Source organism: Cervus elaphus, chromosome 5 (assembly GCF_910594005.1).
Source record: "Cervus elaphus chromosome 5, mCerEla1.1, whole genome shotgun sequence".
NCBI classification, from domain to species: domain Eukaryota; kingdom Metazoa; phylum Chordata; class Mammalia; order Artiodactyla; family Cervidae; genus Cervus; species Cervus elaphus.
Window position 1 is genome coordinate 51934386 of NC_057819.1, and position 53566 is coordinate 51987951.

The 53566-nt window shown below is 39.6% G+C and overlaps 2 protein-coding genes, 1 non-coding gene and 1 pseudogene across 3 annotated transcripts; 1 reads left to right on the forward strand and 3 right to left on the reverse strand.

Annotated features, from left to right (window-relative positions):
* Nucleotides 1-1122: 1122 nt before the first annotated feature.
* Nucleotides 1123-1656, reverse strand: LOC122694129 (60S ribosomal protein L26-like). Its single transcript, XM_043902447.1, has one exon. It carries the CDS (start codon nucleotides 1613-1615, stop codon nucleotides 1178-1180), a length of 438 nt encoding a protein of 145 aa, XP_043758382.1. The 5' UTR covers nucleotides 1616-1656; the 3' UTR covers nucleotides 1123-1177.
* A 5901-nt stretch (nucleotides 1657-7557) lies between these two features.
* LOC122695727 lies at nucleotides 7558-7664 on the reverse strand. Its single transcript, XR_006341484.1, has one exon. It is a non-coding gene; the product is annotated as a U6 spliceosomal RNA (small nuclear RNA).
* Nucleotides 7665-18358: 10694 nt separating this feature from the next.
* Nucleotides 18359-30002, forward strand: LOC122693158 (annotated as a pseudogene).
* Nucleotides 30003-40762: 10760 nt separating this feature from the next.
* On the reverse strand, nucleotides 40763-52959 carry LOC122694130 (mitochondria localized glutamic acid rich protein). The gene is made up of 4 exons (XM_043902449.1): nucleotides 51951-52959; nucleotides 47936-48039; nucleotides 43060-43153; nucleotides 40763-41615 (listed from the first exon to the last, which is right to left on the reverse strand). The coding sequence occupies exons 1-4, from the start codon at nucleotides 52381-52383 to the stop codon at nucleotides 41182-41184; spliced, it is 1065 nt and encodes a 354-aa protein (XP_043758384.1). The 5' UTR covers nucleotides 52384-52959; the 3' UTR covers nucleotides 40763-41181.
* Nucleotides 52960-53566: the final 607 nt, after the last annotated feature.

Consider the following 53566-nt stretch of genomic DNA (forward strand, 5'->3'; position numbering starts at 1 on the left):
CAAAATATAAACGTTAAATTATACTAAATATAAAAGTTTTTCCAATCAGAAGTAATACCACGTTATTCATATACAATTCACCCAATTCTGAATGTAAAATTGTAGATGAAATGAAAAATAGAATTTAAAAAATGTGTATTTCCTGGGTTATTTGAGTTATTTTATTTTGCATATCCTCATTCCATTTGTATTTCATTACTTAAGAATAGAGGAAACCATCTCAATGAAAGAAAATTTGCAGCATCCTGTCGATCTTTATGGAGAAATGTAAGATCCATAATAGCATCATCAATATAACTAAAATATTATTATAGTATTTACAAAACTAATATAAATGGCTTATAAATTTTCCCCTTGACTTCTGTGTTTAGGCTACAAAGCAGCGAGTGTTCCTCAGATGCCAGCCTCTTAGACTTCGCCCTTAGTGTTTTTGAGTTTCGTGTCTATGAGATTCTTAGGGGAAATGGTTCACCAGGTTTGTGTTTCAAAAAATAGTTTCAGGGACTTCCCTGGTGGTCCAGTGGCTAAGACTCCATGCTCCCAATGCAGGAGACCTGGGTTACATTCCTGGTCAGGGAACTAGATCCCACATGCTACAACTAAAGATCCTGCATGCCAAGACTGAGACTCAGCACAGCCAAACAAATAAAAATAAACAGGCCTTCCCTGGTGGTACAGTGGATAAGACTTTGTCTGCCAATGCAGAGGACACAGGTTCCATCCCTGGTCTGGGAATATCCCACGTGCTGTGGAGCAGCTAAGCCTGTGTGTCACTACTGAGCCCATGCGCTGGAGTCCAGGAGCTGCAACTACTGAGGACAGTATGCCCGAGAGCTTTTGCTCCATAACAAGACACCCCACTATAGTGAGAAACCTGTGCACCGCAAGGAAGAGCAGCCTCTGCTTGCAGCAACTGGAGAAAGCCTGCAGCAACAACGAAAACCCAGCTCGGCCAAAAACTAAATAACTTTTAAAATAACAAATATATTTTTAAAATAGTTTAATAATTTTGTTGAAAGTGAAAAAAAAGCTGACTTTCAATTGAAACTTTCCTTTCTTGTTCTTATACCCACAGGAGGGAAAACATTATGCAACCATTCTGAGTGAAAAGGATATTTGGTATTTTTTTTTTTTTTCATTTTAACAGTTTTTAATGAAAGCTGTAGACAAGATGACTTTATTCCTGCATCTTCTCAATTGTTTCTTCCTTATATTTGCCCTTTTCCTTTCCTACTTGGCGAGATTTGGCTTTACGTTCGAGGATCTTTTTGCGGTCTTTGTCCAGTTTTAGTCTGGTGATAACCACCTTGCTGGGGTGAATGCCCACATGAACAGTTGTGCCATTAGCCTTCTCCCACTGCACTCGTTCAATGTAGATGACGTATTTCTTCCTGTAAACCTGGACTACTTTGCCAATTTGCTGCCCTTTGTAGTGCCCTCGTACAACCTGAACTTCATCATCCTTTCGGATGGGCATGGATCGAACGTTGTACTTCTGTCTTAGCTCTTTAGAAAGAGGAGAAGACATAATTTTCCTGCGAATGTGGGAAGGCGCATTGAAATGCCTCTTTCGATTCTTGCTTCGGTCAGAAGTCACAAAGGGATTGAACTTCATTTTGGCGCCAGCGCTTCAGCGATGGCCACAGAAGGGAAGAGGATATTTGGTATTTTAAAACTGTTCAACAAATTATTTTAATAGTTGAGTGGTACATTTGAAAAATGTTAAATTTTAAATTATGTTTGAAATTATAGATGGCAGTGCATCTTTTAGATACATTATTAAATTTGCCACTTCACTGATTCATTGCTTTTTTTTTTCATGACCAAAAATAATATGTTCCAGATCTGCACTATTTGGTCTAGTAGCCACTAGCCACGTGAGGCCTTTGAGCACTTTTGTGTGGCTTGTCAAAATCGACACTTGCTATAAATGTAAAACACCTGGATTTCAAAGACATACCAAAAAAGTAAAATAGCTCAATAACAGTTTTTTTTAATTGACAACATATTGACTTGATAATATTTTGGATATATTGAGTTAAATATACTAAGACAGTTTCACCTGTTTCTTTTTACTTTTTTCCCTGTGGCTTCTGAAACACTGAAAATTGCACTCATAACTGGCACTATGTTTTTGATGGACAGTGCTGTTCTGAACAGATTTTCTTAGAGCAGGAAGAGCTTAGTTAACCCTTGTCTACACATCCCAGAGAGAGGGAGGTGAGGGACAATGTGGGCAGTTCTCCTAGGAAGGGGAAACTTCCAACCTAAAAAATAAGAAATTATTCTTATGATGGGATTCTGGAATATTTGTGTTGAACTGTATTACTCCCAAATCTGTTCCAACGCCATCATTTTATGAAGTTTTTCTTTTTAGGTTCAACCAGAAAAGTGAAATCCTCTGACACTTCTGTCAATAATTTACCCAAAATATTTGAAAAGGAATGTTCCAATGTGGACAAAAAACAGTATAGTACTTTTCCTTCTAGGGTAGAACGTAATAAAATTTACAGAAATACTTCCATGTTAAAATTTTTTTTTTAATAGAGCTAAGTGGCAGTAAGACCAAAACTATGTCTTTCATCATCGCCTGGCCTTTGTCCATGTAAACACAGGGAATACACAGACAGAATCTTTCCAATGACTTATTTCCTTTGTTCACACAAAGCATTTAGGTGCAGCACACTAACTCTTTTCAGTCCTCTACTCTTCTCTTCAGAGTACCACACAAAATCTCAAGCTGCATGCCTTGCCGCAAATCCCAGTTGCTTTCCAGCATTAGAGAGAAATCGCGTGAATATTTACTTCCTTCCTGACTTGCAGTTGCAGTTGGGTTTGATTCTGCATCCTCATCAATTGATCGTGCCTCTCTTCTTTTGCTTCGGTTTTCTGCTCCTCCGTCCTCCACGTGCTTGCCCCCGGCCGCGCTGCCCTCTGCTCCCCCTCGCTCTCTCTCTCTCTCTCTCTCCCCCAATCTCTCTCTCTCTCTGGCATTTCTGGTGAGCGTGGTGCTGGAAGCTCTCCGACTGAGTGCCCTCTTCTGTTTAAAACTTTCAGTGCGCATCCAGACAGTCTACCTTGTTCTCAAACAAAACCAGTCCCGAAAGAGCCAAGCTGGCAGGTTTGTGGGCGGGTTGAAAATTTGTGGGCAGGTTGTACATGGAAGCTTCTGAGAAATGTGGGGTCAACAAACAAGTTCAAAAGGACTTTGTTTTCATTACCTCAACAACAGTAAGTCTGAAAATTAGTTTTGTCTCACTTTCTTTATCCAAAACTATACCTAATACGTTTTAAATTCCCATGTTTCTGATTCAGAGAACATCAACACTTTTAGAAGTCGCACAAAACCAAGTTTGCTTGCTTTCTCGTTAGACAGGGTATATCTATCTCGCTACATTAATGTTGACATTTTTCATATTGTTTTAACAGAAGGGAAGGTATGTTTAAAGCATCACCATAATGAGGACAGTTCCATTGCCATCTTCTTTACCTGCTGAAGGGGCAGAAAGGACAGAGGATAACATTCTCTATTCTAATCAGATTACAACTGGGTCAGAGTGGGGGAAATGCTAGTTCAGAAGCATTTGGGTGAATTTAGAGATCATTATACAAAGAGAAGTAACTCAGTTTGAGAAGGACAAATATCATCTGACATCACTCCTATGTGGAATCTAATTGGAAAAAATGACACAAATGAACTTGTTTACAAAACAGAAACAGACTTATAGTTATCAAAAACAAATTTATGGTTACCAAAGGGAAAGGGGGGGGGGGTGGGAGGGAGGGATAAATCAGGGGCTTGGGATTAATATACACACACAACTATATATAAGATACATAATCTACAAGGACCTACTACAGAGCATAGGGAATGCTACTCAGTCTTCTGTGATAACTTACATGAGAAAAGAATCCGAAAATGAATATATGTATAACGGAATCACTTTACCGTACTCCTAAAACTAACACAACACTGTAAATCAACTATACTCTAATAAATTTTTTTAAAAAAAGCATCTGAGATAGAGACACTCACAGAACAGAGAATGAGGGTAGCGTCAAGGTCACACTGTGGATGGCCACTCAGGTTTCTTTCCCCATTAGGACCTTCAACTTCACTCCGGTCCACTGTGACCCAGACTCAAAAGGACAAAGCCCAGACCCAGACTCCCAGATCTGACCTTCTATACTGTGAGAAGTGAGGATAAATTAGCCATCATTTTGCTAAAGTTTGTTTGTGAAGTGTCCTTGACCTTGACCAGATTAAATTATACTGCTACCAGCGGAACCCGATGTTTTGGTTATTTCTCATGGTCCCCAAACTGATAATTCCAAGAGACGTGATTCTCACGGTTAAGAGATAAATTTGCTTCCTCGTGAAATTGTGATTTTTACCAAAATATAAACTTTGAAGTTGCTAAAATGAATGTGAAATGGTGCCTACTATATTCATTACTTTCACAGCGTAGAGCTCTCTTCTGGGAGTTTGGGGACCTAGGTTACCATTCTCATATTTGCTAACTGGATTCATGACAAGTCACGTATACTCTCTAAGCCTCAATTTTCTCATCTGTGAAATGAAAATAACAAATCTACCTTATCTTCCCCAAAGTTTGTTGTTATGAGGATCAAATGAGATAACATGTAAAAATGATCTTAAACTATAAACCCAAAGGTGTCACTAACAAAATATAAAATTAAACAATCTCTTTTGGGTTTGAAAGTGAAACCAGTTTGGAACCCAACTTGATGTGTAGAAGACTTCTGTTTTTTACAAAAGTTTAGCAGCAGTGTAACTGATATAACAGGCTTCCCAGGTGGCCATAGTGGTAAAGAACCTGTCTGCCAAATGCAGGAGACATAAGGGTTAAAAGCCCTGGGTCGGGAAGATCTCCTGGAGAAGGGGATGGCTACCCACTCCAGTAGTCTTGCCTGGAGAATTCCATGGACAGAGGAGCCTGGTGGGCTACAGTCCATGGGGTTGCAAAGAATCGGACATGACTGAAGCGACTTAGCACACACACACACACACACACACACACACACACAATTGCTAGAACTGTCCCCAAGGGCTTAGAGACGGACACCTTAAAAACCATCATGATCAAGATGTATAAGGAAAAAAGTTTCAGCTGCAGTGGAATCCAGTGGTCCCCCAATCTGAATGATCTATGAAGATTTTTCAAAAATGTTTAAAGTTTTAAATTGTGGTAATAAACATATAACATACAATTTACCATCTTAACTGTTTTTAAGTGCACAGTCCAGTAGTGTTAAGTTTATTCACATTGTTATACACAGATCTCCAGAACTTTTTCAACAAGCAAAACTGAAATTCTAAAAAAAAAAACAAAAACAAACAAAAAAAAAAAAACTGAAATTCTCTTCAACACCTTCCCATCTCCCCTCACCTAGTCCCTAACCTCTACCATTCTCCTTTCTGTTGCTGTGTGTTCAGCTATTTTATCCACCTCGTGAAATCACACAGTATCTGTCTTTTTTGTGACTCGCTCATCTCCCTTGGTGTAATGTCTTCATGGTTCATCTGTGTTGTAGCATGTGACAAAGTTTCCTTCATTTTTAATGATATTCCACTCTACGTGTATACAAATTTAGTTTATCCTAAATGTTTATCCAGCTGGTGAGCCACCTGATGGACAGTTGGTTGCTTCCACCTGGTCTAGGTAAAATCATTGTTATAATAGCAGTGTCGCACTCAGGGTTAGTCTGCGTAGTCGTGTCTGACTCTTTGCAACCAAATGGACTGTAGCCCACCAGGTTCCCCTGTGCATGGGACTTCCCAGGCAAGAATACTGAAGTGGGTGGCCATTTCCTTCCCCAGGAGATTTTCCCAACCCAGGGATCGAACAAGCCTTTTCTGCATTGGCAGACGGGCTCTTTACTGCTGAGTTACCAGGGAAGCCATTATTTATATATGAGAATACTGAAATGGAGAGCAGAAAGGAGTCTGGAGGGTTTTTTCAGTCTCACACTTCTGCATTGTTTAAGCTGTTCACAGTGAGCATATACATTGCTTTTAAATCATTTTTGTAAAAATATTTCTATGGGGTGGAGGGAGGGGCAGGAAAGGGAACAAATACATGAGAAACAAGTGTGACAGTCACAAGTGGGAAAGAGGCTGAAGTCACAGCTCTCAGGCTGCCTGACTGGCCTTGTTGAGCACTGAGATATGTTTCCTGATTATGAGCACAGAGTTCAGAGGTATGCTCCGAAAATAACCTGGAACCCTGGGCGTAGAGTGGACCTGACTAGTTACCTGGTCTAATTTCCACCTGGATACACAACTTTCTACATCTTTTTTATCTCACCCTTACTCAACAGCTTCCCAGCCATCCTGTTGCAATAGGCTGGTCGTTAGAAAGTTCTTTTTTATAGTTAATATGAAAACTGCCTCCCTATAAGCAGTCATTATTCACTCTAGTTCTTCTCTCAAGGGCACAATGGAAAACAAAATCAGTTCTCTCTTTCATATGCTAGCCCTCTGTTGCCAGCTTCCACGTCTATCCTTCTTCTTATCTTTTATGAGCCCAGTAAGCATCCTCATTCAACCTTCATGTGAGCCTACATTGTTTCACTTATTTTCCTATGAACTCAGTTTATCTGTTTTTATTTTATTTTTTTTTCCAGGCTCAAACATATCTTTATTGATCAAAATAGGAACCATTACAATCAACACATTTTTGCCAATGAGAAATAAAGTTTATTTCTGTAGTGTAAAAACTCGTGCTTTGGGATTCAACAAACTCTTGGAGAGCATTTTCTGCCTCCTACTGAATGCGGAAGCATCTTCCCTACGAAAAGTTGTTGAGATGCTTGAAGAAGTGGTAGTCAGTTGGCGAGAGGTCAGGAGAACATGGCAGATGAGGCAAAACTTCATAACCCAATTCATTCAACTTTTGAAGTGGTGGTTGTGTGATTTGCAGTTGGGCATTGTCATGGATAAGAACTGGGCCCTTTCTATTGACCAATGCCGGCTGCAGGAGTTACAATTTTTGGTGCATCTCATTGATGTGCTGAGCATACTTCTCAGATGTAATGGTTTCACAGGGATTCAGAAAGCTGTAGTGGATTAGACCACCAAACAGTGACCATGACCGGATTTTGGTGCAAGTTCAGCTTTGAGAGGTGCTTTGGAGCTTCTTCTTAGTCCAGCCACTGAGCTGGTTGTCGCCTGCTGTTGGATAAAATCCATTTTTCGTTGCATGCCACAATCCAATCAAGAAATGGCCTGTTGTTGCGTGGAGTAAGAGAAGACAACACTTCAAAACGGCTTTTTTGATTTGCAGTCAGCTCAGGAGGCACCCACTTATCAAGCTTTTTCACCTTTCCAATTTGCTTCAAATTCTGAACAACCATAGAATGGTCGATGTTGAGTTCTTTGGCAACTTCTCATATAGTTGTAAGAGAATCAGCTTCAATGATGGATCTCAATTGATCATTATCAACTTTCAATGGCCAGCCACTAAGCTCATCTTCAAGGCTCTCATCTCCTTTGCAAAACTTCTTGAACCACCACCGCACTGTATGTTTGTTAGCAAAAATATGGAACGCTTCACGAATTTGCGTGTCATCCTTGCGCAGGGGCCATGCTAATCTTCTCTGTATCGTTCCAATTTTAGTATATGTGCTGCCGAAGCGAGCACAGTTTATCTGTTTTTAAATGTGGTATTCTTTTTTTTTTTTTAGTTCTACCACTTTATTCCTACCAACCCATCTCCCTCCACCCTTGTGCACACATGCCCAGTCATATAATCCCATGGACTAAAGCCCGCCAGGCTCCTCTGTCCATGGATTTTTCCAGGCAAGAATACTGGAGTGGGTTGCCATTTCCTTCTCCACAGTCTTTTTATTTAAATGTGGTAGTATTACGTATTGCATTCAGTTCAGTTCAGTCACTCAGTGCTGTCCGACTCTTTGCGACCCCATGAACCGCAGCACACCAGGCCTCCCTGTCCATCACCAACTCCCAGAGTCCACACAAACCCATGTCCATCGAGTCAGTGATGCCATCCAGCCATCTCATCCTCTGTCGTCCCCCTCTCCTGCCCCCAATCTGTCCCAGCATCAGGGTCTTTTCCAATGAGTCAGCACTTTGAATCAGGTGGCCAAAGTATTGGAGTTTCAGCTTCAGCATCAGTCCTTCCAATGAACACCCAGGACTGATCTCCTTTAGGATGGACTGGTTCAATCTCCTTGCAGTCCAAGGGACTCTTAAGAGTCTTCTCCAACACCACAGTTCAAAAGCATCAATTCTTCAGTGCTTAGCTTTCTTCACAGTCCAACTCTCACATCCATATATGACCACTGGAAAAACCATAGCCTTGACTAGATGGACCTTTGTTGACAAAGTTATGTCTCTGCTTTTTAATATGCTGTCTAGATTGGTCATAGCTTTCCTTCCAAGGAGTAAGCGTCTTTTAATTTTGTGGCTGCAATCACCATCTGCAGTGATTTTGGAGCCCAGAAAAATAAAGTCTCTCACTGTTTCCACTGTTTCCCCGTCTATTTCCCATGAAGTGATGGGACCAGATGCCATGATCTTAGTTTTCCGAATGTTGAGCTTTAAGCCAACTTTTTCACTCTCCTCTTTCACTTTCATCAAGAGACTCTTTAGTCCTTCTTCACTTTCTGCCATAAGGGTGGTGTTATCTGCATATCTGAGGTTACTGATACTTCTCCCGGCAATCTTGATTCTAGCTTGTGCTTCATCCAGCCCAGTGTTTCTCATGATGTACTCTGCATATGAGTGACAATGTACCACTTTGACATACTCCTTTTCCTATTTGGAACCAGTCTGTTGTTCCATGTCCAGTTCTAACTGTTGCTTCCAGACCTGTATACAGGTTTCTCAAGAGGCAGGTCAGGTGGTCTGGTATTCCCATCTCTTCCAGAATTTTCCACAGTTTATTGTGATCCACACAGTCAAAGGTTTTGGCATAGTCAATAAAGCAGAAATAGATGTTTTTCTGGAACTCTCTTGCTTTTTTGATGATCCATCAGATGTTGGCAATTTGATCTCTGGTTCTTCTGCCTTTTCTAAAACCAGCTTGAACATCTGGAATGTTTTGCATGCATGTGTGCTAATTCACTTCAGGGTGTCCAACTCTGTGTGACCCTATGGACTGTAGCCTGCCAGGCTCCTTTGTCCACAGGATTCTGCAGGCAAGAATACTGGAGTGGGTTGCTGTGTCCTCCTTCAGGGGATCTTCCAGATCCAGGTATTGAACCTGCATCTCCTGCATCTCCTGCATTGCAGTTGGAGTCTTTATTGCTAAACCATCAGTGAAGCCCTAGTGGGGACTAAACAAAGTATCATAAGCTGTACTTCTGTTGTGCAAACTAAGATTATATTAACTTTTTAGCAGTCATATTGTACTGTTGGTTCTATGTGAATTTATCATCACCTGAAACTCAGGGATTGATATCCAAGTATCAATTCATTCCTGTCTGTTTTGTTTTCTTACTGAAAAATTACAGTTTGACTCTGAACGCAAGCCTATTTTTCCAGCTTGATGTTTTGGTCTGTCAAGCTCAAAACTATAAGAAGGTAACAAACTTTGTAGGGTTTTTTTCTTATTTCAAAAATTATTAACACATATTCACTGTGATTAAAAAAAACAACAACTCATATATAAACAAAAAAAGAAACTAAAAATTGCTAGTTAATGCATCATCCTGACCTTATTATTCTTAATGTTTTGGTATAAAAATAAATATAAAAAAAATAAAAATAAGTGTTTATATAAGTAAGTCCATCCCCACTTCTTTCTTTTTAAATAAATTATTCATAAACTGGCATTTACATACAAATCTTTTTAAAAATATTTATTTATGTGTTTATTATTTATTTGGCTGTGCTGGGTCTTAGTTGGAGCATGCAGGATCTTTAATTGCAGCTGGTGGTATCTAGTTCCCTGACCAGGGATTGAACCCAGGCCACTTGCTTTAGGAGTTGAGTCTTAGTCACTGGACTACCAGGAAATGCCCCCACTTCTTTCTGTGCATAACAATATTTTTTCCTAATAATTGGACTGTATTCAGTGTTTCATAACCTTGTTTTTTCACCTAATAATATGTTTATGACTCCTTTCCCATGTTAATATCCTTCCACAACATATTAAAAGACAGAATTTTATCATTTATTTACTTGTTTAATCTACCTTTATTCAGGGCTTCCCAGGTGGCGTAGTGGTAAAGAACCCTCCTCCCAGTGCAGGAACTGCAGGAGACCTGGGCTCCATCCCTGGGTCGGGAAGATCCCCTGGAGGCGGGCATGGCAACCCCCTCCAGTATTCTGCCCTGGAGAATCCCAGGGACAGAGGAGCCTGGTGGGCTACAGTCCATGGGGTGGCAAAGAGTCAGCCACGACTGAAGCGACTGAGCGTACACGTACCTTTATTCAATCGTATGGACCTAGATATTTGTTTCTAATTTTTTTCATATTATTAATAAGACTGCAAAGACTGCCCTTGAACTTACATTTTTGTGTAAATTCATGATGATTTCTTTAGCGATTATTCCTAGAGTAGAACTCTGTAAAAGGTTAAGCATTGTTTAAAGTTTTGGTACTTGTATTAGTTTTCTCAGGCTACGAAATACCGCTGACTGGATGGTTTAAGCAACAGAACATTCTGGAGGTTAGAGGCCCAGAAAATAACTTTCTGATGAGAGCTCTTTCTGGCTTGTAGATGCTGCCTTCTCCCTGTGTCTTCACAGGGCCTTTTGCTGTGCACGAGCAGAGACAGGAAGAGAGTTCTGGTGTCTCATCCTCTTCAAATAGAGACACCAGTTATATTGGATTAGGGCACCACCCTTAAGACATCCTTTTTACTGGAGGCAGTGATCAAAACCATCCCCAAGGAAAAGAAAGGCAAAATGGTTGTCTGAGGAGGCCTTACAAATAGCTGAGAAGAGAAGAAAAGGGAAAAGCAAAGGAGAAAAGGAAAGATACACCCATCTGAAAGATACACTCATCTGGCATCACCGAGTCATGGACATGAGTTTGAGCAAGCTCTGGGAGTTGGTGATGGACAGGGAAGCCTGGCGTGCTGCAGTCCATGGGGTCACAAAGAGTCAGACACGACTGAGTGACTGAACTGAACTTATGACCTCATTTAACCTGAGTTACTTCCCTACAGGGCCTATCTCCAAATACGGGCACATTGTGGGGGCAGGGTTAGGGCTTCAACGTACAAATTTGGAGGGGCATAGTTTAGTCCATAACAATGTTTTTCTCTTTCAAAAAGATTGTACAAATTTATACTCCCACTGGCAGTGCTCAAGAGTGCCTCCCCTGCACTCCTACCTATAGTATTTTGAAAATGGACTTTGCAGGCTCAGATGATAAAAGAATCTACCTGCAACGCGGTAGACTGGAGTTCAATCCCTGGGTTGGGAAGATCGCCTGGAGAAGGGAATGGCAACCCACTCCAGTATTCTTGCCTGGAGAATCCCATGGATGGAGGAATCTGATGAGCTACAGTCCATAGGGTCACAAAAAGTCAGACACATCTGAGTGACTAACACTTTAAAGCTGGACAGGTGTTCGTAACTGTACAGACAGGAGGCTCAACGAAAGCACTGAGGTCAGGAGACATGTTCTGATATTAAATGCTTTTTAAATTCTCGATGCATTTCTTTTTCTGTGATACTAATATTTACAAACCTGGGTGCACCTTTGGGCCCCAAGAGGCACCCAGATCTCGTAACTCAGAAAAAAGTTTACCAGTGGACCTGCATACTGTGTTAAATCCCTGACGGAAGCAGTGCGTTAGTGCAAGGTTTAGAAAAGACAGGAATGAATTGCTGAGAAGGAACTGGAAAGTATTCTGGTAGATGAATTAGGAGGACGATTGAAGGAATGTGAAGGGAGGGGTCATCTTGAATGCTGGAATGGAAAAGGATTCTTTGGTATTGAGTTCCTCAGCCTCAGGGCACTTACTTGATCACAGCTGCTTTTCTAATCCCTAGTGGCAGCTGAGCCTTGAGCAGCCCTTTTTTCACTGGCCTGGGGAAACGATGACCCGTTTCTCTGGGTGGATCTCCTAGCCAGACAGGAATGGGCCATGTATTCCTGACTTTCAGATAAGAATACAATACTCACTGTTATGAATGTCGAAGCCCTATTGCAAAGTGCAGACTCAACTGCTTACAAAAGAGGAGCTGTGCCCTAGTCTCTGCTTTCTCTTCATTTCTAGGTACGATGGTTTCAGACATCTTTGCTAACAGAGCCCAGGTGGAAAGGAAGGAGCAGAAAGTACTTGGAATTGAATCAGCCATAGGTATACATATGTCCCCTCCCTCTTGAATTTCCCTCCCATCCCATGCCTCTAGGTTGTTACAGAGCCCTAGTTTGAGTTCCCTGAGTCACAGCAAATTCCCGTTGGCTATCTATTTTACATATGATAATGTACATGTTTCCATGTTGAGCAGAATGTACTTGTAATTTATTTTATCATTTGCCTTTAAGAACATCTTTACTGTTTTTGTTTTTTTATGCCCATTTAAACAAATTCAAATGCAGACGTGTAAGGCACAAAGTGAAACCAATCTAGTCACTTGTCATGAGACAACCATTGTCATAATCATAGACGTATAAAGGCAATTTTAGTTAATGTGTTTCTGCATGTATTCTGTGACCTATTTTGCTCAGTCATAAGCCTGAAATCTTTTCAAGTCAGTACCTATGGGGGATCATCATTATTATTTATGACTGCACAGTATTACCCTAAACTAGGCTGTTTACAATTTGTGAAGCTACTATAAGCAATGTGGTGATAAATGTCCTTGTGCATATTTTCCACTACTTTTAGAAGTATTTAAATGAGCCTGTGTAATGTCTTTGGGGTTAATACACACTAAAAATTAATACACATTAATACACAAAAAATATATACTTATCAGAAATTGAAAAATATGTACAGCTTCTTTTTTCTCTAGCTACAAGAGTTATCTCTACTTTCTTGTAGAACACAGGGACCTTGAAATGCTGTAATTTTGATCACCCCACCCCCCAACCTCTCTCCTGCTTCACTTGATATTGTGTTAATTTGGGGCCTATCTTGTTATATTTGTTATTGTGTAACTTTATTTTAATTTGAAAAACTTCAAGCACATAGAAAAGTAAAAATAAATAATAATAATAATTCAAAGAATACCCATACACACCTCACCTGATTTTGTCAGTTATTAGTATCTTCTCTCTCTTTCTGTCTCTCCCTCTCTCTCTTTCCCTTAGAGATATCTCTCAGCTATGCACTGAAAGGAATATTTATTATGTTTTTATCTACAATTTCTAGATATTATATGGCAAGGGGTTTTCCCAGTTATCTGGTTGCCTGAACTGCTAGAAATGGAAGTCTTATATTTATCAATTTGTTTTTCACCTTTTTCAATGGACACTACATAATTTTTTCATGATTCCATATAAATAATTGCCTGCAAATTTATTCTTTATAGTGATCTGAAAAATAATTTAAAATAATGAATAAATTATTTCTTAAAAACAATGTTGTATTCAAATTTTTTCTACAAGTGACTTGGGTGGTAATATTGTCCTTTAATACCTTACATGTCTATTTACACTTTTATTTTTATAAAAAATGCTGCCCTCCGATCTACATTTTGTTTAATTTTAAAAAAGAAATTTGGAATATGTTCAAAAAGGAAAAAACAAACCCAGCTGCTTCATTCTGTGTTTCTCAGACATGGAAAGAATGCAAGAAACATCCCAGACAGAGAAACTTGCATATGGAAAAGCCCAGTGAAAGAAAGAAGTAAGGCACATTTCTCAGAAATAGAAAGATGGCTACTGTATTGGAGCATAGCCAATGAAGAGTATGAGATTAGGCTGAAGAGGTAGTTGGCAGCAACCCTCGGGACTTTGAAAAAGATGATAGGAATTTAACCGTGTGTTTTAAGAGAAATGCTAAGCTACCAGGGGTTTTAATTAGACTTGTATTTGAAAAGATGGCTCTGAATGCAGTGGGCAGAACAGAATGGAAGGCACAACATGGGAAGACCATGGGAAGACCATGGGCATAGGAAGACCAGCAGAGATAACTATAGTAGTTCTTGCAAGAAATAATGGCTCGGAATGGAGTGCTGGCATTAGTGATGGAAAGCAGTAAACAAGAAAGAGAATAGCTAGGACGTATAACTTGCTAAAGTGATGAGCAAGACACTTTTTAAGGGTTCCCTTGGTCTTCTCACTGATGGAAAGTCAGCTGACAGATAGAAATTTCCCTGCTGTGAAAGCCAAGGAGTGTCCATGTTTGGATCTCTTTTCAGGGAAGAACTTGCTGGTCAGCTGCAAGGAATTATCCATCTTGGCTTTCAGGCTGCTCCTCCCAGGCAGCCCCAGCCAATGACTGTGCACAGTGAGGTTACTAGGTCTGGTTATTTCTACCCAAACAGAAATCTGCTCTCACGGGCAATCTGCTCCAGACCATTGGCTGGGCCTTTATCAGATCTATGTTTGCCCGAGGTTCTCTCTGCCCCACCCTACTTGCTCCTCCATGTCAGATCTACATCAAGATCTGAAGGCTATCTTTGGCCCTTCCTGTATCTTTTTCCTTTATCTTTCATAGCCTTAATTCCAATGACTCTCCTAACTCATTATCTGCTTTCCTTAGGCCGTACTGACACATCTGAAAAATAATGAGGTTGGAGATAGCTGATGAAGGATATCTGATCAACTGTGACATTATCTTCACAAAGCCTGTAACTGCTAGGCAGTAATTCACTAAGTGTCTGCTAAAGTTTGTTTTTTTTTTTTTTCTCTGCTAAAGTTTTATAGAGTGTTAGGCAACCAGACTTGCCCATGCTTCCAAGGAGTCCTGCGTTGTTTTGGAGTAGCTGTTTGGAGGGGCAGAATTCAGAGGAGAAACATAAAGGAGAAATGTACAGGCGTAGTCTTCTCTTCAGGCAGAAGGAAAGGCTCTGGGCTTGATATTTTTGTTGTCGATCAGTCGTGTCCAACTCTTTGTAACCCCATGGGCTGCAGCACACCAGACTTCCTTATCCTTTGCTCTCTGCCAGAGTTTGCTCAAATTCATGTCCATTGAGTCTGGATGTTTTCTAACCATCTCATCCTCTGCCACCCTCCGTTCCTTTTGCCTGCAATCTTTCCCAACATCAGGGTTTTTTTTCCAGTGAGCTGGCTCTTAGCATCAGGTGGCCAAAGGATTGGAGCTTCAGCATCAGTCCTTCTAGTGAATATTCAGGGTTGTTTTCGTTTAGGATTGACTGGTTTAATCTCCTTGCAGTCCAAAGGACTCTTAAAAGTCTTCTCCAGCACCACAGTTCAAAAGCATCAATTCTTCAGTGCTCAGCCTTCTTTATGGTCCAACTCTCACATCATACATGACTACTGGAAAAACCAAAGCTTTGAGTATATGGACCTTTGTAAGCAAAGTGATATCTCTGTTTTTGAATACACTGTCTAGGTTTATCACAGCTTTCCTTTCAAAGAGCAAATGTCTTTTAAATTTTTATGGCTGCAGTCACTGTACACAGTGATTTTGGAGCCTGGGAAAATAAAATCTGTCACTGGTTTCACTTTTTCTCCATTCGATTTGCCATGATGTGATGGGGCCAGATGCCATGATCTTAGGGCCTGATATAGTTCACTGTGAATTGTGTAATAACCGATTGGTTTATGCCTACCCATAATACTATTTAACACTATATAACTAACACTTTGGAAAATATACTTTTAAACTGCACTGTAAGAACCGTGGGGCCAGAATTCACACATATATGTGGAGGTGAACTTTTCTCTGATGAACTATGTTCCCATTATTGCTCAACTTGGGGAAAAAGTTGGTTCAGGCACAGAAGAAGCTGAGGACTTAAGAGAAGTGGACTGTGACTCGGGACAGAAGTCTTCCTATTCTCTGAGACTCTGCAGGGACTGGGGGGTTGTGGTGTCTGGCTTCTGAGACAGAAGGGCAAGATTAGAGCAATGAAGCAGATCTTTGGGTGAAAGAGCAAGCTCTCTGAGAGCAATTACAATAGTGCTCGAGCCAAGCAGGGCACCAACTTGGACCAGGACTCCAGGGTAGATTTGGGACTGAGCTATAGTTGTAAGTTATTTTCTGTGTTGAAATCCTGCCCGATAAAACAATGGCTTAAACTGTGTTATGGAGAATTAGTTAAAAGTTGGGCCACACTGGTGAGTTCCCTGGTGGTCTAATGGTAAGGATTCCAGGCTTTCACTGCCGTGGCTCAGGTTCAATCTCTGGTCAGGGAACTGCGATTCTGAAAAAAAAAAAAGTACCCACATTTGGGCAAATCAATGAAAGAAGCACAATGTCCAGGCTATGTGCCCATGTGAACCTTATCCACCACGTGTGTTAGAGTTGATAGGACCCAATGGATGATAGCTCTGTTTCCTGCCGAAACATGGAACCTACTGAGAGAAATGAAACAGTAAGCAGCAAGAGAGCAAAAATGCCACCTTTGTTACCATTAAAAGTATTGAAGGATGTAGATTAGGTAGCCAGTTTACTGTGTCATCTCTAAACTGAACTTACCTACCTCCTCATAGGCAGTGCTGGACAATCATCTGGAAAAGCAGAGCAGACTGTGCACCCTATGGGCAGACAAAACTCAAAGAAAAAAGGAGGATGAACTTGATAATTTCAGTTTTGTCTTTCAAACTTTCCATTCCACTCCTCCCCTAGGGACCAGACAGTGAAAGGAGCAGAGAAAGGCCAGGAATGTTAGACATGAAGCCAGAGCAAAGAAGGTTTGCTATTCCCCAAAATAGTACTGAAACAGCCAGTGTCAAGGCCAATCATCGTAACAATCTTGATTATAACATCATAATTAATGATCTGCTAAAATGATGACCAGAAAGAGAAATACATAACAAATTTATGAATTATGATCACCTTTATTTTATACTCACCAATAGAACGCCCAGACATGCAGTAATAATTAAAATCATTCATCTTGAATATTTTGCCAATTTTTGGTCATATTGAAAGACATTAGCTTTACACATATTTCAATTTTATTACTCTGAAGGTATATTTCTCAAGGTTGGAGGATGGAATAGATTTTCTTGAACAAGTTGTCCACTTGATTGATGATCTATACATATGTAGACATTTAATATGAGGGCTTCCATTTGAATTCTTGTCCTACTTCCTAGACTTAGCCTCCATAACTTGTAGTTCTGTTGCAGCAAGAAATGAAAGGGAGCCTGTCCTGGTGAGTTTACCATGTGGGAGTGCTTTGGAAATGACAGGGCTAACAGAGGAGCAGACCTATTCGCTACTCTTGTGGCAAAATAAACATAAGCTGCTACATGGAACTTGGCCAATCGCATAAGTTAGAACTGAGGGAAAATAAGCATCCCCACGGGCTTATCCCCTGGTGGCTCAGACGTTTAAGAATCTGCCTGCACTGCGGGAAACCCAGGTTCAATCCTGGGGTCTGGAAGATCTCTTGGAGGAGGGCATGGAAACCCACTCCAGTATTCTTGCCTGGAGAATCCCATGGACAGAGGAGCCTGATGGGCTATCGTCCATGGGGGCTACGGTCCATGGGGTTGTAAGGAATCAGAGGCAAGGCGACTGAGTAACTAACATTTTCACTTTCACTTTTCAAGCATCCCCACACCCCATGAGATCCAAGGAGTTGTCATCTAGCAGGCAGGACATGTCAACAGGCTCTCCTAGGGAGGGATGTTATTCAGAGTGAGGTGAACAGCAGTGTTGGGTGGTACACCGAGCCTCCAGCAAGACCTCAGATAAGCTATGGGGGCTGGAGGCCCAGTCTAATCCCTTGGGGGAAAAAATGACAAAGCCTAAGCATTTTTACAAATCCAGTGTTGTAGTCAGCAAAGATTCTACTTCCTGCAGATGGTCCTGGGGTCTAAAGCAGACATACCCTGAGCAAACATAGGGTTATAGCAGACATACCTCAAGCAAACAATTGGGGAGGGTGTGCAGCTTACAGGGTAGTAGTGTTAGGGTACCCTGGCTCACCCCGCAAGTTTGTAGGGCTAATAACAGTACGATTAATCTCAGACACCATCTATGGGTGAAAATGGGCTCTCTCTATATATTGCCTGCCTTGGTCAGGACTGTCTCCAAACCTGAGAAGTCGATGGTTAGAATGCTGGACCCAGAAAACAGAAAAGCAAGGACTTTCGGGCATCAGGAGTTGGCCCTGGAGGAGCTATTTTTGACAAGAAAGCCTTTCAGCATCCATCACACACAACATGTCAATTACTCAGTCCCACAAAACATTCATTCTGAGCAGAAACAAGTAAATTTTGGTTGATATTTTTTATTTTTTATTTATTTATTTTGGGGGGGGGGGGGGGATGCGGCGCAGACTGGGGATCACCGAGATTCCGGAGTCGCCGCCCGGCCCCCGGCTGCGCCTGCGCGCTCGCGCCCCACCCGCCAGCTCCCTCTCCTGGTTGATATTTTTTAAATACTCAGATTGCTGAGTGGCAGCACACTGTAGGGGTAGAAGCAGGGGACTGATCACAAGACTGCAGGGACCGTCTTTGGCATGAATTGGTGATGGAAGGAAGCAGGATGATCAGGTGAAGTGGAGGAAATCACAGAGCGGAGAAAGATAAGAAAACTACCAAAGCGAAATCATTGGGAAGAAGGGAAGGGACGACAGGGGAGCACAGGGGAGGGCTGGCCTGAGCATTTACTGTGGCAGGAAGGAAGGCAGAAGAAACGGAACCCAGGTGCTATGCTGTGCTGCGCTCAGTCGCTCAGTCACATCCAACTCTTTGCAACCCCACGGACTGTAGCCCGCCAGGCTCCTCTGTCCATGGGGATTCTCCAGGCAAGAATACTGGCGTGGGTAGCCTATCCCTTCTCCAGGAGATCTTCCCAATCCAAGAATCAAACAGAGGTCTCCTGCATCACACACAGATTATTTACCAGCTGAGCTACCAGGGAAGCCTGGAATGAAGGATATGTATGATTTATTCAACTCCCACTATGTGTCAGGACACTCTAAGGAGCTCCATACATCTCAATCCATTGAGTCCACACAACACCATGAGGCAGGTATTACTATATCCTCATTTTACAGAAGAAACTCAGCCACTACCTTACAGGTAACTCGCCCCAGATCCCATAACTAGGAAGTGGCAGAGCTGAAATTTGAACCTGGGCAATTGGACACCACATTTTGAGTTCTTAATACTAATACTAAATCACTCCACATGGGGAGGCTAGTAGATTTGATGGTGGGAAGAACTGCAGAGAATGGTAAGTGATGCCTCTCAGGAAACTTGCTTTATAAAAGGCCTCTAATAAACAAAAAGGAAATCTCTCTCACATGAAATTCCCAAACGTAATGTCTATCATTCAGGAGCATTTGAAGAATCTAGAATGTGTTTGGACTAGCAATAAACACAATATGCTTTTTTCATCTTGGCCACTAGAGGGAAGAGTGGAATGTCAAAAAATTTGGATATCTTGCATGGGTTCTCAATGGCTGAAAATTACTGTTAGTTCTTGCCTTAACATTGACAGTAATAAAAACTTCTTTGTATTTACCTGTGAGAGATAATTTTCAAATAAAAGTTATGAAGTATTCATAAACATTTTTCTCCACTTTCTGAAAATGTATTATGCTAAGTGAAAGAATGTAGGCACAAGAGACTACATATTGTATGATTCCATTTATATAAAATGCCCAGAAAATGCAAAGCTCTAAACAGAAAGTAAATTAGTATATGCCTGAGTTGAGATTCAGGGGAACAGAGTTTGACTGTTAATGTGTGTGAAGGATCTTGAGTGATGGAAGTATTTTAAAACATGGTGATATATGGGGATAATTGCACATGTAAAACAGTACAATAATTGTATTAAAAATCAGAGAGAATTCCCTCATGGTCCAGTGGTTAAGACTCCATGTTCTCATCATGGAAGGCCCAGGATCAATCCCTGGTTGGGGAATTAAGACCTTACAAGCCACATGGTGTGGCCAAAAAAAAAAAAAAAAAATTATTCAATTCTACACTTGAGTGAAATATGTGATATGTAAAATATGCCTCAACATAATTACTGAAAAAAAAAGAAAGGTAACATTTTGTAAACCAACCTCCCCGCAAAACCTTATGTTTTCAAAAAAACTGAAAATATAAGTTTAAGTACACATAGGAATTTCTAGAAGGACACCCACTATTTAGTGATTAAACAATGCTATTGGGGGGAAAACTGGGAACTTTTTAATACACTATGTTTTTCTGTATGGGGGGCAATAATTTATTTTAAAATTATTTTAAAATATTTTTGTGAGATAGGAATATATAAAATGTAATGGAATTATAAGTATCATTTCCTTTGGTTAGTAAAACATTGCTTATATTCTTGTCTCTCTACATTTATTTTTTAATTAAAAATGATTATATATTACTTTTACAATAAAAATTGGAAAGAGCTTACTTTTAGTATATGTGCTGCTGAAGCAAGCACATGGAAATAACTTAATTTAAAATAAAAAACCGGGAAATATTCAAATAGCTTTTTAAAAAGTCACCTTTAGTAGAAAGGTTTATTATATATATATGTGTGTGTGTGTGTATATATATATATGTATATATATATGTGTGTGTATATATATATAATACTTCAATCCTAAAGGAAATCAACCCTGAATATTCATTGGAAGGACTGATTCCAAAGCTGAAGCTCCAATCCTTTAGTCACCTGATGCAAAGAGTAGACTCATTGGAAAAGATCCTGATGCTGGGAAAGGTTGAGAACAGGAGGAGAAGGGGGCGACAGAGGATGAGATAGCGGGATGGTATCATTGATTCAATGGACATGAGTTTGAGCAAACTCTAGGAAAGAGTGAAGGACAGGGAAGCCTGGCGTGCTGCAATCCATGGGGTCACAAAGAGCTGGACACACTGACCAAATGAACAACAGAAATATTTCATATATAATGGGAGATTATTTTAGCTTAACAAAGGAGCTTAGACACTTAGATAAAGGGAGGCAACAACCATTGGACTTTGAGCTTGGATGCTGTCTAGTGAAGCTGGAAAGTATTCTGTTCTCGTTTTTATTTACATCTACAAAATTATATAGAGGTGGGAGAAAAAAAAAACACCTTTGTGAGATTAGAGCTTTGGATATAGACCCTCCCTTTTAAGATCACATTTGTAACACATGTCTGATGGCAAAGAAGGCTGTGGGAAGCCTGGTAAGACTCATACAGTTAAAATGACAGTGGGAGACACTGGCCTTATACAGAGGAAAACGTGATTCAAAAAGACACGTGCGCCTCGGGGCTCATTGCAGCACTATTTACAATAGCTGGGGCATGGAAGCAGCCTAAGTGTTCATCAACAGAGGAAAGGATGAAGAAGATGTGGTACATATATTCAATGGAATATTCCTCAGCCACAAGAAGAAACAAAACTGGGTCATTTATAGAGATGTGGATGGACCTAGAGACTATCATACAGAGTAAAATATATCAGAAAGAGAAAAACACTTATTGTATATTAACACATATATGTGAAATCTAGAAAAAATGAGACAGAAAAGCTTATTTGCAAAACAGAAATAGAGACACAGACATAGAGAACAAACATATGAATACCAAAGGGGAAAAGAGCGGGTGGGAGGAATTGGGAAACTGGGGTTGACATATGTACACTTTGGATACTATATATAAAATAGATAATTAATGAGAATGTACTGTATAGCACAGGGAACTCTACTCAATGCTCTATGGTGACCTAAATGGGAAAGAAATCCAAAAAAGAGAAGATAAGCATATGCTATATCTATATGAATCATTTTGCTGTACAGTGACTAATACAACATTGTAAAGCAATTATCCTCCAATTTAAAAAATTACCCCTACTTCACAATATTGTTGCTATTTTAGTCATTAAGTCATGTCTGACCCCTTAGTGACACCATGGACTTTAGCCCACCAGGCTTCTCTGTCCATGGGATTTCCCAGGCAAGAATACTGGAGTGGTAGCCATTTCCTTATCCAGGGGATCTTCCTGACCCAGGGACTGAAATAGTGTCTCCTGTCTGGCAGACAGATTCTTTACCACTGAGCCATCTGTGAAGCCCAAAGCAGCTATACTCCAATAAAAATTAATTTTTAAAAAGTGGCAGTGGGAGAGGAAAATGCTTTGGGAAAAATTTACTGTTGGGAAGGGACAATGTACCTGATGATCCAGACCTTTCGAAAGTACTCGAATCATTGGAGGTACATTGAGTCACTGTACATTGGAGTACATTGAATCATTGCCTGGGGCACAAGGTAAGCTGAGGCATGAATTTCTCCCTCCTTAAATACTATGAAATGCCTTGTAGTTGGGGGAAAGTGTCTGCAAGTAATCAATCAGAAGCACCACATTGAGAAAGTCACTTCTAAGAGTTCAGTTCAGTCACTCAGTCGTGCCTAAGTCTTTGTGACCCCATGGACTGCAGCACACCAGGCTTCCCTGTCCATCACCAACACGCTGAGCTTGCTCAAACTTGTGTCCATTGAGTCGATGATGCCATCCAACCATCTCATCCTCTGTTGCCCCCTTCTCCTCCTACCTTCAATCTTTCCCAGCATCAGAGTCTTTTTCAGTGAGTCAGCTCTTCATATCAGGTGGCAAAAGTATTGGAGCTTAGCTTCAGCATAAGTTCTTTCAATGAATATTCAGGACTGATTTCCTTTAGGATGGAATGGTTGGATCTCCTTACAGTCCAAGGAACTCTCAAGAGTCTTCTCCAACACTGCGGTTCAAAAGCATCAATTCTTCGGTGCTCAGCTTTTTTTATGGTCCAATTCTCATATCCATACATGACTACTGGAAAAATGATAGCTTTGATTAGACGGACCTTTGTCAGAAAAGTAATGTCTCTGCTTTTTTAATATGCTGTCTAGGTTTGTCATAGCTTTTCTTTCAAGGAGCAAGCATTTTTAAATTTCATGGTTGCAGTCACCATCTGCTGTGATTTTGAAACCCAAGAAAACAAAGTCTGTCACTGTTTCCATTGTTTCCCCATCTATTTGTCATGAAGTGATGGGACCGGATGCCATGTTCTTAGTTTTATGATTTATGAATGTTTTGTTTTTAGCCAACTTTTTCTCTCTCCTCATCAAGAGGCTCTTTAGTTCCTCTTCGCTTTCTGCCATAAGGGTGGTGTCATCTGCATATCTGAGGTTATCGATATTTCTCCTAGCAATCTTGATTCCAACTTGTGATTCATCCAGTTTGGCATTTTGCATAATGTAATACTATGCATATAAATTAAATAAGCAGGGTGAAAATATACAGCCTTAACATACTCCTTTCCCAATTTGGAACCCGTCCATTGTTCCACATCCGGTTCTAACTGTTGCTTCTTGACTTGCATACAGATTTCTCAGAAGGCAGGTAAGGTGGTCTGGTATCCCCATCTCTTTAAGAATTTTCCAGTTTGTTGTGATCCACACAGCCACACAGTCAAAGGTTTTGGTGTAGTCAATAAAGCAGATGTTTTTCTGGAACTCTTTTGCTTTTTCTATGATCCAGTGGTTGTTGGCAATTTGATCTCTGGTTCCTCTGCCTTTTCTAAATCCAGCTTGAACATCTGGAAGTTCACGGTTCATGTACTTTGAAGCCTGGCCTGGAGAATTTTGAGCATGACTTTGCTAGCGTGTAGTAAAGTACCTGGAAGAAACACTGAACCCCAGCCATACTTGCAGACACCTATATCAGTAACCATGGAAACAGAAAGCAGGACACCAGAGCTACTAGAAATGTACCTTTGAATAGAAGTCTGTTGAAGACAAGGATTTTTGTCTGTTTTAGTGTCTGTTTAGAACAGTGCCTGCCATGTAGCAGGTACTCAACAGTGACTTACGTAAAGATGAATGGATGAAAGAAAGAATGTATGAGTGAGCACCCAGCTAGGCCCTTGACTTGTGATTCTATCTGAGTTTCAGCACAACAGCTATCCTGGCAGGTAGGCAAGGACCCTGGAGGCCACAGTGAAGGGTAGGCAAGGTCTGGAATCAGTGATTTCATCTAAAGCATGTTTTCATCTAAAGGAAAACTTTTTACCAGCTCATTCTAGCAAGTCAAGAGTGAGGTTGCCCTGTCATCCCACTGGTGCTCAGGAGTGGTTTAACTCCCTCTCTGCTCCTGTGTGCCCTCCAAAAACTTTGACTGTTTCCCAAGAGAGGGACTTTTGACTTGGTTCTAGACAGAAGTAACCAGATTTCAGAAACAGAAATCATCCTTTGCATGGTCCAGTTGCAATCTTGCTTAAGATTTTGGGGTTTTTAAATAGGGGAAGAATATCAGAAAATACCTTTCAAATAATGATTTTTTTAAAAAAATTATCTCTTAATTAGAATTTAATGGTTAGGCTGCAGATGTATGTATTATTCCCCCCGAAAAATGAAAATTTAAATTCAAATCATCTAATAAAATGCCTTATTTTGTATTTCTCACTTCTGAACCAACGAAATGCCCAAGAATATCATAATTGTCTTATGTTCTATTGCCTTAAAATAAAGTGAAACTTTCTGTGGTTGAAAAATAGTACATGGAGAAGGCAATGGCACCCCACTCCAGTACTCTTGCCTGGAAAGTCCCATGGATGGAGGAGCATGGTAGGCTACAGTTCACGGGGTCTCAAAGAGTCGGACACGACCGAGCGACCTCGTTTCACTTCATATTGTATACCTGAAACTAATATTGTATGTCAACTATAGTTCAATAAAAAGTAAAATAACTCTAGAACAAAAATGTTGAAAAAAAAAAAGAAAAGAAAAATAGTACAAAACAGTCCAGATGGGTTAACTGAGACAAATAAAATATTTGACTAATGGCAAAAAGCATTGCCTCTAGGTACTAGTGTTCTGATTATGTAACACCTACGTTAGTTTTTTTTTTTTTTTTTTGGTTCATGTGAAAACATGGGAATGATTTAGGCCTGAAGACAGCATTAACTGTGGAAAAGGACCAGAAAAGCAATGATTGTGTCCAAGTCCCTGCTCTGTGATGACTAAGGTATATAACCTTATATCCACCAGTTTAGTGCTCTAGGTAGCACTGAAACTCATCCAGCCTACTGGGGCATACACCCTAATTAGACAGTAGCAGTGCCCCCTACAGGAATCACCTGCAAATCCCAAATATTTTATTTAATTAATTTATATATATATATATATATATATATATGTATATAAGACTTCCCAGGTGGTGGAATAGTAAAGAATCTGCCTGCCAAATGCAGGAGATGCAGGAGACTCAATCCCTGGATTGAGATTGAATCCCTGGGATTCAATCCCTGGGTCAGGAAGATCCCCTGCAGAAGGAAATCCACGGACAGAGGAGACTGGTGGTCTATATATTGTCCATGGGGTCGCAAAGAGTCGGACATGACTTAGGGACTAAACAACTGCTCTGGACAATCTGGGTCATTTCTTTCTTTTCCAAGCTCTGGATGGCCCATTCCCAATTTCCTGTTGACCACAAAAAATGAGAATCTAGCCTCTCATCTGCAACACCTATGGCTAAGGGGAAAAACTGTTCTTAAATTTCCAGTTGAGAGGTTATGCAGAGGGGCACGATCACAGGTCTTTGATCACTCAGCAAATCACAGAACCTGTAACGGAGTCCAGAAAGGAATCATAGCAAAGTGCTCAGTCCTATAACTTGGGCAGCCTCAAAATGAAACTGAAATCATTTTCCATATTTATTGTAGGGCAATCAAGTAACAGACTTTTTTTTTTTTTTAACTTTTTCAACCAATTATGAAAGATGGTAAGCATGTAGATTTCTTGGGATACTTTGGATAAGGCCTGAAATAAGCATGATTGGTTCTAAAGTCAGGTAGATCCCCATTCCATGTTTTACATTTTTTTAAAAATAAAGCAGGCAATTGCTTCAATAAAATGCCTGGAAGAAAATCAAATATTTTCAAACCCTTCGGAGGAAAGGAATTTTTGTAAAATTAAAACTTGCCAAAGGGAGAAAAAAGCAAGTAATAGGTAATCCTTAAAATCTCAAAGAGGAAAAAAAAAAAAAAAAACCCAGCTATAATGCCTTTATCCATACCATCATACACCATGATTCAACTCACCTTCCACTGAGTCATTTATCATTCGTACCTGGGCCCATACCAGGATTCTCTCTCACCTCCTACATGACAGGAGTCCAAAGGAGGAGAGAAGACAGCTTCTTATCTGCCTCTTTTGGCTGGGGAGAGCATTTTGGCTGTCACTTGCAGCTCTGCTTCCAAGCCAAAAGTGACTGGGGAAGTGCCTAGCTGGTTTTATCTTTTTAAAAAAATTTTACTGTTATTTTTTGGCTATGCAGGGTGGCATGTGAGATCTTAGTTTCCTAACCAAGGATCAAACTTGTTGCCACCTCCCTACCCCTGGCATTGGAAGCATGGAGTCCTAGACACTGAAGTCCCTGGTTTTATTTTTTCTGAGAGTGGAGAATGTGATAGAGAAATGCAATTTATTCATGTTTTCTGTGTCTCCTACAGAGTTCCCTGGGACTCGTGTAGGGAGGCAGAAAAGGATTCCCTCTATGACTTCTCCTAAGTTCTAAGATGTTTTAAGTAGGAGTCAATTACATTATAATTGAATGACTACTCATTACTATACTTCTTTTCCCTGTTAAAGAAATATAATATTCATTCTTTAAAATGACAGCTGACTGAAGTCATTGTAGTGAATGATTAACTTTGAGTGGATGGTTTAAAGTACTAAAAGAGTTTATATTCAATAAACTTGCTCATAAATCTGTAAGTATTGCCTTTTCTTTCTACCTGCTTCTACATTTCTCTGTATTAATTCTCACATTTTCCCTGGTGGCACAGTGGTAAAGGTTCCACCTGTCAATGCAGGAGACATGGGTTAGATCCCTGGGTTGGGAAGATTCCCTGGAGAAGGAAATGACAACCCACTACAGTATTTTTGCCTGGGAAATCCCATGGGCAGAGGGGCCTTGCGGGCTACAGTCCATGGGGTTGCAAAGAGTCACACAACTTAGCAACTTAAACAATTATACATTACAGACAACTCGCATTTTCCATTCAACATTATATTTTTGAGATTTATCCATGTTGATATATATCATTTTATTTCTTTCATTTTCATTGCTATGTACTATCCACATTCTTCCCACCCACCTCAGTGCTTTTCTGCTTATATAAATGTATAATCCTCCATTTTTTAAATTCATTATTGACTAGAAGTTGAAATAATAAATCATTAATTTCAATGGCACTTAGTAGAAAATATTAAGAAGCCAGTGAAAGGAGATTTTGAGAACTTCAAGAACCACGTTAACAATGTATTCTTTCTTTGGAAAGAAATGTAAGGATTAATACTGTATTTGCATACCAGTTACCAAAAATTTAAGTGAAATCTATACATGTTTTTTTTTTTTTATACATTTTTTTTCTATCCTATCAACAGAAAATAGCTTTTCTAAGTTTGTTAACTAAAAATGGCCAAAAACATTGTTAAAGGTTTATTTGAGTAAGTAATTATGTTTGCTGAAATATTTGCTGCAAAAAATTGTTTGTTTACTTTACAAATTACGTTTGCATAGGAGGTTGCTGCTGCTCAATACCTTTGTCATATTTAATCACTGTCACCTGACTGCTAATGTAAAACCCTGAACTTTTTTACCCCTGCTAAGCCACATGGCCAGTGGGATCTCAGTTCCCCAACCAGGGATTGAACCCTGGCCACCGCAGTGAAATCCTAACCACAGGGCAACCAGGGAACTCCCTAAACTTTTTCTTATTAATGTGGGATATATAATTGATTATAAGGTGTATTTAATAGATAAGGGTATTCCTCTTTGTAACCAAGTAGAAAAATGAATAAGGAACTCAAACAGATTGAATATCCACCGAGAATCTCAATTTTCCAGGAAACAATTATACCAATGAACAAAATCATTTTTCCATTTTCTATTGAAATTCATTTAGGTTATTTTCATTTTATTCACTATTACAGTGTTTCTCTGACCATTCTGGCACATATCACCAAGAGCACATGTGAGAGTTTACATTTCTAGAAACATTCCTAAAAATGGAATTGTTGGGTCACAGGGTATCTTCATCTTTACTGCTACTGCTGCTACTGCTAAGTCACTTCAGTCGTGTCGGACTCTGCGCGATTTTGCCAAATTCCTTTTCAAATTGGATCTGCCAATAAACATTGAATATTTAAACACATCCCTTGGTACCCAGATAATCATGATGGTGTGATCACTCATCTAGAGCCAGACATCCTGGAATGTGAAGTCAAGTGCGCCTTAGGAAGGGTCACTATGAACAAAGCTAGTGGAGGTGATGGAATTCCAGTTGAGCTATTTCAAATCCTAAAAGATGATGCTGTGAAAGTGCTGCACTCAATATGCCAGCAAATTTGGAAAACTCAGCAGTGGCCACAGGACTGGAAAAGGTCAGTTTTCTTTTCTTTTTTTTAGAAAGGTCAGTTTTCATTCCAATCCCAAAGAAAAGCAATGCCAAAGAATGCTCAAACTATCACACAGTTGTACTCATCTCACACGCTAGCAAAGTAATGCTCAAAATTCTCCAAGCCAGGCTTCAACAGAATGTGAACTATGAACTTCCAGATGTTCAAACTGGACTTAGAAAAGGCAGAGGTACCATAGATCTAATTGCCAACATCCACTGGATCATCAAAAAAGCAAAAGAGTTCCAGAAAAACATATATTTCTGCTTTAATGACTATGCCAAAGCCTTTGACTGTGCGGATCACAACAAACTGTAGAAATTTCTGAAAGAGATGTGAATACCGGACCACCCGACCTGCCTCCTGAGAAATCTGTATGCAGGTCAAGAAGCAACAGCTAGAACTGGATATGAAACAAAAGACTGGTTCCAAATCGGCAAAGGAGTACGTCAAGGCTGTATATTGTTACCCTGCTTATTTAACTTATATGCAGAGTACATCATGAGAAATGCTGAGCTGGATGAATCACAAGCTGGAATCAAAATTGCCCAGAGAAATGTCAATAACCTCAGATATGCAGATGACACCACTCTTATGGCAGAAAGTGAAGAAGAACTAAAGAGCCTTTTGACGAAAGTGAAAGAGGAGAGTGAAAAGGTTGGCTTAAAACTCAACATTCAGAAAACTAAGATCATGGCATCTGGTCCCATCATTTCATGGCAAATAAGTGGGGAAACAATGGAAACAGTGGCAGACTATTTTGGGGGGCTCCAAAACCACTGCAGATGGTGACTACAGCCGTGAAATTAAAAGATGCTTGTTGCCTTTCCGTCAGGCGGCAGCCATCAGGGTGAGCCGAGGTGGGCGCCTACAAGTACATCCAGGAGCTGTGGAAGAAGAAGCAGTCGGACGGGATGCGCTTCCTGCTGCGAGCGCGCTGCTGGCAGGACCGCCAGCTCTCGGCGCTGCACCGCGCCCCGCGCCCCGCCAGGCCCGACAAGGCGCGCAGGCTGGGCTACAAGGCCAAGCAAGGCTATGTCATAGACCGGATCCATGGGCGCCGCGGGGGCCGCAAACGCCCCGTTCCTGAGGGTGCCACCTACGGCAAGCCTGTCCACCATGTGTCAACCAGCTCAAGTTTGCTCGAAGCCTGCAGTCGGTTGCGGAGGGGCGCGCTGGCAGCCACTGTGGGGCCCTGAGGGTCCTGAATTCCTATTGGGATGGTGAAGATGCTACATACAAATTCTTTGAGGTATCCTCATTGATCCATTCCATAAAGCTATCAGAAGAAACCCTAACACCCAGTGGATCACCAAACCAGTCCACAAGCACAGGGGGATGCGGGGGCTGACTTCTGCAGGCAGAAAGAGCCGCGGCCTGGGCAAGGGCCACAAGTTCCGCCACACTATCGGCTCTCGTTGTCTGGCTTGGAGAAGGCTCAATACTCTCCAGCTCCACCGCTACCGCTAATATACGTAATGTTTGTAAAGTTCTTATCTAATAAACAATTTAGGACGTTAAAAAAAAAAAAAGATGCTTGCTCTTTGGAAGAAAAGTTATGACCAACCTAGACAGTTTATTTAAAAGCAGAGACATTACTTTGCCATTAAAGGTCTTTCTAGTCAAAGCTATAGTTTTTCCAGTGGTCATGTGTGGATGTGAGAGTTGGACTTTAAAGAAAGCTGAGCGCTGAAGAATTGATGCTTTTGAACTGTGGTGTTGGAGAAGACTCTTGAGAGTCCCTTGGACATCAAGGAGATCCAACCAGTCCATCCTAAAGGAAATCAGTCCTGAATATTCATTGAAAGGACTGATGCTAAAGCTGAAACTCCAATACTTTGGCCACCTGATGCAAAGAACTGACTCATTTGAAAAGACCCTGATGCTGGGAAAGATTGAAGGCGGGAGGATAAGGGGACGACAGAGGATGAGATGGTTGGATGGCATCACTGACTCAATGGACATGAGTTTGTGTAAACTCCGGGAGTTGGTGATGGACAGGGAGGCCTAATGTGCTGCAGTCCATGGGGTCACAAAGAGTCAGACATGACTGAGCGACTGAACTGAACTGAACTGGTACTATTAGATTTTTGAAGTTTTTACAAATTTGATAGTATGCATTTTTTGCATATTATTGCTTTTGTTTGCTTTTTTATTGGTTACCCATAAAGTTGAGAATCTATTTGTATATATATTAGCCATTCAGCTTCTTTCATCTATGAATTCTTATTCTTTGTGAATTACTGCTGAGGATGTTTCTCTTTTTCTTTTTATTGGTAGAAATTCTTGAAATAGCCTAGATTCTTATATCTCTGAAGGTTTTATATCTTGTGGCTTATCTTTTCGCTTTCATTGTGGTTATTTTTATTGTATAGAGGTTTTATATTAATATAATCAAATGTATCAGTCTTTTTCTTCTGCTTTGTAATTTTGTGTCTTTGAGGGATCCTTCTCTTTTCTGAAGTCAAAGAAATATTTCCTTACAAAAATTATAGAATTTAAGAAAAAAAAATTATAGAATTTTTCTTCTCACTTTTAAATTGTTAATCAATCTGGACTTTTTTGAGTGTGTGTTGTGAGATAAGCTAGTTTTATTTTATTTTTCCATATGGATATTCAGTAGTCCCTGTACCACTTACTAAAGAGTTCATCATTTCCTCAGTGATTTCAAACCAAGCATAATACTCCTATTCAGATATGTGTGGGCTTATTTCTCAATTGCCTATTCTTTTTCACTGCTGTTTGTTCATCTCTTTAGCTATTGCTGTTAGTCGCTCAGTCATTCTAGAGAGGATCATCATTTCCTTCTACACTATTCAGCTATACCAACTATTAATACTTTCATTGCTATAGCTTTATAAGTTTTTATATCTAGTAAACAATCACACAACTACCTTCATTTTTCACCATACATTTTTAGCCATATATTTATATTACATTGAAAGCTATGGAAACTTGACTAGACAGAACTCATCCATACAAATATAATCCACACAGTCCAGATGATGGCCAGTTGCGTGCACTAAGAGCATGAGAAGTTCTGCTTCCAATTAATGCTGAGTTATGAGGAAATTGACTTTCAGAGAGAAGCAAAAAATACTACAGTAACCAAAATAGCCAAGAGGTATAAAAGGGTCAGATGAACTCTGCTTCACTACTACTGTTTTCATGGATGAATCTTTTGAAGTGAGTTTTTGTTGGACGAGAAATGTTTTTACAAAAACTTTTATAAGTTCCCAGATCAACTTTATCATACTGACTTGATTTTTGAATGAATTTTAAGGAATAGTATGAAGATATTGGGCTTTTCTGTTCAACTTTTCCCCTTCAGGACAGAGACAGTCATTGTTGTGGAGTCACGTTGAAATACTTGGGAAACAATCTCTTCAGGAACAGTGGAGCTAAAGTAATGTGAGGTGGCACGTGTAATTGCACTGGAATCTGCCTGCAGCTACAGTTCTCATGTAAATTGATTAACACGGTAATGCTTGTTCCAAAGCTGAAAAGTCTTCCCAGAGCACCACTGAACCGAAAGCCTGTGCTTGCTCTCTCTAGACTGTCAAGAAAGGCAGGAAGGAAAAGGTCTGGATGGAAACCTTAGCAAGATATCTATGAAGTAATGTTTTCTTTAAAAAAAAAAAAAAAAAAAAGGTGCAAATGGGATGAAAATTCCATTCAAAATGAAAAGTGGGCTTGGTACTAAAAGAAGAAAAATATAGGCTGATTTCTTTACCAAAAATAAAAAAGTAAAAAAAATATATATATATACATATATGTATTTACAACTGGGGATTTCTTCAGTTGATTTTCCAAATAATCTGAGAAAATTCTGGGTTTACAATCAAAATTATAAATATTTTAATAACATTGGTAATCTGAACTTTTCTCAAGATTTACCTCTTGGAATATATTTAGGTTGAATTTTTTTTGTTTTTTTAGGTTGAATTTTATAAAAAAAATGCCTTTTGGTAGGTCAAGAATGGCCAAAGATCAGCAGTTTCATAGAGGCAACTCTACAAAACAGGCCAAACTCTGTGAGCCTCATGACTTCATTCACCAAACACTTATTGAGGGCCTTAATATGGTCTTTCATCACAGGCAACTTCCAGTCTCTTCAGAGGTTCCAAAATATAAACAAATGACTGAAAAACAAAATGATAAGTGCAATAATAGAGTGAGGTATGTACATGCATGCTATGTAGCTTCATTTGTGTCTGACTCTTTGCCACCCTATGGATCATAGTTCACCAGGCTCCTCTGTCCATGGTATTCTCCAGGCAAGAATATTGGAGTGAGTTGCCATGCCCTCCTCAGGGGATCTTCCCTGTGTTGGCAGGCGGGTTTTTTTTTTTTTTTAACCACCAGTGCCACCTGGGAAGCCACAGAGTGAGGTATAGGCTGACACAGAAGAAGGTGTGGTGGTTTCAGCTCAGTCAGAGGAAAAGTGTTGCAGAGCAGATAATGTTTGAACTGAGTAATCAGAAAGAAGTTGAGCCAGCTGAGGAATTGGGAGAGTCTTTCCATTTGGAGTGAACTACGTGTACCAGTTCTTTGAGGCAAAATACAAGATAGTAAGTTCAAGCAACGATACTGCTAAATCATTGAGGCTGTTTGGGTCATGGGAGAGGGGAGGTGGCTGGAAGCTGTAGGAAAATAGGAGTAAAGACAAAAAAATAAGATTGAAGAGAGATTGAATAGTTGTGGTTTGTGGAGGGCCCTAAATATCATACTATAAAATAAGAATTTTGACTGCAAAGTAATCACAAATTCAAATGTCCTCAATCAGATATTGGTTGGGCTAGCGAAGAGTTTAAATTGGGAGATAACATGATCAACTAACCATTTTAGAAAAATAAGAGTGAACTGACCAATATGGAGATTTGCTAAGAGGCTGCAGGTATAAGGAATTGAACTAAGGTGACAATTTCAAGAGAGTTTGGAGATGAAATGGACTGGGAGGAGTTAGAAATGTGATGGTGATAAATTTGTAAAAAAGCTTAATTTCAGAATATTTTGCTACTCTTCGAGTTCTTATAAAATATATTATTTTCCTCATTGAAAGTTCCATATAAAAATCACTGCAGTATTAATTCAATCAATTATCATCTAAATATGAGTTTTAATAATCAGTTTAATTGGTCATTCTATTTGTTTTTGTTGTCGTTGTTCACATTGCCTGTCTTGTGGTATCTTAATTCGGCAACCAGGGACTGAACACTCACCCTCAGCAGTGAAAGCTCAGAGTCCTAACCACTGGACCACTAGGGAATTCCTCCTAAATGCTAATTTTCTCTTTATTCTCCTCCTACAACACAGAAATCACTCCATATGACTTAATCTCAGAAAATAAAAGTTAAGTTTTTAAGGTTAAGTTTAATCACTAATAGGGGCAATGAATATTTAAAATTATATATCCATGTGAAAAAGTCAAATAATAATGCTTAACTTTCTAAATTCCTCCAGCTTATTCACTAAAAACTTACCCCCAAATTTAAAATAAATACATTTTTTTCCTAGAAATTTCTTTAGAGGAATTTTTAACTGAGGGAAAACATTGTATGATGTGCTTTATTATAAAGGACAGTGTTGCCTCTGGTCAACAGATACTCTCTGACAGGACTAATACTTGGCACAGAAACTACTAACACATCCAGAAACTAATCTTCTTTGAATTCAGCTTCAACTCTCAAAAGCTGGCTGTGGAATACACTGTACTTTGTAATAGAAAATACACATTCTGAAAAACTGGACAGAGTAGTTACCTCAGATCCACTGTTCAAGACTGCTCCATACATTTCTTTCAACAGTTAAACTAATATTTAAATTTCATGAGCATGTCATTGATGAGAATGTGTATTACATTTTCCTAAACTTATTCTTCCTTTATATCTCTCTCTTCATCAAAGAGAAGTAGCTTGGTTGTCTGATTTTGATGCCAATTTTTATCTTTTGCAGTGGGTTTTCCATTTTAGGCCCCATACTCTATATTTCTCCCATTTTGACTTTTTCTTTAAATGCATCTTTTTGTTCTATTAAAATCAGTCAATGGTCTGATCGTTAAAATGTTGCTTATAGAATACCATTGTTAAACTTTCATTACACAGGTTGTTAAAGTCAAAAAAAGTTAATAAAATATAGGTTGCTGTTAGTCTTGAAAAGATTATTTTCAATAAATATTGAGTTTTAAGAGAAAAAAAAAAATCCTCTATGTACAGTCACACTTGGCATTTGGTAGTTCTAAAAAAAAAATTCAGAAAAGGCAACAGCTGGCCAGGAGGCTAAGCCAGATCAATTCTGTATCTGCTGGGCACAGCTAGTTCTTTCTTCATCCTGGTTAAGGAATGTGAAATGCAACATATGAAAGCTGGGCTGCACCAAATTCAAAATTTTATTTCCTAATATCTTAACTACACCTCTGCTTACACTGCTCCAGATTCATGGCTTAACACACAGCCATTTTTTTTTGCTCACAATTTTGAGGACCAGCAGTTTGGTCTGTGTTCAGCTGGGTGGTTCTTATCTGGTTTTGCCTGCCTCACTCACAATTGCAGCAGTTAGGCATGCTGATCTAGGGGAACCTCACTCACAGATCTGGGGCTGGCACCAGTGATAGATGGGGCCTCTCTCTCCACATGGTCTCTCATCCTCATGGACTAGTCCAGGCTTTTCCACTCAGTGGTCCCAGAGATCCAACAGAGGGAGAATTCTCGTGAGGTCACTTCCTCAGCATTCTACCAAGCAAAGTACAAGGCAAACCTAAATTCAAGGAGGTAAAAAAATAGTCCCCATCTCTTGACAGGAAGAGATGTAAAGTCACACTTCACAGGAGTGTGCATACAAGGGAAGAATGTGTAGCTACTTTTTTTCCCCAATCTGCTACACTAATCATAGCTCAAAATTCAGAAACAATACAGAAAAAGATTAATCAATTTGATTAAATAAAAACTAAAAATCTCTTATATTACAAAAACATCGTAAGCAAATGAAAAAGATTAATGACAAGCTTGAAAAAATGTTTATATTTTTGTCTACATCATAGACAAAAGTTTACTATCTCTGTTCCATGCATGCTAAGTCGCTTCAGTCATGTTCGACTCTGTGCAACCCCATAGACGGCAGCCCACCAGGCTCCTCTGTCCATGGGATTCTCTAGGCAAGAGTACTGGAGTGGGTTGCCATATATAAAGGGCTTCTAAAAATAAAAAAAGGATTGACAACACTATAGAAAATATACTAGAGATATGAACAAATAGTTTGCACAAAAGAAATGTACATGGTTCTTAAACAAATGAAAAAATGTTCAACCTTACAGTTAATAAAGGAAATGCAAATTAAACCCACTTGGATATTTTTTATCCATCATGTGAGCAAAAATCTGGACATTTGACAATATACTCTCACGGGAAACAAGTATTCACATAGAGTGCTGTTTGGGGGAATGTGAAATGACATGACTATGTCTACTTAAAGGCCTAGATACAGATACAGTGACCAACCCAGTAGCAATGGACATTGCTTGGTCACCTAGATTGTAGTTTCAATACTTAAATCCTTAAATACTACAATCACATTAAAAAAGAAGCAAGTCTTCTTAAAAAAAAAAAAAAAAAAAGCAAGGCTTCTTAAAGAAATAGCTGATTCCAGGTTTGGGATAGGATTTTTATAGCCTATATACAGAAAGCAAAGAAGCTATCCAAGACTACTAGTTTTGAGTCAAAAAAAATCAGGAAGCCCATTTAAGACTCTCCCATTTGTCAAGGATGGGAAATCTGAGTATTAATAAGGATAATAACTCCAACTGATTAAAGCATATAATTTGTTTAAATTGCTGAGTTCATAATGATCATAAAAAATAACATATTGGTCACTTATGGAGCATGCTGGGGAGCCATCATGTTTTGAAACTTGGAAATAAAAAGAAAAATCCAGGACTTCCCTGGTGGTACAGTGGTTAAAACTTTGCTTTCCAATGAAGGTGATGCTGGTTCAAGATCCATAGTTAGGTAGCTGCTGCTGCTGCTGCTGCTAAGTCGCTTTAGTCGTGTCCAACTCTGTGCGACCCCATAGACGGCAGCCCACCAAGCTCCTCCGTCTCTGGGATTCTCTAGGCAAGAATACTGGAGTGGGTTGCCATTTCCTTCTCCAGGTTAGGTAGCTAAGAGCCCACAATTCCTGGGGCCAAAAAAACCCCCAAAACATGACAGAAGCAATACTGTAACAAATTCAATAAAGACTTAAAAAATAGTCCACACCAAAAAAATCAGAAAAAAAAAAGACCCAAGTATTTAATCTATCTTTCCTATATGAAATCTACCTCAGTATGATCAAAGAGTTGGTGAAGTTCTCCATTATAGAAGTAATTCTGCTAATATGTAATGATAAAATTACAATGTCACCATTTTACAACTGTTAGTGAAATAATGGGTGATTCCAAAAATGGATGGATGACTTCATCAAAAAGAAAAAACAATTATATATTGTAAGCCCTGATGGAAGTGTGAATACCTATGAGGTATTCCTGTCCAAACAATAAGCCTAAATCTGATCAAACCTCTATATTTCTAAACACCACCTTACAGGCAGTACAAGGGAGAAGAACATGTGAAAATAAAACCAAAAAAATACATGTAGTGGCAATAAGCAAAACCCAGACTGTGAATCATCTGGTCATTCTACAGATTAAAGGACTCAGTTTATTAAAAAAAAAATGACAAAGAGAAACAAAAGGGAGATGAAGGGGGAAACTATAGAAAAAAGACTTAAAGATATATTAACCAATTGCAATTTGAGGACTTCAGATTCTGAGCCAAAAAACAAACAGAAGGTGGGGAGAAAATCCTTAATGAGGCATTTGAGGAAATTTGCTTTCTGATAGATAATTAGTTATTATTATTGTTATAATAATAATAATTGTTATTATTATTTTACATACAGGCAGTGGTGGTGGTAGAAGATTAAGTGGGTGAGAATACGAATACAAGATTTGCCAAGACTTGATCGCTGGTAAATCTGAGTGAGAGCACATGAATATTTCTTATACTGCTCTCTCTAAGTTTTTTGGTCTGAAGATTTCCACAACATAACATTAAAAAGAAATATATTTTTTAAGATGAGGAAATTCTTGTTTTTGAAAGACTCTGAGTGGACATTATTGTGGCTGAATAAAATACCTAGAATTCCGGTGATTCATCCTGTGATTATGAGGAAGCTGACCAAGGATAAAGCCAAAACATTCTTGATAGTAGAGCAGAATAATAGAAATAACCTGGTTCTTGAGAGCTGAGCCACAGAATAAACCAACCTGGCAGCTGCCTGACCTCTGGAGAGCTGGTTAGATAGTAACTATCTCTGTTGTTTACTCAGTTTGAATTGGTTTCTGTTATTTGCAGCAGAAACCGTCCTAACCAAAAGATTGGAGAAGAATGCATTTTTGTGTGTATTTTGAGGTTGTAAGAGTGGTACTGGGTAGTATTTCTGCTCCATTTTACAGAATGTTGAGTGAAACAGCATCCCTTCTTTGCACATAGGCCTTAGACTTACAAGTCTAATGCAGAATTGGTGTTGAGGCAAATTCAAAACAAATCCCAGATACATTTTGTACTTCAGAATGAAATGTTGCTCTGCAATGATCAAGTCCTAGTTATTATTTCTTGGTACCTCTCAAATTCCAAAGGGATTAAATCAGCCAGTATACCACCTTCCACCTACAGTCTACCCTACTTTACCTTGAGTGAACATCTTAGCAACCACACTGTTACAGAAGGCCAGGAACTAACAGTCTTCCACCCACCGCCAGTGATGGGGTCCTTATTGCTATCGAGCTGGTGAGTAATAAAATTCCAGAGCCCTATTCTTAGGGTCTGCTTCCTAGGACACTTGGTACAATTACCTTAGGTGGATTTCTTGGCAGCAGCTTTAAACAGGAATTTGGAGCAGGTGATTTATTAAAGGAGTGCTCTCAGGAGAACAGGAGGGAGGGAAGCAAAATATAACAGAAGAAAAAGCCAAGCAGTGATGTAATCTCAGCTGGAAACCAGATTCAACCTGAGCCCCTGGGGAGCTCTGAGCTGTCCCAGGGTGTCGGTCCCACCTTTTGTACCAGCGTGGTAGTCAATCATCGCTGTGAGCCACTGGAGGTGAGGTTAGGGCAGGGTGTGTGTAACACTCACAGGGGCAGAGAGTGTATGTACCGGCCCAGTTAAAGGGGTCTAGTCAGAGTATCAAGAGCATCCACTGCAACTTCCCAACTTATTTGGGTAGCCAAAACTGTACTAGATTCTGAGTGATCTAGCCCACCCCTGCATAACCATTCTTTCTCTTTGAAATTATCTTCACTACTCTCTCTTTTTTGTGCCACCTTAGCCACACATTCGGAGAAGGCAATGGCAACCCACTCCAGCACTCTTGCCTGGAAAATCCCATGGACGGAGGAGCCTGTTAGGCTGCGGTCCATGGGGTCACAAAGAGTCGGACACGACTGAGCAACTTCACTTTCACTTTTCACTTTCATGCATTGGAGAAGGAAATGGCAACCCACTCCAGTGTTCTTGCCTGGAGAATCCCAGGGACGGGGGAGCCTGGTGGGCTGCCGTCTATGGGGTCACACAGAGTTGGACACCACTGAAGCGACTTAGCAGCAGCCATACATTGGCCACCTTGCAATTCCTCAAATTCTTTTTTTTTTTTCTTTTTTTATTGTATTTATTTTATTTTATTTTTTTTATTATTATTATTTTTTTTCCAGTGGGTTTTGTCATACATTGATATGAATCAGCCATGGATTTACATGTATTCCCAATCCCGATCCCCCCTCCCACCTCCCTCTCCACCCGATTCCTCTGGGTCTTCCCAGTGCACCAGGCCGGAGCACTTGTCTCATGCATCCCACCTGGGCTGGTGATCTGTTTCACCATAGATAGTATACATGCTGCTCTTTTGAAATATCCCACCCTCACATTCTCCCACAAAGTTCAAAAGTCTGTTCTGTATTTCTGTGTCTCTTTTTCTGTTTTGCATATAGGGTTATCGTTATCACCTTTCTAAATTCCATATATATGTGTTAGTATGCTGTAATGTTCTTTATCTTTCTGGCTTACTTCACTCTGTATAATGGGCTCCAGCTTCATCCATCTCATTAGGACTGGTTCAAATGAATTCTTTTTAATGGCTGAGTAATATTCCATGGTGTATATGTACCACAGCTTCCTTATCCATTCATCTGCTGATGGGCATCTAGGTTGCTTCCATGTCCTGGCTATTATAAACAGTGCTGCGATGAACATTGGGGTGCACGTGTCTCTTTCAGATCTGGTTTCCTCAGTGTGTATGCCCAGAAGTGGGATTGCTGGGTCATATGGCAGTTCTATTTCCAGTTTTTTAAGAAATCTCCACACTGTTTTCCATAGCGGCTGTACTAGTTTGCATTCCCACCAACAGTGTAAGAGGGTTCCCTTTAACACATTCATGCTTCAGATCCTTTTAGTCTTCTCATATGGAATATTTTTCTGCTGCTCTCTACCCTCCCATACCCTCATGACAAGCTCCCTTCTATATCCTTCAGGTTTTTACTCACAAGACAGCTTCTCAGTAAGGTCTTCTCTGGCTGCACTACGTAAAATGACAACTCCCACCCCTAAACCAACACGTAGGATTCCTTTACTTTCATTACTTTTTTCCAAATACGTATCAGTATCTAACAGACTATATTTATCTTGTTTATTATTTATATCTGTTTAGAGTTTTCTTGTTTATCTTGCTTACTATTTATTATCTGTTGACCTGGGTTTGATCCCCGGGCTGGGAAGACCCTCTGGAGGAGGGCATGGCAACCCACTCCAGTATTTTTGCCTAGAGAATCCCCACGGACAGAGGAGCCAGAACATGACTGAGCGACTAAGCATAGCACAGAGCATTTATTAACATATATATCCTAGGACATGAGCTGGGAAGGGCAGGAATTTTTGCTTTTTTTTTCATCTCAGCACTTAAACAGTGTCTGGTAAGTTATACGTCCTCAGTTAATACTGAATATGGAAATGAATGAATGATCCCTAGCATGAAGTGTAAGTCCTCAATAAACATTGCTCAAAGAGAACCAAGCTAATATGGAAAATATCGGCACAGCCCCCATGTAACATAGATGGGAGAAAGGTTACACATATTGCCATACACAGAGTTTTCTGTAGATTATGTTTTCTTTGATAACACTGCAATGTTCATGTGATGCTATATGTGTGCATGTTAATATATACTATTCATACATATAAATGTGAGTGAATAATAATAGAAGCACTAAAGATTTTCCAAATTTATTTAGAGTTCAAATTAAAAGTCAAGAACCTAGATTTACATACATTAAAGAAAGGCAGAGTTATAGCAAAACTAATGTGAATGAAGGTTGTAAAGATAGCTCAATCTCTGTCACATAAAATTTAAATTCACAGATGAAACTCTTTAAGCTCTTTACTGCCATGTCATACTCTGATCCCAGAGAGCAGAAAACTATTCAGACATGTAAAATCTCAAATCTCTCCATTCTGAAATCGATCAGTAGATAACAAAAACAAAAATCCTCAAGGCACAATACTATCTTCCAGAAAAGAAGCCTTTGTTGTTTGTTTTTTTTTTTTTAATCTAAGGTTACTAAAACTACAAAGACACCTGTCAGCCCCTCTATGGCATTTTTTTGCTGAGGTGTCAATCAGCATGGGATTAACCTTGGGCTGAGGCGGCCTCAGAACTAGCACAGGCTTCTTCCTGTAAATCCTCCCCGGCAGAGGATTCTGACTCAGCTGGAGAATTTTCTTCCAGTTCAGCACGTTCACCAGAGCCTTCGTTCTCTGTTGTACCTTCATCACGATCCACGGCAGCAGCTTCCTCCGGAGCTGCGCTCGTGACCTCTGCGGTCGTTTCCTCTGCGGTCTCCCCTGTCGCCGCGCCTGTCGCCTCTGGCCGAGACTCAGCGCCGACCACCTCGGTCTCCGCAGGAGCAGCCTCGGCGTCATCTGGACAGGGGGGAGCCTCTTCTACGACCACAGCTGGAGCATCGGGAATATCTTCAGTAACCACCGGAGAAGCTTCCGCTGAAGATACTTCAGGGGCTTCTAAACTGGCTTCCTCGGCACCCACAAGGTTCTCTTTTTCACCTTTAAAATTCAGTCCATTTAAAAAAGTGTGTTAAAGAGCATGGGAATACAGTGGACACTCTACAGTCATCTTAAAAGCTGAGTTGGGGAATTCCCTGGCAGCCCAATGGTTAGGACTCTGTACTTCCACTACCAAGGGTGTGGGTTCCATCCCTGGTCAGGGAAATAAGGTACCACATGTTCCGCCTTGCCGCCAAAAAGTTTTTTTTAAATAAATATATAAAAATTAAAAACTGAGACAAATCAATAAGTACTGACATGAAATGGTCTTCAAGGTAGTCTGTTAAGTGGAAAAGAGCAGTGTACAGGTATGGTACTATTTGTATTAGGACAAAAGGAGAGTAAGATTAAACCTAAATAGTTATATTTGTAAAGACTCTCCAGGGGGACACAAAGAAACTGGTGTTACTGGTTGCCTCTGGAGAGGAAAAATGGGGGATCTGCTATTTTGCAAACCCTTTGGAAACTCTTGAACTTTAAAAAGTAATAATTTACACGTATTATTTATTCAAATACAGGTCATGAAAATAAACAGGCCATGTGTCATGTGAAATAGCATGGGAAAATAACCAACTAACTGATGACTTTGAAGAGTTACTAATCCTCCCTCAACCTCAGTTTTGTCTCCTGTAAAATGGGGGATATTAATAATATCTACCTAACAAAGTATTGGGAGGATTAACTAAAATAATATATATGAAAAGGGTTAAAACCAAGGAAATGTTATGGAAATGCTGTATTTTAGTATTATTACAGACAACCATCTCATGATTATATTCAGTATGTTTATTAATGATATTCTCTTATTGTTCTCATGACAAAAAGGTTAAAACTGGTCCATGAGAAGCTGTTTTCCTTTGTCTCTTAATAGCGATCATAGTATTTGATAATAATGACGTTATAGCTGAAATGGAAGAAAGTATGGTATAAAGCAAGCACTTTAAGGCAAAAAGTATACATCAGGATGAAAATACGAAGTTTCTCTTCTTACTAATTGCCATTTTATCAATCTGAACTGAGGGACTCAGTATAGGTAACTGACTCTAATGTCACTGCACACAGATGTTCTTGGCCAAAATTGAAACAAAATGAGTTTCGTGACTTTAAAAAAATAAAGAGAGAAATGAAAGGTCAAGTTCACGCCTGCGTGAATGGAAGCCTGAGTAGGGGAAGAGTAATGTCATCACACAAAGAAGTCAAAGATGCTGGTCAGCGGTTTAAATGTACAGTGTTTTCATTTACCAAGCGCACTCATCCAAAACATCTTTAGACTTTGGTTGGACTTTTCCTTTTCTTTTTTTTTGGACTTTTCCTTTTTGAACAAACTCCTACCTACACCATTCGGGACTAAGTAAAGAAGCCAAAATCAAATAGTGTTCATCGCTAGACTATGATGATGAAAATCAGTGCCTCAAGGAAAAAGAAAATAGTGAATTCACTTTACCTTGAGGTGGATGTAACTCCGCTTTGGTTTTTTCTTTCAAATCTGTTACATGATCGCTGCGTTTGGCCTTCCCTGATGTGACTCTCTTGTAAGTCTGAAAGTGAATGTGTGCTTAAATTTATTTCTTGAGCAAGAAGGTTCACCATGCCAAGTTTAAGGGTGTTTACAGTTCAAACAGGAAAAACCAATACACACCATCTATTTTTTTATTTACCCTTTGGAAATCTTTGTCATTAAGTAGAATGCTTTCTAAAAATAAAGAGGGATTTCCTTGGTTGTCCACTGGTTAAGGCTGCACCCTTCCAATGCAGGGGCTGTACGTTCTATCCCTGCTGGGGGAGTGAAGAATCCATATGCCTCACAGCCAAATTAAATTTAAAAAAGAAAAGAAAGAAATGCTCTGAGAGAGGTCAAAGAGAACTGAAAACACACAAAGTAGATAAGACAAAGAAGAAAATAATAAATTATGCTAAAGTAAAAATATTTTGATAGGCATTAAAAAATATCCCCTGGCATTCATCTCAGAGAAGCAGAAATTTATGTGCACTCAAAAACCGGAACACACATGTTCATGGTAGCTTTAATCGTAATAGCCAAAAAATTGGAAGCAGTCCAGAAGTCCTACGTAGGCTGGTTGGTTACACAGGCTGTGGTGCGCCCATGACATGGGATACTGCTCTGCCATAAAGGGGATGAACTATAGATAAAAGGAGTGAACTGTAGGTACAGGAAACCACTTGGATGAATCTCCAGGCAAATCATGCTGAGTGAAAAAAACCAGTCTCAAAAGGCTACATACCTTCAGATTCCATCTACTTAATGTTATCTGAGGGGTGGGTAACATTTTTGAGATGACAAGAAATATAGAAATAGAGGATAGGTTAGTGTTGCCAGGAAGTAAAAGGAAGGGAGAGGAGAGCAGGAGGGAAGGAAGCACAATTACAAGAGACAACACTGGGGATCCTTGTGATGACACAATAGTTTTGTCTCTTGACTGTGATGGTAAACACACATGACAAAATTGCTTAGGACTAAATACATGCAGTTAAGTGTTCACACACACATACACAAACACAGGCACAAGTGCATGTAAAGCTGGTGGAATCTGATCAGGTCTACAGATCATATCAATGTCAGTCTCCTGGCTGTGATATTGTATTACAGTTAGGAGAGACGTTGGCACAGGGGAAATGAGGTGAAAGGTATATAAGCTGTCTTGGTATTAGTTATTATAACTGCATATGAAACTCAATTCTCTCACAATAAGAAGTTTTCAAAAAATCTTCCAAAATGACAGCTTTGTAGACCCCAGTGAAGATTTCTAGGGTTAGTCATTAAAAGCAGAAATATGACCTGCCATAGGTTACTTGCAAAACAGAATTGGGAATAAAGCTATCTGAACCTTAGATACAACATACAGATGTCTTTTTATTTCCAATTCAAGCAGTAATCTCTGGCCTGTATTCATATTAGACAATGATATTTTAAAAATGAAAATCTCACTAGTTAGATAATATTATTTGTATTATCTCAGCTTAAAAAATGTTAGTAGAGATTTCTCTCTTAGTGGTAGGATGATACATTTTAAAAATTGTATATTTATATGTGGGGCTTCCCAGGTGGCTCAGTGGTAAAGAATCCGCCTGCAGTGCAGGAGACATGGGTTCGGTTCCTGGGTTGGGAAGATTCCCTGGGAAAGGAAATGGCAACCCACTTCAGTATTCTTGCCTGGAAAAATCCCATGAACAGGGGGAGCCTGGCGGGTTGCAAAAGAGTCTGCACAACTAAACAACAGAAACAAATTTATATGTAGCCTTTCCTAAATTTCTAATAATCGTAAATCATTAATCTCATTAAAAGTTTTCCTATGCAAATTACAAACTATTTCTTGGCATGTTCAAATTAGACTATGAAAATGGAAACTGGATAAGCTCATGGTGAAAATGATGTAAAAGTGGCCCTTAAGCAACCCTCAGGGTTTGGTGAATTCTGACGTGAACCATCGGGCTTTGAAATACACAGAGCAAACAGGATCAGCCGGAAAGAGAGTCAACATATTTGTATAAAAGCAAGGAATATTTTCCCAGTGGGGTGGGAGATCCTGACGGCTTACAGGACTAGTATGCTGAGTCACTTCTCAGTATCGTAAAGCTGAACCTGTGCCCAAGTTCACGGCCCTGAAATGGCTATTCCAGCAACAACATCCCAAGGACATTAGTCTTATTGTTCAAGGGGCTAAAACACAATTGAGCTGTTAAAGCAGAATCAAAGAGATATAAGAATAACTCACACTCGTGTAACCTAGAGGATCTAGCTTTGTAAAATCTAACATAATCAAGCAGAGTAGAAGAAAGATCGATTAAAAGAGAGGGTCTCAGAGTTAGACTTTGGAAATAATTTCCAAATGACATTATACATTTATTAAATGTGAGCATTTAAAATCTACCACAGCTTTTTTTTTTTTTTTTTTTTTTACCGCAGCTTTTAAAACCCAGTCTGGCATTTTGTTTTTCAAGATACCCAGACGTTGGACTTCCCTGGTGGCCCAGTGGTTAAGATGCTGCGTTTCTAATGCAGGGAGTGCAGATTCAATCTCTGGTTGAGGAACTAAGATTCCATATGCTGCTTGGGTGGCCAGAAATAAATAAATAACTTTTTAAAAATATAGCTGGACTCTCAAAAAATTGAAGTGACCTGGGCCTTTCTCAGATTTTAAGAGGCTCTCATTGTAGAAGATTTTACTTGGAAATGAAAGAGTGTTCTTGGCTACAGAACACCTGTAGATTCAGTTTGGATTAAATCTAATATAGAATTTATTATTCTATATTAGAATAATATAGAATAATATTATTCTAGTATAATAGAATAATATTATAAGAAGACGGGTTTTTGGAGTGCCTCACATTCTGTATTTCCTCTGGAAAGTAGCCTAAGACTCTTGGGAATTAAGGCTTCCAGCATTCAAAATTAAAACTATATAATCTTAGAGGTGGAAAGGGACTTAGAGATCATCGCCTTGTCCAATTTCCACTCCCACTGTCAGAGAACAAGCTCAGAAAGAGCTCTCGCAAGTAGCCAGTTTCTAACTGTCCAGTTTACTCCTGCTTTTGCAAAGAAAGATTTAGTGGCCTGGAGAGGTTCATGTCTGGCACTAGTAAGCATAATTAGGAATGTGGTGATGTCCAGATGAAATTCAGTCTTCCAGCTTCCCACATAATCACATGACCTAGTTTAATCTGTTTTATCCAGTGGCCTATATCTGACTAGAGTAGCCCTGGGCAGTGAATTCAATATTAAGCAGTGGAAAGATGGTAAAAGCAAAGAAATCTAGGTAAGAGGGAAAGCCGATTAGAGGAGGACAATAATAAAAATGACATCTTTGAACTTTACTAGATTCTTGAGGCTTTCAAATTCCTGAAGATTAAAATAAGCGTTTTGGTTTCATTGTCTTCATAGTCCTACAAACTGCTCATAATTAAGACTAAAAATCCCTTTTATGTATATTTTTGTAGTGTCAAACCAAAATGTAGTGATTGTGTAGTCTTATGGTTTCTGAAGAATAACACTTATTCTACTCTTATTCATAATAAAGATTAGATTTCAATTTAGAAAGAAAATGAGGAATGATTCAATTTAATAGGATTATTATTATTATTATTTTAGCCACACCACACAGTTTTCGGGATCTTAGTTCCCTGACCAAGGATTGAACTGTGCCCACAACTCTGAAAGTGCTGAGTCCTAACCACTGGACTGCCAGGGAATTCCCTGTTTCAGTTTTTTTTTTTTTAGCTTCAAAATCATACTGTTAAAAGCATACTGTTTTATAGTGATTACGTGCAGGGAGTGAATAAGGGAAACCAGGCAGGAAAACATTCTTTTGATGTTATATATGTGGGTATTTGAATTTAAAAAAAAATATGGATAAATATTACTTTTTAATAAAAAAATATAAAGCTAATAAAAAATATGGAGACAATAAAAGGGTGGTGGGGAAAGAAGGAAGAATGACTGCTTGGAGCACAGAGGATTTTTAGGGCAGTGAGACTGTATGCTACTGAAATGATGAATGTACATGTGCGCATGCTAAGTTGCTTCAGTTGTATCCGACTCTTTGCAACACTGTGGACTGTAGCCCACCAGGCTCCTCTGTCCATGGGGATTCTCCAGGCAAGAATACTGGAGTCGGTTGCCATGCTCTGCTCCAGGGGATCTTCCCGACCCGGGGATGGAGTCTGCCTCTCCTGAGACTTCTGCATTGCAAGTGGATTCTTTACCACTGAGCCACCAGGGAAGGCATTATGGTGAATACGTGTCATTATATCTTTGTCAAAATCCATATAATGTACAACACTAAGAGTGTACTCTCATGTAAATTGCAGACTTTAGTTAATAACAATGTATCAGTATTGACTCATCAGTTGTAAGAAACTGTAGCTCACTAAAGGGAGGTTGTTGATAAGGAAAAGGCGGTCAGAGAGGTAAGGGGGGAATTCTCTGCACTTCCTGCTTATTTTTCTGTAAACCTAAAACTCGTCTTTAAAATAAAGTCTATTAATTTTTTTAAAAGTTTCTCTCTCAAAACAGTTCTTGTTGAATGTCATTAATAGTACTTACCTTAAAGAATTGTTGTAATTATTAAATGAACCATGAGTCTGAAATATGGTCTCAAATGTCAGCTATTAGTACTACTAGTATTTATAATAACATTGTTTTTTACTGGAAGTCATCCATACTTAGTGGTATTAAGCATTTTATACTTAAATTCTTTTTTCATAATCTTGTATATTCAATTACTCCTAGGTCCTGCTTTGAGTTTTACCACATGTTGTGAAATATATGGATTCCTGAACACCAAGGTTATTTAATCACTTACATAATATCCACCAGCACTGACTGTGACACCTACAACCAGATAATAGATCATATTTGATCCAGATGATCCAGGGAATTTGTTAGATGATATCCAGCGAAGAGATGCTAAGAAAACAAGTTTAAACACAGTTAGCTCCACCATGGGCAAAACTATTTTAAGTGATTACATAAAAAAATTTTTTCCCCTCAGTGAGCATGGACTATATTAACATCAACTGATTTTAGCTTAAAGGAATACAGTATTACAAGGTAGGGCAGTAATTCCACTTGACATTTTTCTCAATCTGATTTGATAATTACTTATGAAACCTGTCATCTTGATGCTCAGCATCATGCTTTTCTTAGGAGGAATGCAGGCGTGAGTAAGGAGAAATGATAAAAGCATGAAACAATTTTAACAGTCAAAGGAAATACAGGTTAGCAAAAGAAATCCATTTATTAAATATACCAAACTAAAAAAAAAAATATTATATATACCACACCACAGCATTCAATGGAAAAGTTTATTTTTTAAAATGAATTTAATAATTTGTGCTTAAAATTTATGTGTTAAATAAAAACTTATGTTGAAATCCTACATGTTTCTATAAATCTATAACACAAATGTAGGCATGGAAAGAAACTTTAATTCTTCTAATATAAAACCTTTAAAGATGGGCAGATATAAACGTTTCAAAGACAAATGTTGCCAATAAGTTCATATCTAAAACAGAAGGGCAATTTTGTACAAAGTAATAGAAATAGATAAGGTACTATACTACTCTACTTAAATATATTAACTGTGTAGTGCTATAATTTGTATATACCATATGCTGTGGAATTGAAATTTTTTATAATAAACTCAAAGCTAGAAGAAGCTTAAAGCCAAAATTCTCTATTTTAAAGATAAAAAAAGATGAAAAAGTAGAGACCTTTATTACTCATTTGACAAACAGTTGGACAGTTATGTGTTTGGCATTGTTAGAAGCATTAAGACTATAACTGAAGGGACCTCTCTGGCAGTCCAGTGGTTAAGACTCTGCACTTGCAATGCCTGAAGTGTGGGTTCAATCCCTGGTTGGGGAACTAGGATCCCACATGCCTTGAGGCACAGCCAAAAACAAATAAATTAATTAAATAATCTTAACAAAAATATGATTGTAAGCACAACACACAAGGTCCCTAGCATAAAAAAAGAAGGAAAAGATGTAGAGACAAGTAATTGTAGGCAAATAGCTGCAATGCAGCATGGCAAATGATGTAATGGATGAAATATGAAAGCCGAAGCAACAACAGCATGAAAACGCAGCGAAAGACCTCAGCTAGCCGGCTCAGTGTAACTGTCACAGTTGAAGAGACATGACCTAGCTTTGAGGGAAAGGAGGAGTTTGTCAGATAAATAAGGGGAGGGAAAATGGCGCTGCAGGCAGAAGGCAGAGCATGTGCAAAAGCATGAGACCTGGGTGATGAGGAAAATGCAGTATTTTGATGTGACCTGGCACAGAGAATAAGGGTGTAGGGACCAGGAAGAAGCTCTGATTTGCAGAAAGCAAATCTTAGGACATCTTCGCAAACTACAAATCTCTGTAGTAGCAAAACTGGAAAGATTTTGTATATATGTTCTTAGTTTGGATATAAATGAACATTGCTCAGAAAAAAAACTTTTTTTTTCACAAATGTGCCCGGAGAGGCTATGGTAAGAAGTTAGGTCTTTGACTTCTAGTGGAGCTTTTGTTGGTTTAAAAATACATCTGTTATTAAATAGGGAATATGTAGCTTTCATAGTCAGCAACCAGGCATAAGTAACATAAAGGTTTTTTTAATAGGAAGAAATAGAGAAAATCACGAACGTTTAAGTACAGACAAATACAAATACAATTATGACAAAGATATTCAAATGAACAGTAAAATGGGAAATAAATATTCAGTAAGGATTAGATAAATTTTAGCATATTTGTAATGTGAAACATAAATATTTTAATTTTTGCAGAAGACTATATGAGAAAATATTTACAATATATTAAGTGAAAAGTTACAGCAAAGTAATCTTTATAGGACTATCCCAGATTTGTGGAAGCAATGTACAAAAGAAAAAAAAAACGCAGGGAGAAAAAAAGGTGTGGAACACTGTGTATACTAAAATACAAATAAACAGTGGTATTCACTAAGTGATAGGATTTATCAGCGACTTCTATTTTGCCTTTCTGAGTTTTTCCCGTGATTTACTATAAACCTAATTTATTTACTCATTAAAATTTTACATTTTTAAAAGCAAAAACCAGAGAACAAAATTTGATGAGGCACAGTAAAAATTTTATCCTTCAATAAACTGAATCAATTACATTTTTCATCAAAGTTGAAAGAACCAATAAAAGGTTAATGCTCACGACCAAAGCCAAATTTTCAGTCAATAACATTTCTGAAAAAACTTAAATCAAAAAAAGAATTAGGTGAAAATGAGAAAAAGTACTGGTTTTTTTTTGTAGTACTGCTACAACCAATATTGCTAACCTATTTAGAATTTTAAAGCTGCTTTTCTTTTGCCCCAAATAATTATTTGAAATATGTGTAGCTACCAAAAAAAAAAAAAAAAAAGACATATATGTGGCCGGTGGGGGCTGCGGTGAGATAACGCGAAAGGCCACGATCAGGGGGCTCATCTGTCTCCCCCCATCCCCCATCACAACAGCCCCGTTATCTTCAGAAATTTCAAATGAATGGTTTCCTCTTATATCACCAGCGAAAAACCTGCTCTATCTTATTCGGCATAAAGATCAAGGAAAACGAAGTCTTATTTCTGTTAATGGAGGCAATTTCTTCCCAGGAGCATTTTAACAGGAAAAATAATGCTAGTTAGGCAGACCTTGCTTCCCTCCCACTATTACTAATCACCACCGCAGGCTTAATCAAACTGAGGGGGGTGTGTATGGAAATGGGCCATGGAATTTTCCGCCGGAGTCTTTCTCTTTCCCCTCTCCCCGACTCCAACGCACGAACTATGCTAAAGCCTTAGGAGAGAGGCAAAGTGAAGGGAGAACTAAGAATTTTCCATGAGGTTGTCTAAGAGCCGGCGCCCCAGTCAGGGACAGAAAAGACAGGGGAGATGGATGGGGACTAGGAATGAGCCGGCCGGGGCAGAAGTTCTCCGGGAGCGCGGACCTGGGCCCAGGCTCGCCGGCTGCTCGGGAAAGATGCTCTCAGTGCTCACACTTAAGCATCTGCGATGTCCCGGGCCCTATGCTAGGCGCTTTCGTACGTGTCAATTTTTATTTAATAAGCTTTTAACTCGCACTGCACTTCACTTGTAGGGAATATGTCCCTTTCCCCATGTTTTAGAAAATCTACGGGTGAAGATCCAGGGGCGACGCAGTCGAACAGCTGGTGAGCTCGTTTTCTCTGCAGCCCCCAAGGAAGGTGCGACGAAGCCGCTTCCTCGGCGGGGATGCCACGGCTCGCGCGGGCCGAGTCCTGGCCAAGTCTGGAGTTTATTTCTCAAGAGCAGTTACCCAATTTCTACTAGACCGACACCGCCTCCCGCAACCCGCCTGGCCCGCAGGTCTGTGACCATCTGCCCACCAATACCTCTGCTTCCTCGTAAAGATGGAGAACGCCTTGGTCCCTATGTCAATACCAGTGGGAAGCTAATGCCTACGTTAGCCAGGCAGTTTTCTAAGCGCTTTTAACTACATAATAATTCATTAAAACTCACAACAAGTGTTGTCCATTCACCAGTTGAGGAAAATGAAGTTAAATCACTTGCCCAAGATCAAGATTCGAACTCAGGAAATCTAGTCCGGATTCAGAAGCCCGCGCTGGAAACGTTCCCTACTTCCAAGATCTCCAAGAATTTCGGGGAGATTTCCCGGCCACTCTCCCCCATCTCTCCCCCATCAACCTCGGGCTTCTGCTGCCCGGGGATGGATCTGACCCACCAAGGGCACACCGGTACTGGGGGCGCCCGCGCAATCTGTGCGCGGGGCACCTGTCCTCAGGCTTGGACGCCGGGAGAGGATCCCCGGTCTGCACCTGGGACTCACCGTCTTTCCGGAGCGGCGCGGGGCCTGGGGGCGCCCTCAGTGGGAGCGCCAGGGTCTTGGAGACCGCCCGGCGGAGGTACATCGCGCCAGCAGCTAGCAGCGAAGCAGCCTCTCTAGCCCAGAGCCCGCTGCGGGGTTGCGAGCCCCGCCCCGGGGAGGGGCGCCGACCCCTGCCCGCCCCGCCCGGGCGGTCTCTGGGGACGTGCAAAGCGGTTGGTCTTCTGCACCATCCTCCCACAACCCAATCTCCAGATTCTGTTGCTTTCTCCAGGGCCTGAGAACTCAGCTGACGGCGGCCTCTCAGAATAAGGATAGGGAACCATGAAGTCGCCGTCATCTGCCTACCCATTGCCTTATCTTCCACTCGGAGTGGACTGGAAATGTTTCGGACCTCGCATCTGGAATAAGACAGACATGATTGATCATGCCACATGAAATCGGAACCCACTTTATCTCATATACTCCACTAGCTTTCCTAGGAGTGGAAAGAGTAGCTACAAGCTCCCAGGAGACGAATCAAAGAGAGAGACAGCCTCAGCATTCCACTGGTACTCTGGGTAATGTTCAGAATCCTAAGAAAATTCCCAGGTAATGGCTGAATCTCTAGGCAATTCATTATTACAATGACTTTTAAATATAATCTCCAAAAGTGCTACATATTCCTCTATGGGATGTGAAACTGCTGCTGCTGCTGCTGCTAAGTCGCTTCAGTCGTGTCGGACTCTGTGCGACCCCATGGACAGCAGCCCACCAGGCTCCTCTGTCCACGGGATTCTCCAGGCAAGAATACTGGAGTGGGTTGCCATTTCCTTCTCCGGGATGTGAAACTAGTATTTCCAAATCAATTAAAAACACTAATTAGACTTTTCCTCCAAATTTCAATTACTTTCCTCATGTCTTCAAGAATCTGTCATAGTTTGAATATGGAAACTAGTAATTTATGCTTATAACATTTCTTAAATGATTAATCTTTGGGACTTCCCTGAAATGATCAACCTTTGAAAGAGACCATTTCCAAAAAAAAAAAAAAAAAAAAAGAAAGAGACCATTTCCTACTGTAATAACCCCTTATGCACGTTTGGCATTTGACAGTTTACAAAGCACTTTCACATAATTTTCTCCTTTAATTTTCATTTCACCCCTCTGAGGAAGGTGGCAATTATTCCATTTAGCAAAAAAACAGGTGGTGACTTTTTTAAGGACATAAACATGGTCCTTCTCGTTCCAAGTTCTCTTGGTATATTACAGGCAAAATATTTGCTCATTTCCTTTGCAAATAACTAAACATTCCTCAGAGGTTCTAGTTTTAACCCAATTCTAATAATATTTAATATACTCTCATTTAACGAGTACAAGCCAATGATCAGAACTGGTTTTTTTTATTTTTTGATGCTCAGAATAATGAGTTATTCCTATCGACTAAATCTTAAGAACAATTAGGTAAGCTGTTAATGAGAGGTCTAATTTAGACTTGCAAGCCTGGAAGATGGGGCTAGACCCAGACCTTTCACCAAGAAGTTAGGTAGTCCTGAAATATAACAAAATGCAGATTAGTACACTTGCTACCTTTGGCCAGCATCAAGCACACATCCTAGAATGAATTGCCAGCAGATACA

Bases quoted from the DNA above. Each gene is read 5' to 3' on its own strand.
- LOC122694129 (XM_043902447.1), bottom strand. From the start codon at position 1,615: ATGAAGTTCAATCCCTTTGTGACTTCTGACCGAAGCAAGAATCGAAAG.
- LOC122694130 (XM_043902449.1), bottom strand. From the start codon at position 52,383: ATGTGGCATGATCAATCATGTCTGTCTTATTCCAGATGCGAGGTCCGA. The intron at 43,154-47,935 runs GTAAGTGATTAA...ATTCACTTTCAG, and splicing joins TCAGTGCTGGTGGATATTAT to ACTTACAAGAGAGTCACATC. The intron at 41,616-43,059 runs GTAAAGTGAATT...TGAATTTTAAAG, and splicing joins GGAGTTACATCCACCTCAAG to GTGAAAAAGAGAACCTTGTG.